At 35.1% G+C, this 60,948-nt stretch overlaps 1 protein-coding gene across 10 annotated transcripts; it reads right to left on the bottom strand.

Moving 5' to 3' along the window:
- Positions 1 to 4,597: 4,597 nt before the first annotated feature.
- Positions 4,598 to 59,068, bottom strand: RCOR3 (REST corepressor 3). Of its 10 annotated transcripts, XM_037824522.1 has the most exons (13): positions 58,272 to 58,322; positions 52,497 to 52,574; positions 51,935 to 52,312; positions 49,834 to 49,886; positions 48,226 to 48,336; positions 47,941 to 48,102; positions 46,445 to 46,569; positions 45,576 to 45,654; positions 27,803 to 28,021; positions 23,111 to 23,188; positions 15,539 to 15,596; positions 6,595 to 6,836; positions 4,598 to 6,134 (listed from the first exon to the last, which is right to left on the bottom strand). In XM_037824522.1, exons 6-13 carry the CDS (start codon positions 48,091 to 48,093, stop codon positions 5,790 to 5,792), a joined length of 1,299 nt encoding a protein of 432 aa, XP_037680450.1. In that variant the 5' UTR covers positions 48,094 to 48,102; positions 48,226 to 48,336; positions 49,834 to 49,886; positions 51,935 to 52,312; positions 52,497 to 52,574; positions 58,272 to 58,322; the 3' UTR covers positions 4,598 to 5,789. The 10 variants fall into 10 exon arrangements, with proteins under 10 accessions (XP_037680450.1, XP_037680420.1, XP_037680425.1 ...); XM_037824492.1 differs by lacking the exons at positions 48,226 to 48,336; positions 51,935 to 52,312 and adding an exon at positions 58,698 to 59,063 and having other exon boundaries at positions 58,272 to 58,328; XM_037824497.1 differs by lacking the exons at positions 48,226 to 48,336; positions 51,935 to 52,312 and adding an exon at positions 58,701 to 59,062 and having other exon boundaries at positions 58,272 to 58,328.
- Positions 59,069 to 60,948: the final 1,880 nt, after the last annotated feature.

The following is a 60,948-nucleotide window of genomic DNA, read 5'->3' on the forward strand; positions in this document are numbered from 1 at the left end:
GATTTTCTCTATTGTTTTCTTAACATCTACTTCATTTATTTCCACTCTGATCTTTTTTTCTTTTTTCTTTTTTTGCTTACATTGAGTTGGGTTTACTCTTCCCTTTATAGTTTTTTAAGACAGAAGCTTAGATTGATTTTAGATCTATCTTCCTATTTAATATAAATTCTTAAAGCTATAAATTTCCAGGAACCACCTTTGCTGCATCCTATAAATTTTGATATATTGTTTTCACTTACATTAAAGATATTTTCTAATTTCCCTTGTGATTACTTTTTTTTGACCCATAGGTCATTTAGAAGTGTGTTAATTTCCAAATATTTGGGGATTTCCCAGATTTCTTTCTGTTGATTTCTAATTTAATTCCATTGTACACATGAGAAAATACTTTGGATGATTTGAATCATTTTACATTTATTAAAACTTGTTTATGGCACAGAATATGGTCATTACTGGATATATTTCATGTGCACATAAAAAAGTTTATTTTTGCTGTTTTGGGATGGAAAGATCTATAAATTTCAAATAGGTAAAAGTGGTTCAAGTCTTGTATATTCTTACTGATTTTTGGTCTACATGTTCTAGGAATTATTGAGAGATGGGTGTTATTATCTCTGACTATACTGGTGGATTTGCCTATTTCTTCTTGGAGTTCTGTCAGGAATCCTCTTCATGAACTGACATGTTTTTGATTATCACATGATCAACTTTATCCCTGATATTTACTTTGGAATCTACTTTGTTTGATAGGAATATAGTCATTTCAACTTTTTGATTTATGTTAACATGTTACATATTTATCCATTGTATTAGTTAGTTATTGCTGTACAACAAATTATCCGAAAACTTAGCAGCTCAGTAAAAACATTCTATCAGTTTCTGTGGGTAAGGAATCTGGGCATGGCTTGACTGAGTCTCTGTTTTATGGTCTGTCATAGGCTACAGTCAAGGTATCGGCGGGACTGTAGTCATCTTAAGGACCAACCAGGGAAGGATCCATTTACAAATGCACATGGGGGAGGATTCAGTTCCTTGCAGGTTGTTGAATTGAGAGCCTCAGTTCTCTGCTGGCTGTTGGCTGGAGGCTGCACTCAGCTCCAACATGGTAACTTGCTTCATCAAAGCATGAAAGCAGAGAAGGATCCATAAGTCTGCCAGCAAGATGGAAATCCCAATCTTATGTAACCTAATCACAGAAGTGACATCCCATCACATTTGCTGTATTCTATCAGTTAGAAGCAAGTCACCAAGTCCAGCCCACACTGAAGGGAAGGAGATTACACAAGGGCATGTACCTAGGAGGTAAAAATCATTGAGAGTTGTTCCCCAAACCTGGACTGTAATTTTATATTATTATGGGATTCTTCTGAGAAAGTAACTTTTCCAGCTTTACTTTTTGCCCTTACGGAGTTGGGAGGTTCCTTAATGCTGTATGGTTTTGTCATAAATCTGTTCCCATTTGCTGGTAGCACCTCTCCTGGCTTTCCAGTATGGCTAAGGATTATTTTGGTTTTCATGTTTCCTGTCATCCTGGCAAGATTTGGGGAAGGAAGAAAAGTAAAGAAGCATATTCAATTTGCCATTTTGAACTGAAATTCTTTTTGCATTGTATTTTGAAATTCTAAAAATGTTCTCCAATATACATTTTCCTTCTAAGTAGGCTGGGAAGGAGTAGAGCATGTAAAAACCTCTAATATACATAGGACAGGTATCATTTTCCCCATTTTAAAGGTGAGGAAACTGAAGCTCAGAGAGATTAAGTAACTTGCTCAGTGGGGCTGTTATTAGTTTGTCATCTTTTTTATTATTTGGAGATGGAGGCATCTTTAAGAACTGGCTTATGCAGTTTCATCACTAATATTTTTCATGAGGACATTTATTAAAAGTCATAACCAGTTTCATGATAACATGAAGGAAAAAAGAGTTATTGTTTTAAAGGTAGGGGTGCACCTCTCTGCACATATAAGCCAAATTACAAGGCTGTCTCAGTGATTCTGATTTTCTTTAAAGTTCTCTTTTGGAAAGCTGAAGAATCAACATGTCAACAAAAATGATCTTGGGGTAAAGGCCCCTTTAAGCCAAATCCTGCCAAGTAAGAGAGCTGTTCTGGGCAGTAAGTGAGACATAAACTTCAAGAGATGGCTGTGTTATGGTTATTATTCAGTATCTTCTTAGTTACTGGTAATTTTTCCTTATATGTTTAAATAAGATTAAATCATACAGAATAAAAATTTAACTTTTCTTAAAATAATCCAAAGGAAAAAAGACATTACAAAAAGCCTTCCAAGACTTTATGTCATTTACATTGTGAAGACTGCTCCAAAATACCTCCACTTGACACCCCCAACATCTTTTCCTTAGAGACCCTAAGCACACAAGTTCCTGCTTTAGGATTCTAAAGTTTAGTAAGTCACCAAATTGTAAATACTTATTCCCTTATCAAGATAATAGACAATAGTCTACTTTAAATTAGGGTAATGACAATTTGCAAACATCTAGATCCAACATGAATTTGTCTTCACTGTTTTGCCCTTAAGTGTATAGAATTTAAGAGAGTAGGAAAAGGCAGACGGGGCAACTTGGCTTTTTTTCCTGCTGTGAGTGGCTGATTGAGCAGTCACTGAAATGGGCCTATTTTTTCCTAAGAGAAGCAGTTTACGTACTTCCATAAAACAGCTGTCAGAAAATGAGATCAAGCTTCTCATAAACATTATCTAATAGAATATAACAGGGTTTCTCAAACCTAATTCTTTCTGCAATTATTTATTCTACTATCTTCTTATGAATTGTCTAAGTTGATAAACTAATATGTATATTAGGTTTTTTCCCTTATGTTTCCCGTCCTTAGAAAGTATTCATCATCTATTTTGGGGAAGCAAAAAGAAATTTTGCTTAGAGTTGTAAAATCAGGTTGTTATTCTTTTTGAGACAACTCTGATACTCCAGTGTTAACCAGTCAGCAGTTATTAATATTTATGACTAATATTCTTTTAATAAATACAACTTATTTAATAACTAAACTTGGTACTTCAACCAAAGTACTTGCCACATTTCTTAATATTTTTGAAAATCATGACTGTCACATTCTTTGCTTGCTCATGTTTATTCCTTAAAATAATGTAGGCCTATATTAAGATGGCATTTTACATTCTCTCATCTGTATTTACATTCTCTTTTACTACTTAAGTACAAGCTTATTAAGAAGTTTTTTCTCATAACTTACCTTTACCTCCATCCAGATTACACTAGAATTAAATCATATAGAACAAATATTTTTCATTAAACTTACCAGATGTGCCAACATTGTGATTTATTTTTAGTTATGTAATTTAAAAAAAAAAAAAAAACAGTTGGGTGCAGATTTCTCAAAAAGGATAAATCTGAAATTAATAAAAATGATCATTAGAAGATTTCTAGGTTCTGCCTGTTTATAAAAATCAATATTCAGAATTTCACAGTGAAGAGGTCCTGAATTCCACATACAGCATGAAATTATATAAAAATAGAACACACAGACATCTTTAAATCTTTAATCCTTTGATTAAGCAGCAAGCATATCACTCTTCCAGGCCAAACACTGCTTAAACAAAAAAGAAAAATGACGTGCAAGATATTTACAAAATATGCAAAGCACACGATAAAGACATCTCACTATACATGTCATATTACTAACAAAGCTAAGATTTTTCTACTGTGTGCTCTCATGAATGCAAACAAAATTACAGCACATCCCTCAGATGCAGCACCTTGGCCAATGTCTGGGAAAGAAGAGATTTTAAATGGATTACAATATACTGAGCAGCTGGACAGATGCTAGTGCTGACCAACCTGACTGACATATCCCACATACTGTATACTGAAGTTCTATTGACAAAGGACAAGACAACAAAAGCTGTAAAGATATTGTATGCACATATGCAAGACTTGATCTAAGTACTTATAAAACTGCTTTAGATAATATCTTTTAAGATAGATAACTGTTCACTGTGGCATTTAAAGTAAAAATAAGTACAAATAAGAATTTTAAATCAGTTAGATTTTATCTGATTACAATCCAGGGCCAAGGATTACTTGAGATGATCTAAGGAGAAAAAAAAAGTACCCATGTTGGAAAAAGAGTTTTAGATTATGCCAGAACTTAAAGTCCTTATGGAAAATTCTGAATTAAAACTAATCAACAAATTTACATATCCAGCTCTGTAATGCTTTAGAACCAAAGGTAGAGACTATTTCTCCAAAATTTTGGGAAAACATGACCTCTCAAAACATAAATTAAGGCCTCTGACATTGACCATTTCTTGATGGAATTCTAAATGTAATAAGAATGTAAACGTACGTTTAGCCTTATGTTCCACTAGTATAGTAATCTAAGTTGATCTGTCCCTTTGCACAAATCAAGATTCCAATAAGAAATCGTTATATCAAAAATATCAGTAACACATTGCTGAAATACTATCACTTGTAAAATATTCTTTGTTGGTGCTTAATAAGTTGAATTGGGAAGACTTTTAATGTCTTTTTTGTTTCTTTATAAAGAGGGATCTCATCATTTTTAGTTAACAGCACAATTGTGACAATATACTGATACATCTTTAGATAACACAGAACAAATTCTTCATTTTATTTTCTGAAATAATATTGATGACCTAACCCTAAACCAAACCCACAAGTACAGGTCAGCTGCAAGGAATATACAAATGCATCCAAATAGTACAATAGAGATTTACCATGAAAACACATTTTATATTAAGCAGAGACCATATTAATAAGTATGAGGGCAATTTTAAGTTCAGAAAAACCTAAACACAAAAAGGGTACTGCAAATAAATGCTTCCATAACCACCATCTACACAGAACTATAAAATGTACTTCAAAGTTCCCAAGTTAAGTAACTACTAATTAAAAGCACATAGCATTTATAAACATAAAAAAAAAGAATTCAAAATTAACTCCACTTTCAAGGAACTTAAACAAAGACACTGTACTTCAACACATTAAGTCCTTGTTTGTATGTAAAATTATTATTCCAATCCTGTTATTACTGATGATAGGACAATGACCTCTAAACAAGGACACTACACTAAGACCCTAAATGAGATATTAAAGGGTTAACAGATTCAGTACATTCTTTGTGGTTTTGTATAATTGCTTTGCAATTGATTAAACTGCTTTTTCTTTTAAAGGAATACATTAAAATTCCTTTAGAAAAAAGCAACATCTTTTGAAAAAAGGAATATGCAGCTATAATTTCTTAAATATGCATTAAAGTATATGCATAAAGTAAATGAACATATGTCAAAATCTGAAAAGCAGGCTATTTATTCTTGCACTCCTAACATAGGAAGAGGTTTATTTAAAAAAAATTTAAATTAAAGAAAGAAGGTCAAATATCCTTAAGACACAGAGTTATCACAATTCCTAAATCAATACTCCTACACTAACAGCCTTGACTATTAGAGGCTAGAATATAAAGAACTTTAATAAAATAAATACAGTAAAAACAAAACAAACAAAACTTGGTATATAGAATACTTAATCTTTTTTTTTTTTTCTTATGAGATCACATCGCTGAATGTATATTCTAGGAGGCTAACTGGAGGCTTTCTGTTGTATTTTAGTCTAGTGAACTGAAAAATTCTAAGCCATCCACATATGCTATTCCACCGCCACAGAACTAGTTTGCAGTCTCAGTGTCTAGCAAGGATTATCCTTTCCTCTCTTTTACATCAGTCAGATGAATATTGGTATGACGGGGAGAAAAGTTACTGCAACTCCGTCCAATTTAATTTTTAGTGCAGTGAGGACTGTGAATCTGTCTGAATTCCAATAAGTGATGGTGGCTGTTGACTACCAACTGCGGACAACACCGGTCTTGGGTTTAGACGGGGTGGCATAGAATTAGCAGGGCGAATGAGAGGTGGTGGAGGCTGATTTAACGTTGGCCGGGGCTGGATGAACCGAGCCTGCTGTTGGAGTGGAGGAGGCTGCCGGTGAAGAGCAGGGGCAGCAGGCAGTGTTGGACGAAGAAGTGGTGGAGGCTGGTTCAGAGTGGCAATGGGGGCAGATGGTGTTGGAGTGGATGATGGGGCAGGAGGTGATGGACCCAGAGTCCGAGGAGCCTGTGGGGTCTGTGCCTAGAGGTGAGGAAACAAAAATACATGTGTGAGATGATGGTTCCAAATGCACTTAATACAATATAGTTTGGGCTGTCACAGGAAAAACAAAACAAATCAAAACAAAACAAAACATAACACCAGTGTTTATTGGAAGCACAAGCTTCTTTTATTTTAAACATTAAAACAAAACAAAAACCAAAAACCAAAAAAGCAACGAGGCTACCAAACAGGCATCTTTATTAGTAAACAGCTTAACACTGGAAATAAAAATAAGACTATGAAAGAACAATACACTCTCCATTCTTCTAGTAACAGAACTTTGCATGTCATTATGACTTAAGAGTCACGAGAAATGCACCACTGATTAAGTGTATTGTCAACCTTTCATGCTGTCCTCTGACAAATTAACCTTACAGAACACCATAGGAAATGGTGATTCCTCAACTCATATTAGCTCAAATTCCATACACAAACACACCTCCTCTTCTTCATCAGTGCTCTTCCCTGATGGCACATTAGAAGCACTTTTTGTCTCCTCCCCTAAAGTAGAAGCATCACCATTAGAAGCCTGGGTTCCTTGTTCTGCTTCCCACTCCTGCAATACCTCCTCTAAGTTAAACCGACGCCTGTAGTTTACAAAGAAGTTCTTCACTTGGCCAACAGTCTTGTTGCCAATTACATCTGCAATAGCTTGAAAATCTTTACCATATTTGCGGACACCTGGAAGGCAAAGTAAATAATACACCTGTGAAGGATCAATAAGGAGAGCTGTGTGTACTAAACATCATGCACACACAAAAGATACCAGCAATGAAAATCCTTTCTGATAAACTTTGCTCATTTCTCAATTCTGAGATAGAGGCTAAGATATCAGGGTCACAGGATGAAAACTATCAATTGTGTCATTTCATTGAGCCAGCTACTTGCCTTCTACTGAACAATCAGAAACTTACCATTTTTTACATACTCAGTTATTTTCTCCAATCCTCTCTTGAACTCTCAAATACAGTCCATTTATTGTAAAGCATTGAATTCTTTGTTCCATCCTCAATTCCACATTCATTTATTTCCCTAGTAGCCAGTCACCTAAATTTGAGCAACACCGTTTGTAAACAAAACTGGATGGGAATGAGCTTTCTCTTTTATCCCCTCCATGGACTTAGTGAGCAGTCTTAAGATTCCCCCATTAAGGAAAGCATTTTAATTTTGGTTTTCATGCTAATGTCAAAATAAATACTTGCCAATCCCACCAGGGTACCAAGGAATAGAAAAGAGATAGAAACTTTAATGTAAAGAGCAAGAGAATCATCACAATCTAATGGATAAAAAAATGGAAGATAGTCTTCAGAGTTAGATTTTAACTCATCTAATAGTTCTAAAGGATTGTATGTATGAAAGATTTTTTTTTTTTGAAGGATTCTTAAGGTTACACTAGTGACTACTTGTAGAATACTCGTTTTGCTCAACATCACTACCTTAAAATCTAAGAAGTTTTATTTTATAAAGCTTTATTATAATAAAGGTAACAACTGATTTATGAACTTGAGGCTACCAATTTTCCTGCAGAATTTAAAAAAAATCAGATATTGCGCCAAAGGAAATTCTAAAAATAGTTCACTAACTTACTCTAGAAAGAGATGCACTTAGTACAAAATATAAAAGTTGTGAGAAATTTTTATTTTAAAATTTGATAGCTTCTTTTTAAAAATCAGAAAAACTGTAACTCATTAATGAAAGAGATAAGAAAGGAGACAAAAATACTGATGCTTATGATAGTGAAGTCTGTAACTCAACCTAAGCAGATAAATATACGGGGCTTTAAATAAATAACAAGCACATAATCACAGATGAGAAAATAATATAAGAATATGTTAATACCCCAGCAGAAATGCTATCTATATTCTTACTGATACCAATTGGCACAAAATACTGATCACCTTAAAAACACCATACTAATGGAGAGTTTTTAGTTTATTTGCTATATTTATTTGCTCTGTCCGCAAAGGGAAACGCATATAGATGACAATTAGGCAATGATCCTTAAACATTGTTTATAATGCTTTATCAACATAGAGGAATTTATATTCTCTTTAAACCCATGAACTGATTTCCAGTTTAGACTTCATACTTAAGTATGAATTATAATGGTGACTAGGTTCCACTGAGGGTTTATTTGGCAATAAAAATCCAGGGTCATTTCATAGGAGTTATTGTTAGCATATTCAAGTAATTTTCTATTCCCTAGAATTTAGAAAATAGAAATGCTTTTAAAAAGTTTCTGGGCCTTTTTAAAAAAAATAAAATTTGAGGCACTGAAGAATAACTATGAGTTAGAAACCAGACACACTGTTCTATTCCTCATTTGCATAGGGATACTTAATTTGCATTCTAGAAACGGCCAAACCTAATGAATACATAAATTTATAAATGAAAACCTTAAGTATAGGATCAGATTTTCTGTATTTCCCAGGAAGAACTCACATTAGGACTAACTCTGGCTACAAGTCTGAAGATATTATAATCCTCAGAACAACTATATGTTTAACAAAATATAATCCAAAATCTACCACTAAGTTGTCCCAAAGTCTGATTCCACTACATAACTACTCCCTCTTTTGATTCTCTTCTTCTCTTCCACTGTATTTTCTCTTATTCAATGGCCTTTACCTTGTCACCAATATTGTTACATTTCCAAAATTATAGACCCCAAACCCAGAACTACTTCCCATAGGAACTTTAGCTTTTCCAGAGACCCTGGATGTCAAGGCCTTTTCCCAGGTCACCTAGGTTCTGAATCAAATGTCTGTATGTTTATTAACTCATTTATATCTGTACTGTAACATCTACCTTGCAAAATCTTAAGTGTCAGACCATATTGCAGACTTCTGTAGTAGGGCTGAGGGTCCCAATCAGAATGCTGAGAACAAGTTATTAATATCAGCTCACAGGATAGCTGGCAGGGTATGGAATAGCTGCTAAGGCTCCTTGACAGTCACTTCTGGACAAAAGCAGTCTCGTCTATTTGCCCTGGTGTGTTGTAAAAAAAGTTCCTAATTTTCTGTGTGCCAATATATGAAAAAGATTGGGAAATACTGTCCTGTGGAATACAAATCAACACCAGAATTACTATAGTGCTGAGTGCACAGGAAGTGCTCAGGGAATACCCGGATTTTTTCTTCCCTAAAAGGTTTCATTATATTTTTCTTCTCAGTTCTTCCTAAAACCAGAAGTGGCATATATAGCTAGGTTCACCTTCACAACCCAAATGATACTGCTCAACAGCATAGTTTGGTTAGAAGGTGGAATTCTTAAACTCTATGCTGTGGCTAGCAAATAGGCAGACTCAAACACTGACAGAAGAAACGACTTACTGGGACTACTTGAGAACAATCTCTTCTTGAGGACAAGATAGCAAGTAATAATGAGGAGCAACAAACTTTAACAACAAATAGCCATCAGCTCTTTCTTAGCTCCAATCTGTACCTGGGGAGAAGGACAATTCAATCTTTTTTTTTTTTTTTTTAGTTTCTCATAGCCTATTATAAACAAGGCAATCTTCTTACTTTATCAGCAAGGGAGTTAAATAAGATGATTAAGTCAACCTCCCTTCCTGAAGATGGCTCAAGTCCATTTAAATCATGGTTGCTAAATGAAACTTCTCACCTTCAGGGCAAGAGGTTAGCTTTTCAAGGATATCTGAATAAAAATTTAAAAGAACCCTGGAGGAAGCAGATTATAAATTTCCCAAGAAGAGGAAAAAATGGTTTTCTGTCAAATTTCTAAATTTCATTTGATAGCTATAATGAAATAACTTGGCTTCCAACTCTGGCACATGATACTTTACAATCTTTATATATACTTTTAAAGCCTTATTTGGGAATGAACACAAAGATATAACTCATTAGGATATTCTGTTATCATTACATTTTATGATTACCTACAACCAGTAGTCTACATTACCTAAGCCCAAAACATCCTTTCACTCCTTTCATGTTTTTTGAGCTATGGCTAGTAAGATGGCAACCTTCAGGAGTGTTTATAATATGGTGTTTCCCAACTCTGGACATGGAATCAGAAATTTTTCAATTTTTAAAATTAGAAATGATATCCTATCATTGATAGCTTCTTTTGGTATGTTTAAAAGGTTATTCTTAAAATTTGATTTTGAGCTACCCCCCCCCCCAAAAAAAAAAAAAAAAAAGCTGAAACATCAATAGTTGACAAGCTGCTTCTGGGTAATGAAATTTGGGGGAATATTTTTTCCTGCTTTAATAGCAAATTTTCTTTAAAAGAGCATGAAATTAGTATGATAACTGGGAAATATTAATTTTTCAAAAATCTTTTTCAAGTAATAGAAATTTAGTAACAACTAGAAACTCAAAGAATGTAGTCCTTTTCTATTAGTACGAGATAAATTTTAAACTCAAACCATTTGGAAACGTGCATTTCTTTCCACCTCTTGTATGTCTCTTCAAGAATTTGGAATAAAAGATGATAGAAAAGATACGAATAGCAGTGGGACAGTGATTGGTGCATCTATGCAAGGGCTGAAAGACAAAATCATATATTCTCTTTCCAATATCTATCTTTTCTCTTGTGGATCTTGCATTCCAATCTTCCTTATTATAAATTAAACTCCATTACAACACTGCTCAGAAATTTCAATCATTAATTATTTGAAATATGTGCTTCAGAAGGCTCACAATTATACTTTGGATCTCACTCTTATGGTTATCTGTTATAACAGAAAACTCTCTAAAGCAAACTGGTGTCTGTTATATAGAAAGGAATGAATCTCCTTTTCTACTTCCTTTTGATCCTTCACATACTGGGTTACAATCCCTGTTTTTATAAACTGTCAAATCCGCTTTTCCCCTTACTTTATGAACCCCCATTCTAGCTTTTTTTGTTAGTATGGGAAAAAATTCAAAAGAAGACAATTTCTAGACCTGCATCTTCATTTCTCATAAAAAGGAATGAATTTATTAACTATGGAGGTAAAATTTAATGGTAAGCATAACCCACTGGAACATAGTTCTGTCATTTCCTGTTTTATGTGAGAAGGCACGCAAAATAAAAAAAGAACTAAATTAAAGTTGATATCCTGCTATACTGTAAATTTTGTTGTTGCTTATGCTAAAATAGCATAAATGTTTTGGTTTGGAAGCATATCGTTTTTCAGCAATAACAACTAAGAAATGAATACATTTAAGAGACAACCTGAAATAAAAATGGCAAATATTGTTTACCATGATTCTGCCCCTCCCACAATTTATTTTCTTTTTGGAGAACAGCCATTGACTGTTCCATTTGATGCAAAAAAAAAAAAAAAATTGCCTATTTCTTTCTTAATTTTTCCTAAATAAGGAAAGGTTAGCATATGAATATCAAGTTTGACTTCAGGGTAATTTCTAAAGCACTAAGGAGGTTGGAAAAATACATATTTATATAAATGTCACAAGCTACAGACAAGGACACTTCACCATTAATGCAAACTTGTGCAGAGTATAATTGGCCTCGGAGTTAACTTATAATTTGTTATAATAGTAAATTTACATACTCAAGGCTGGAACAGGTGAAAGAAATTGTAGAAATACCATTCTTGGCAAATATTTTTAAAGGATTAAATCATCTTATTAAATCATCAGGCATTACTGAAGAATGTAGTTGAAATTTCAACATTGCTAGAACTGGAATTAACATAATATGTCAGATCCCCTACGTGGGATCTGATACCCAGGGGTGTAAATACCCCTGGCAACGTAGAATATGACTCCCAGGGAGGAATCTGGACCCGGCATTGTGGGATGGAGAACATCGTCTTGACCAAAAGGGGGATGTGAAATGAAACAAAATAAAGTTTCAGTGGCTGAGAGATTCCAAATTGAGTAGCGAGGTCACTCTGGTGGGCATTCTTATGCACTATATAGATAACACTTTTTAGGTTCTAATGAATTGGAATAGCTAGCCAGTAAATATCAAACTATCAAACTACAACTCAGAACCCTTGAATCTTGAAGATGATTGTATAAAAATGTAGATTATGAAGGGTGACAGGGTGACAATGTGATTGGGAAAGCCATGTGGATCACACTCCCCTTTGTCCGGTGTATGGATGGATGAATAGACAAACGGGGGCCAAAAAAAAAGCACCCAGTGTTCTTTTTCACGTTAACTGTTCTTTTTCACTTTAATTTTTATTCTTATTACTTTTGTGTGTGTGGTAATGAAAATGTTCAAAAATTAACTTTGGTGATGGATGCACAACTATATGCTGGTACTGTGAACAACTGATTGTACGCTTTGTATGACTGCATGGTATGTGACAATATCTCAATAAAATTGAATTATTAAAAAAAAAAAAACCACTAAGAAAAAAAAGTCTTAGGGAACAAATTACAAATACTCAATTTTTAAAAAAACAAAAATGTTTTCCTCCCTAAAATGTAAATATCCAGTAAATAAAACACACATGGTATTCCAGGTATAGAAACACTGGTAATTCACTTAAGAAAGAGATGTAGTTTGGTATATTTGGCAGTAGAATTTTTAAGTATAAAGCATTTCACCAAAAGAACCAGGTCATTATTATTTAAAAGATCCACTCTTTCACCCAGTTTTCTTATTTGAGCAAAAACGCAGCAATTTCTGTAGAATTTTGGCTATAGGACAGGCCACAGGGAAGGTCTCAAGAAAAAAAAAGTATGAACAGATACGCGTATTTATTCTGAAAATGATTTTTCCCCCTTTCAATTAAGTGAGAAAGAAGGGAAAACTTAATTTAAATGGTTAGCATTTAGTTAACAATGTGAGTGGATGGGATAGGAAAATGAGGTGGCAAATATATATTTAAGCTCCAGGAAATGATCTTAATATATTTATTTGGTTTTAGAAGAGTTACTACTAAAAATGTTTATCTAACAGTAGAGTTATAAATCTTACGGAGTAAATATTTCTTTCTCCAGGTCACTGTAATCTACCATGAGCAAGATAAAATAAAGCCCTTAACCAGAGAGTGTCAAATCAGAATGTATGTTTTGAATATAAAGTGCTATACAAATTAAAACATGTTAATAACAAAACATAAATAATTTATTTTTACTCTGTAAAACTGAAATGGCTATAAGAGTAATAGCACATAAAGGTTTCCCATAAATTATGAGTAAAACCAGTGGCAACAGCAGCAAAAACAAAAACAATTGCCACTAGGATAAATAGTTCTGGATAGCAAACTATACATTTTAAAATAGATACTGCAATTATGTACCTTAACCACATTGATACTCAGGTACACGTGATGTTAGTTAGTATATGATTACACTATTTATAAGATACACTTCTGAGCATTATATAAATGTGTGGGCACATGAGACAAAAATGGGACTTTTTAATTCTCCCTAAGATAACTACTTTGGACACAAATGGCGTTATATTGTTTAATTTTAACTAACAAAACAGAAACATAAACAAAAACATAAACAAAAACCCAAACAGTTAAAATAAATAGATAAAAACAAAAATTAATACTTAATGAGAGAGTGCCTTCAAAATCCTAAGACCATGCATATTTTCATTCAAACTACTGTATTAGTGTAATTTATTTAAGAGTTACTTTTTAAATATGCCTAAGAATAATGAATATACCTCAATATACAGGAAATGTTTGATTACATGTATTAAGACACCATTCTTTTCAATATTTACCAGGTGAGATAACGTCCACATATATAGCTCAAACTATATATCAAAATCTTGCTATTGCCTCTTCCCTTAAACAAAGTTTTGCATAGTATCCAACTCAGACATAAGAATCAATGGACTGTACCACTTAAAGCAGTGCTATAGAACATCAAATCCTGAATGCTGAATACAGAAATGTGAGCTCAGATTTTCTGACATCATCTTCAGAAAATCCTTTCACTGGGATAATTTCTTGTACTAGAGTACAGGATTAATTTACTGACCTTTAAGCAACAGAACACTGGAAACCAGGGTTCAGTTCTTATGGGCTAAGTACTATGATGGAGGGAAACAAGCTTTATATGAATAAAAGCAATGTCTTTTAAAAATAATGATGTTAGAGCTATAAGTCATCATAGTTCTAAGTGACTATAAAGCAGCCATTGAAAATGCTAATTTTTAAAACAAATTTGTAAGTAGTCAGTTCCTAATTTTAAAACAGCTATCACTGAACCTTATAAATTAACTGAACCTTGTTCTGATTAATCCAGAAATGTTGTTCCACAATAATGGATGTACTCAATGCACATCTAGCACCCTGCCTCCACAACAGCAAGTATTTCTCATTATGAAATGACTGTGTTATGCTGTATAGGTCAAAAAGGAAAGCTGGTATCATCCTGCTGGCACCCGACTGTGACATTTTCAAATCATACTGGCTGGATAATTGTCACTCTCCCTAACCTAAATGCAGAGTCATCCATCAGTCAATCTTTAGTGACATTATCCTCATAGCTGAATGATGCTTGCAAAACATTTTTATGTTAAATATGTTCTCTGATGAACATCTGGAAATATTTTTAAAGTCATGATTATATGTTAAACTGTTAGACTAATTATATACATATTTGCTAGTCCTCTGCTCTTTCATAGTAGTTAACCTAGATAAAAAGCTTAGTACTCAACACAAAGAGGGTTCAGCTAGGAAGAAGCTTAAATTACACAGTCTGTAGATAGTTTATCTTGAGAAGGAAAAAAAAAACCCAAAACACTGAATAAAGTATGTAATTTGTTCCTCTTTAAGTAATCAAAACACGAGTAAATTCAAGTTTATAATGCTTCCATTGCCCATGGCTATTCATAATACCAAAAGTCTTCTGCCACCCAACTCAACAAAGCAATATACAAATAATGCATTTAAAACGCTATATATGTTTTTTGTTTTCCTTTTAATTCAGGTTGCTAGGCATTCAGTGGCATATCTCCTAAGTAAGTGTATGATACCCTGAAAGTTAAGCATATAATTAATATTTTAGTACCTGACATTTATCAAAAGAGAAACGCTGACATAACGTTAATTAGAAAAACCAGAAGCATATCATAGTTCGTTGATGCTTTTAACTATGAGTTATCAGTGAGTGATAACAGTGAGAATGAATCCAATTGCAGGAATGCTGAAAGCAGAGGCAAAGACAGCCCAAGTGATATGTTCATGCTTGTCGTCATCATTTTATTTAGTGCTAAGAATGTGTTATGTGCTTTCAGGACCCAATATATAGGCTCAGTATATAGTGAGTCAGAGACACATCTACAAATACAACACTGAATTCTTAATCATCAAGACTTTGTGGTGAACACAAGAGCCCTTTCTTGATCCATTTCCAAAGGAGGGAAGAACTATGGTAGACACCTTTCACGACAAGTTAATCATTAACAATAATAACTGCTTATCTTTAATATACCTTGCACTGCTAGAAGCTGCTCCTCTGTGGTCCAACGGGCATTAATTTTCTGATTTGACTACAAAATTAAAGAGAAGTTTCCTAATGAGGATATGAAGACAGACATTTTTCAAAACTGCTTACTTTTTTAAAAATTTTCACCAAATCACAGACATGAGATTACTAAAATTCTGATGAATGAACAATGTTTATAATTATGCTCTAGTCAGACATTAATATCTGAAAAAATCTATTAGTGTAGCCATCCCATTCTCTGACAATGTTCCTATCACATATTGCAGATACTAATTTTAGCCTAGTTTTTTAATGACTTAAGAGACTCTTTTTTGTTTAGAAAGGATCTGTGAATTTCTTTAAAAAATTTCATCCCTTCATATTTAGATTAAACCTATGCCTATCTCCCAACAGCAGTGGTATAAATTAGCATAGAACTGTAAACCAGACCTAAGTTCTAAAATATTTCTTTTAAGTTCTGAAACCAAAAATGACCCATTGATAAGAATAGGTACCTTTCCCAAGAATTCCCAGTATTTTTGTTAAAACAAACAAGCAAACAAAAAAACACCTAAGTTTAGGATGTGTCTGTTGTGGTTACATTACAATACTAAATACCTAATCAAATTTCATTGATGTATACCCACTGGCTAGTAAATCAAGGACCCTTGGCAGTAGGTGGAGTGACAGAAATAAGTACACTAGCCCACAGAGGTTTGCAGTACAAGCTGCAAGATAAAGTGGCCTATTATAATACCCAGACATACTGGGCAAAACAGAAAGAAAGCAGAGAAGGGGTGTTTAGCTCTTACCTCACCCACAGTCTTAGAAGTAAGAGTTTCTGCAATATATCAACTTTATCACCGTAAGTGAAGAGCTGAAGTAAGCATTCAGAAGAAAGGATGAAACACACACCCACAAATATTAGCAGAGAAAGAAAAAAGTAAAAAAAAAAAAAAAAAAAAAACTTAAAGGAGGGAAAAATAAAAAACAGAAAGAAATGAATTCCAGATGATAAGATTAAAAAGGGACAGCAAGGCAGGCCATGCAGCACAGTGGGCAAACCTCAACGTTAGGATATTGGTGATGAAGCACAGGAACAATAGTAAAGATGAAATAAGGAGGGGGAGTAGGAAAAATGATGAGGGACATACAGAAGCAGTAATAATAATAATAATAATAATAATAAAAGGGTGAACCAAAGCTAAAAGAGGGAAAAATAATCCAATAAAGAGAGAAAGGAGATGATAGAGGAAAAACTAGAAATTAAAATACAAGTTCCTCAAAAAGAATGGGGCATTAAGCTAATATCAGAGTCTAATACTACCATCTAATACTACCTATGCTGTGAAAAGTAGATAAAAGAGGTCCTTGGTACCCAAGGATCATCGGTGCTGGAACCTACTTAAAACGGGGCCAAATATTTCATAGTAAATGGTGCAAAAATAAAGGGCTGATAGCAACTTAATCTGAAATATAAAACCAAAAGTTATGAAAATTAGTTGATTTTTTAAAATAGTTAATAATTTAGCTTATATACTTTCATTTTATTTTTTTGGCATAACTTTTCTGACTATGTGGAACAATACTCTTTGGCTTTGAAATTTGCAACATGATCCTAGTATAGTCATTTTTGTTTTGAAAGCTTCAACGATTTTCTCCAAGGCCTCTCAATTCTTTTTACTCAGATTATTCTTTTTTGAAGTACTTGCCTATGCATCATCTTTTTTTCTCCAATTGTTAATTCTTCTGGATAGTCAACAATTTTGCAGGTGATTTAAACCATTCTCCTGCACTTTCATAGACTTTATGATATCATGTATCTTTTGCAAGTTGTACAAATTCATTTTAATTTGTGCTATAATTGCAATGCATTAGCAAGAGTGTGACAAAAAAAGATGCTGCTATAATAAACAGATAACTAGAGTTAATTGGAGAAGGCTGGTGAGTACAGTCTAATTTTATAAGTGATCAGTTCTTTAGTGAATATTTTCTTGTTTGGCAACTTTTGCTTCCCCACACTTCCCTGAAATGAATGAATATTTGGATACTGAGGATCCTTGGTAATATCTATATTGCAAGTTGTTTTGAGGATTAAATAAAACTACATCTGAGGATATATTTAGAATAGATAATACAATATATGTAAAAAAGCATCTAGCACAGTGCTTGAGCAAACAGAAGTTGTTCAACTGATGTCTGTTAAATCTGAAACGCAGAAGAGGAAGAGAAAGAATTATTATTGCGAAAGGAACAAAAAATGAAAAAGAAATAACATGCACTGTGAAAACTTGTTTTTAAAAAAATCAACAAATATGTTTTTAAGTATGCCTACAATGTAGATAATAGAGTAGTTACATCATCTAAACTTCACAGTGTTTTACAATCCAATCAGTAGACTGGATGAACACAAAGAACTATAATTAAAAGCAAAAGGTACAGAATATACTGGGAATTCAAAGACAGGAGAAAAAGGAGTAAGAGAAAGGAAAGGTGGAAAGACTGAAGATTGAGATGTATTTTAGAATAGATGTTTCTGGAAGGCAAAGATGAGGAGAAAGCATTTCATGTGCTTTCTATCAAAGAGAGACAACAGGATTTCTATCAAGAAGTGGGAAATAAGCCTGAAAAGTTGATGATATTTAGCTAAACTAAAATATAAGGACCACCTCTGGAAAGGAAATGAAAATCAAGGTGGATGAGTTCACACTAAATTTAATAAGCAACAGTTGTTTTTTGGAGAGGGGGTATTCTGTGGGGAGGGGCAGGGGTATGAATATAATCGGAATAAGGCTTTCAACCTGGAAAGCTAAGAGAAGGGTGTGACACCATTAAGAACCTAGGAAGTCAAGAACGGCTGATTTGGGAGATGCGAGAAGCTGAGGCTAAGACAATGAATTTAATTTGGGATACACTGAGAATGAGAGATTAGGCAAGGCTTCAGGTAGAGCTCAGGTTCCACTTGAAGTTAAAATAGATTTATTCAAACACATTTTTGAAGAGTCTGGGAAATTTTTATAAAGGAATACAATGAAGTAGTAACTTACTCAGATATCAGGTTCCAAAACTAGTCTATGAATTAAAAACAAAACAAAACCTTGAAATGTCCTTATGAAAGTAGCATGGAGATAGGCATGCAGTCTCTTAATAAGTCCTAAGCCAGTTATTCCTCCAGCATTAGAATGGATTTTTCATTGGAATGGGTTTTTCAGTTAAACCTCAGTTGAAGCTGGTGGCTTGAATTTAGGGTACTGTACAAAAAAGCCTGTTTAAATATTAGAATCTCACCCAGGTTAGCGAGATGACCACACAGGAGGCATGTGGAAGCTGAGACTGACTAAAAGGAATACTGGATTCACAGTTCCCAGCTCATGACTGCTCCCTCTGGGGTATGTATTTAATAAATGGAGTTCAGGAAGAACTGCCAGCACCACTGCACTTATTATTACTTAACATACTCTCTTTTATTTGGCTAAGTGTCTATGGTTGAATTTGTGTCACATTTAAATATACATGTGATCTGACTTCAGTATATCTGAAGTGGTGAGACTGCATGATATCTCCAAGAGAGAGGAGAGAGAGTGAAGTGAACTCTGAGGACAAAAATGTGGAGAATGCTTATTTAAGTATGGAAAGGCAAATTACAGCTGAGAATGGAATATAATAATTATAAAAGAGAACATGACCTCTTAAAAGTTAAAGGAAGAAAGAGGGGTAGTCATTTTTATCAAGGGTCCCCAAAAAGGTAATGGGAATGGGGAGTTAAGAATTGTGGAATTTGGTCATTCACACTAATGCTAACCTTTAAGAAGAATCTTTATTGGAAAAATGCAGAGGAGTTGAATCTGTATGGGATCCAACAGTTTATGTTTGACCAAACAGATGCAGTGGAAGAAGGGAAGACTGAAGGAATAATAGGGTCAATTTATTTTAAATATATAGGATTTCTGTTAGTTACTAATTTTTATATTTTCTTTTAAAACCAAGAAAAGGTTAACATTAGTTTAATCAAAAGAAAAGACAAAAAGTCACTTTCATGGGTTATTTTAACTTTACTTTGTAGTTTTTTTTTACTTTGTTTAAAAAAAAAAGCTGTAAAGCTTAGTCAAAGTTTAACTTTATTGTTAGATGACCCTTTAGAATATATCTAGAAATCTAAAACCATGTGGTATTTGTGGTTAGGTAGGTGATATTACTGAGCAGATTCTTCAGCAAAACCCCAATTTGAAATGGTTTTGTTTAAAAAAATAATAAAATGCTCCCAAGAGCCTTCTGGAGCAATTTCTGACATCCTTATAGTAAACTCAGCATCTTTATTGCACCCTTTCTCTGTTAAATTAGCTTGTTTTCATATCTTTCCCATTTTTGTCAGCAGAATTCACATTATCTCTGAATTGGACTAGCCGAAATATATCACTGAGTTAAATCTCCTACTCAACACTGAAAATTCCACCCAACATCCAAAATGAAAAGATGCCATCTACTGTTGCATGAAAACATCCAAAAATAGGGAAATTTCTAGTTTCAAAACACACTACTTTTTCAGCTAAAATTCTTCTTTCCTAGGATTCTTTACTCTCCTTGTCCAGAACCTACCTACTTTCACCCAAAACAAATCAAAGCACAACACACCACCCTCCATCCCAACACTCTCACGTACTCTCAAGAAGTTACCTTAACTGCTACATTGCAATGTTTGGATTCATCACTTGCTAACCATTCCTACAACTAATGACCAACCTTACCTAATGTCCCTCTCATCACTTACTTTATCACTCATACTCTTAGTTTTTAGTAGCTGTAAAAGTTTTCCTGATCTAATTTATCCTACGTAATATGGCCAGAACAGTTTTCCAAAACTAAAAAAAATCCATTAATCCTTCCTATACTGAAGAAACTATAGGGTCTTTCCATTTGACTTAACTTAAAAGGCAAATTTCTCTCCTGAGCTTTCACAAGGGACTTTTATATTCTGGCTCTTGCCCACTAATTTCTATCACAAAGAAGCCTCTGCTTATCCTTGCTAATTTTTCTCTCATATACTGTGTTCATTCCTCCTCTGCATCTAAGTTTGCCATCCTAAAGCAGACAATAATCTTCTTGAGAAAAGATTGTTTTACACTTCCATCAAAAAATAAGCACATAAGTATTCAGGGAATACCAGCTGACTAGATTTTTTTTTAAAGTGCTTTTAATTTTCCCTGCTTGGATTATATTTGTTTAATACCACACAATTGCTCACATTATTCCCCCTGCTGGGAATGTCCTCCTCTGCCCTTATATATGGAAAAAATTCCTCTCACCTTTTAAACTTCAGCTGAAATGTCCTCTCCAGGAAGTCTTCCCTGATTACCCTAGCCACAATGAATGATGCCCATCTGTTTTCCCATAGCACTTTACTTATAAACCTATCCTTTATCTTTCATCTAGATTGTGAGTTCTTTTTAAAAAAAAAACAGGTGGAAAAAATCCACATCTTCCTCATCTTTATGTGTTACCCTCTTCCCCACAAAGACTTCCCACAGTGCCTAGCACAGTGCCTTACATGAAATAGGTGATCAAAAATACTTGTGGAAGGAATGGACTTTTTCCCTAATTGAAAATAATACAACCAAATTAATAAGTAAAGAACCTTAGTAACTGTTTACTTCTACTTATTTCATTTAGTGGCCTTTAGTTAATTAGTGAATGATTAATAATATTCTTTGATTAATTATGGGCTAACCTAAAGATACAGGGAAGGATCACATGAATTTTCAAGTTATTTACCGTGACTGTTAATCTAGTATTTAAAAATATATCCATTCAGGTTGCTCTTCTCTACCAAAAGTGGTAAGAACAATATGAGCAATATAAATATACTTTGGGCATTCTAGATGATAAAACATATATATTTTTCAAGTCATATGATTTCAGTAAGTCAACCTCAAAGTAATATTCAAACTTCAATGGATGGAAGTGTTAAGCTTTTGGTAGTTTTATTTTGATAATTATTTTTACAATAAATCAAAAAATATAAAAATGTGATAAACTTCTAAACCAATAAAACCCAATAAAACTTCTAACCCATTAAAATGTGAACATTTAATACACAATTTTGCTATTGCATGAAAACTCCCAAAAGAAAGAAGCATCATAATATATACTAATCTTGAATGCCAATCAGGACTCTAAAAATCTGAAATCCAGCCAGAGTACCACTTTGTTCTAGTCATGTGATCTTGAACAAGTCAGTTAACTTCTCTGAGTCCCAATTTCCTCAAGTATCTGCTCAACCTATCTGTCTGGATTTATGTAAGAACCAAATGAGGTAGTATATAGGAAAGTTATAAACTGTTACTGTACTTTCACATCTTACTTTATTCATGAGTGAGATGTCTTTTAATTTTTTGGAAAATTTGTTTAAGATCAGAATTATCCTTTCCTTGAACATTTGGTAGACATTTCCTATAAAACTGTCTGGGTCTGGTGTTTTCTTGTGAGAAAAATGTTAATTATCCCCTGATTTTATTTATTGACTATAAATTATTCAGGTTTTTTTTTCAAGACATTTTTGGTTGAGGCACATATCTTTCTAGAAACTTCTCAATTTTGTTCAACTTTTCAAGTCATTATGAAGATTCTTCCTTTCTGAAGATTATAATTATTAAGAACACATATGGTGTTATTTCTGAAGTACTACTTCTCTCCCTCCTCCCAGCCCCTCACACATATTTCCATTTGTAGGTTATTTAGTCAACCTGTGCTTTGGAGAAAAAAAAAAAAAGTCTCATTAAGACCAAATAAGATATTTCAATTATCACACACACAGAAAAGCAAATTCAGGATATGGAGAATAATATAAAAGTCTTAAAAAAAAAAGAAAAAGAAAAAAGTGAAAAAGACTTAATATTATAAATGCTTTTGTAAAAAGACCTGATTGAACCTTAAGAACATTTAAGTACTATAATTATCACAGATATAAAAAATATATGTAAGGCTTCACCTGAAACAGAAGTTAAGACGTGAGAAAATGATCAATCTGTATCTTGTTTATATTTTACATTTTCAGGGATAAAAGTACAAGAATCACAGTCCACACACTAAAATTCCTAATTGGAAATCACTCAGTGAGCCAAAAGACAAATATCTAAATTAAAATAAAAATCTGTTAAAATCGTTAAAATGAGTGTTTCTTTCTAGTGATCTTTTTATTGCTTTGTTACCAGTTACCACAAGCAGGAGAGGACTTTGAGCAAACATTGCTATGGAACCAGAAATGCACTGACTTGCTCATCTGATGACCTTCTAAGTTTCACATATACTATGCTTACTCCTATAGCTATTTTCCCTAATTACTTTGCTTGATAAGAACTGCTAAGGATAGGAAAGAAAGGATTTAACTTAAGTGAAAAATGATCAGTCAAGATTCAAAAGATCAAATATCTAAACCACAAAATGGAGACATAACAAATTATCCATATTATGAAACCTTCAAAGTATTAAAAACACAAGTGACCATAACAATAGTTAATCACTTGATAACTCAAAGAACAAGGTTTCACCACACTTAGACACATGTATTCCTCAATAACATACCTCAGGAGGTTTGAATTCTTCAATTCCACCTTCCATTTTCTGTTTAAGTGCACTGTTCACTTGCTTTGCATTCTGAACCTTCAACAAAATAATGTAAAATGTGAATTAGATCACATACTTAGGTGAATGAGCAATTAATAAATGAAAAGGGCTTATGCCAAACCCTCTTAAACTTTAAGACATTTTTATAGGGCAAGTACATCACTCGGTCAACTAATATATACCTCAACTAATAGCACAGTCCATAAGTCACGGTCTTTGAATCTTTTAACACTGTCTGTTATAACCAGAGGCAAATAGCATGTATAGTGATTAAACTCCACCAGTACTTCTCATCACCATGTTCTGACCATAACATTTATTCCAATAAGAATAATAATGACGATGCTTAATATTTAAAGGTGTTTATTATGCACAAAAAGTTATTCTCAGTGCTTCATATGTAATAAATCACTCACAACCTGATAAAGTATATACAATCAGTTCTGCTCTCATGTAACTTATGTGTTCCTAAAAGACACCATATTACACAAAATTGCACGAGAGAAACCACAGGGCTTATGAGAAAAAGGAAATTGAGACAAAACACTCAAAAACTTGTGACACATTATAAAAAAGACAGGAATCTAATAAAAATGGTAACACAGTTTACATATGCTAAATGGTTATGAAATTCATAGAAGGATACTATGATAAAGATGACATTTTACCTTGAAAAAGACCTGAAGTCTGCTGTGGCAGAGGCCGTTAAAAGGCCTGTAGCTCACGGTTACTATGAAGTAGTGGAGGGAGGGTTATGTGAAATCAGATGAGAAGTTTTAAAACCAGATGTGGATGTGTGTGGCTCATAACACATATGGTGAATTGAGGTAACTGGTAGATATTTGAGGTGTGTTGCAGGTTTGCATTTTGTATATTCCTATGTGGCTTTGTTCAGCTGACTGCAGTTTTTCCACTGACAAAATCACACACAAGTAAACACAAAATTTTTGTTATGCTCAAATTGTTCCCTAATGTACCAATGGTGTTTGAATAAATCTACATTTAAAAATAAGTGCTGTAACAGAATTTATTCCACTTCTATTATAATCATTTTACAGATGAGGAATTTAAGGGACCAAGTAGTTAAGAAACTTTCCCAAGGTCACCAATGTATGAGGTAGAACTTGAATTTGAATCATATCAAGTTTATAGCTATTATTCTACTAGCAATATTATCAGTTTCCACTTAGAATTTTAAGAATTAGAATTTCCCCAGTAGGGATGATTAAATATTTCTAAAGTGATTTGTGAATTGTTTTGCACCAGAAATCTTAAAAATGCAACTAAAGTGTATAAATCTATGATGGTTCAAGGGTGATTAGTTGGTCAGCCATGTTAGATAAACATATAGAGATAAAATATAAAGTCTCAGTCTTATAGAATTTCACAGATTAGAAGGGAGTTAGATAAATATAAAAGTATGATAAAAAAATGTCAATTCTAGACTTGGAGGGTGAAAGAGTGAGAACAAGGGAATAAATGTCTTTGTGTGTGTGTGTTGGTGGGCAGGTGGTGGTGAAAATTAGGGAACGTTTTCCAGAGGAGATGACCCCTAAATTGAGTTTTATAAGATTAACAAGAATTACTCAGGCAGACAACATTGGGGGAAGGAAAAGCATTCCAGGCACAACAGCATTTAGGAGGACAGGAAGGCCCTGAGCCATGGGCAAATTAAGCTGGGGACAGACCAAGGAATTTGAATTTTATACAAGGACAGTAGGAAATCTAAAGAACTTTTACGTTAAGTGAGCAACGTGACCATATGTGCCTTTTAGAGAGATCATTCCAGTAGTAATGTGGAGATACAATGGGGTTGAAAAGGATGGAAATTAATTTAACAATCCAGGTGAGAAATGTTGATGACCTTAATTAAAGCAGTACACACTTGACTGTGGAGAATTATGGAGAAAGAGGAACTAAGGATAATTCCTAGATCACTGGCTTGCGTAGCTGAGTGTATCTGGTGCTATTCTCAGACACAGGAAATGCAAAAAGAGGAAAAGATAACTAGGGAAAGTGTGGAAGAATTCAGAATTGTGTTTGGGATATAAAAGTAACAATGGCTAGCAAAATCTGTAAAACCACAAGGGCAAACTTTTACTATGTCCCACATCAAGTGAACAATCAAGGAAGGAGCTCAAAGCTTAAAAGAAAAAATTCTTTTTAAAAATCAATAATAATCAGAAAGAAAGAAGACACAAGATCAACACACAAAAATTAATATTGTTTCAATACACTAGTAATGAACTATCTGAGGAAGTAATCAAGAAAAAAAACCCGATTTACAATAGCAACTAAAAGAATCAAATATCTAGGAATAAACTTAACTAAGGATGTGAAGGACTTATATACAGCAAACTAAAAGACATTGCTAAAAGAAATCAAAGAAGACCTAAATAAATGGAAAGACAATTCATGTTCATAGATTGCAAGGCTAAATGTCATTAAGATGTGAATTCTACCCAAACTGATCTACAGATTCAATGTAATACCAATCAAAATTCCAACAGGCTTCTTTGCAGAAATGGAAAAGCTAATTATCAAATTTATTTGGAAGGGTAAGGGGCCCCAAATAGCCAAAAACATCTTCAAAAAGAAGAATGAAGTGAGAGGACTCATGCCTCCTGACTTTAAAGTATAAAGCTACAGTGGTCAAAGCACCATGGTACTGGCATAAAGATAGACATCAATCAATGGAATCAAATTGAGAGTTCAGAAACAGACCATCACATCTATGATCAACTGATTTTTGACAAGGTTTGCAAGTCTACTCAATTGGGACAGAAAAGTCTCTTCAATGAGTGGTGCTGGGAGAACTAGATATCCATATCCAAAAGAATGAAAGAGGGCCTGAGTCTCACACCTTAATACAAAAATTAACTCAAAATGGATCAAAGACCTAAATATAAGAGACAGTACCATAAAACCCCTAGAACAAAACATAGGGAAACATCTTCAAGATCTAGTGATAGAGGGTAGTTTCTTAGACCTTATACCCAAAGCATAATCAACAAAAGAAAAAAATAGATAAATGGGACCTCCTTAAAACTGAATACTTGTGTGCTTCAAAGGACTTTGTCAAAAGAGTGAAAAGACATCCAACTCAATGGAAGAAAATATTTGGAAACCACATATCTGATAAGGGTTTGATATCCAGAATATATAAAGAAATCCTACAACTCAACAATAAAAATACAAACAACCCAATTAAAAGAATGGGCAAACAAAATGAGTAGACATTTTTCCAAAGAGGAAATAAAAATGGCTAAAAAGCACATGAAAAGATGCTCATCTGCACTAGCTATTAGGGAAATGCAAATCAAAACCTCAGTGAGATTCATTTCACACCTACCAGAAGGGTCACTATTAAACAAACAGGAAACTACAAGTGTTGGAGAGGATGTGGAGAAATGGGAACACATTCACTGCTGGTGGGAATGTAAAATGGTACAGCTACTGTGGAGGACGATTTGGTGGTTCCACAGAAAGCTAAACATAGAGCTGCCTTACGGTTGGCAATCCTGCTACTTGGTATATACCCAGAAGATCTGAAAGCAGGGACGCAAACAGACACTTGCACACCAATGTTCATAGAGGCACTATTCACAATTGCCAAAAGATGGATGCAACCAAAGTGTACATCAACCAATAAATGAATAAACAAAATGTGCTGTATACATGTGATGGAATATTATTCAGCAGTAAGAAGGAATGAAGTCCTGAAGCACTTGACAACATGGATGAACCCTGAGGACATTATGTCTACTAGGCAGCTAGAAATACAGCTATGAAGCTCAGAAGAGAAGTCACAGCTGAAGAAGCAGATTCAGGGGTCACTGGCATATAGTATGGGGTTGGTTAATACAGACCAAGAAGGTACAACCTGGAAGAATACCTAAATTGAAGAGACGGGATAAACAACAAGAAACAAACAAACAAAAAAAACAGGAAAAGAAGACAGAACAGCCAGAGACCTAACAACTAGTAATTGAGTACTTGCCATGTACCAGGCACCGTTCTTAAGTACTAATCATATATATTTCATTTAATTCCTCCCAATCGCCACATTATTATCCTCATTTTCCAGATGAGGACACTGAGGCTGAGAGAAATTAAACAGCTCCCCTGAGGTTACACAATAAGTAAAGTGTGTAGGCAGGATTAGAACTCAGTTTCACTGACTCTAGATACTGAAACTGAACCACTACTTGTTATGATAATGATGGTACTTACACACTACTACTGATGATGACAATGATGATGATAAAGACAGCAGACATTATTCACTGAGCATTCACAATGTGCCAAAAACTATGCTAAACAATATACAAGTAACATCTTAAATAATTCCTAACATGCAAGAGAAGTAGGATTATCATCCCCAATTTCATAGATAAGAAATTAAAGCTTAGAGAAGTTATTTAATTTGTCCAAGATCACAGAGCAAACAGTAGCAATACTGGGATTCAAATCTAGAATAGACTGAAAGAGAGAGGCATCTTATAATTTAGAAATAAGGTAAACTTTAAAGAATGAAACTTATGTACATGGTGGGGGGCTGAGCAAATCAGCAAACTAAGTTCAACCTAGGTAAAATCTAGTAAGCAAAATGGACAGAATTCTAAAAAAAGAAGGACTTTTAGAAAATACCTGACGTTTTAAAGAGATCAACTCCATGTCCAGTTGCCTCAGAATGGTGTTTGCTGCATTGGGACTACAGGAAACAGCTACGACATCTTCCTGGGTTAAATACATGCCCTTAGGTGGACGGCACTTAGAACGCTGAGAATGATGGCGATGTTGTAAACTCTGATACTCTCTTCTTCCTAGTCCAATCTTGCTAGTTTGGACAGGCTGTTCAGTATTACCCTAAGAGAAAAAAATAGAATAATAGGTCATTTGGTTTTTAAAAATGTATAAAGTGAAAATAGTTTATGACTGAAGTATCTGCTGCATTAAGTACATCTAAAAAATACTTCTAACCAATTATATTATGTGCAAGCTCAAACACACAGATACACGCACACCAAAAACATGTACCCCTACAGAAGGGAATTCTTTCAGAATGAGAAACCTCTATTAAAGTGAGTCATTTCATTTGCTGCAGTTGAACATACACACACAGCTACACACATAAAACACAAACAAAGCGTAAGTCCCTCCCCTCCAAAATATACTACATAACATATACTTGATTAATCCACTTTCTCAAATGTTTAGTTTCTAGATCCAGATGACTGAGTAAATGAAAAAATAAGTTAAATTAAATCGAAACTATTCCTGTTTGCTTCATGATGGGATATATTTTCCCTCAGCAATAAAGGGCAAAGAAATGGTATACAACTTATTAAACATAAAGTTTTTAAAGAAGGTAAAAATAAGAAGGAAAAAGGGGAAAATTAGGAATCATGACATGTAGTGGATTAGAAAGACAGCAAAAAAAAGATCACATTTTATTCTCACTTTAGATTTGTTGAAAGAGAACTATGTCTCTGAAGGTTAAAAAAAGGACATAGGATTATCTTAACTCTGAAAACATTTCTAAACTCCAAGTCCACTTATCTGTGAATAAAATAAATGTGAATTTATATCTCAGAAGAGGTTAAGAAAGTTCTAATAATGATGAACATGAGGTTTTAACTAATATATTATTATTACTTATATTATTCTTAAAGTGTGACATAAAAATACAACATTATTCTGTTTCTGAGACAGGAATTCATCAGATTCTGTGTCCTTTATTTGAAGGCTATTTCACTGAATAGATTTAATAATTAAATCTGCAGAAAAGGAATTCTGAGTAAAATTCATAAAACAACTGTATATGGAAACATAATCTACTTCACTGCTTAAAACCCAACTCAAAAACATGGCAGAATCCCCTTCAGTGTAGCACTTCTAAAACTGCTAGATCAGGAACTAAAAAAAGAAATCTTTTAAAATTCAATGCTTAGCTGGTAGGAAAGTGAAGAAATTCCTCAGAGGTCAGAAATGATGAGAAAGCAGGAATCTAGAAGAATAAGCAAGTACACAGGAGGCAGCATTTGCCTAAAGCCCAGGCTTCAACAGAGAACATGTGCCTGGCACAGGAGACAAAGCCAGAACTCTAGAAGGGAATCTCCATCATTGTGCAAAGTAGAAAAAATTACCTTGCCCTACAGAGGGAGAGAATGATTAAAGTTAGTCATACCTAACTCACTCCTGGCTGGGTGAAAAGAAACCAAAGTCTCTCCTGAGAATCCCTAACTGCAGGCCTGCATTCAGGCAGGCTAGGGGCCTAAATTTATAAGATTTGCCAGCTAAAAACTCTAAGCCAAAATTTTAGTTTAAAGTGTCTCAGATCAGTGGTACCTGTAGACACTTAGCAAAATCAAAGGAAAATCCTCTCTAGAAAAATACACTTCAGACCTGAGTCTCAAAAATTTTCCACAAATACTGTTACAAGGAAAATAGACTCACAACCAGAAATTGCCAAACCCATAAAGAAACAAGCTCCATGAGAGAGAGAGAGAAGAAGCAAACAATAGAATTACATCTGCAAAGATTGCAGGCATTAGAATTATTTGACAAAAAGAATAAAATAATTGTGTTATATGTGGATAAAGAAATAAAAGACAGAATTGAAAATATAATGAAAGAATAAGAGTCTGTTAAAACTGACCAGGCAGATAAACAAAAGATATAAATAGGACATCTAAAAATAAAATATATATATATTATAAGCAGGATTAGGAACTCAATGGATAGGTTAATATCAGACTAGATAGGGCTCAAAAAAATTAGCAAATTAGAATATATAGGTGAGAAAAATATCCATAATGCAATAGAGAAGGATGGACAGACAAGAAGATGGAAAGTTTGAGTGTGAAGAGACGTCAAACATTACAATGTGAAAGCCAAAATATTTCTAAAAGGAGTTCTCAAAGGAAAGAATGGAGAGAATCAGGGAGAAGCAATATTCAACAAGGTAAAAAGAGAATTTTACAGAACTTAAGACTTAGGATTCAGAAAGCACAATTAATTACATGCAAGTTTAACTGAAAGAAATCTATTCTTAGATACATCATAATGAATATACAGAACACTAAAGACAAAGAGGAGATCATAAGAGCAGCTACAGAAAAAAGACAAACTACATTTAAAGGAATGATAAACAGCCTGACAGCAAATTTCTCAACATCAATGACAGAACTCAGAAGCAGTAGAAAAATATCTTCAAATAATAACTGTCAACCTAAAAGTCAAATCCCAGTATAACTAAAGTTTCAAGAACAAGGAAGAAACAGGCATTTTGTACATTACAAAACTTGTTTTTGATCAACAGATCCTCAAAAAAATGAGTTTCTAAAGGATTTACTTCAGGAAAAAGGGAAATTATTTTAGAAGAAGAAAGGTCTAGGATTCAAGCAAGAATAGTGAGCAAAGTAAATGTTAAGCAGTGGATAAATCTAAATAAACACTGACTACAATGTTTCATGTGCGAGACTGAGAAATCAAGATGTATCTAGAAATGTAGACAAAAGTAACATAAATACCAGTAGGGTAGTGGTTGGAGTCAAAGCATTCTAACAGCCTTGAATTATTGAGAAAGTCGTTAAAGATACCCATAACAGACTTGAAGTTAAATATGCAAGATAAAATTTCCAGAGTACACAGTAAGAATAGAAGCACAGAAACATTCCAAACTAGCAGAGAGTGAAAAAAATGGAATGGGAGAAGGAGTCTTAAAAAAGGCCAGAAAAGAAAGAAAACTAGAAAAAGCAGTCAAATAGAAAGTAAAGAATAAGAACAAAAATACAAATAGATTGGTGATCGTAATCAATATAACTGAACTACTAAACTCTCAGCTTAAAGACAGATTGTCATACTGGATAAAATACAAAATCCCAGCTATATGCTGCTTATAAGAGATATACTTAAAATGTGAGGGCACAGAAATATTGAAAGTAAAATAATTCATAAAGATATACCAAGCAAATACCAAATGAAAGACAGCAGAGCTATATCATATCAGACAAAATAATCTTTAAGCAAAAGCTTTATCAAGAGATGGAAGGGTAACTACATACAGATAAAATGTTCAATTCAGCAGCAATTCTACGATTCTAGAATTCTGGATAAAGAGTTCAATTCAGCAGCAATTCTACAATTCTAGAATTCTGGACTTATATGCACCTAATAACCATAGCTTCCAAGTATAAGTTTTACTTCTCAATAATTGATCAGATAAGCAGACAAAAACCAACAACAGAAGCAACAATAAAAACCAAGCTAGCAAGCAGTAAGAACAGATTTCAACCACAGAACTGTTAATTACATTAATTACAAATAAAACCCTGTAACCAATAATTAGACATATACATTCTTTTCAAGCATACATAGAAACATATATATAAAAATCCTATCTTCTAGGCTTTGAAGTCATAAAACATGTTAGCAAATTCCTTGACAATCCTGCTTTTGAGAAGAAGAGTCTATATGCCCTCCCCTTCATGCTGGGCCAACTATAGTGACTTACTCTGACCAAAATAATACATTAGAAGGCACAATAACACTTGCAAGTGTAGGTCAATAATGGCTGTGTAGCTTCTACCTACTACTTTTGGGATGATTACTTTGGGGATACCAGACAATGTATCCAGATTACTCAGAGACCACCAGGCTGGATAGTTGCTCAAGTAGACAGCACAGCTGAGTCCCAGCTCATGGGTATCATCAACTACCAGCCATGTTGAGTGAGCCATCTTGGCTGTCCAACCCCATCAAGCCTTCAGATGACTACAGCCCCAGTCAATATCTAAATACAACTGCATGAGAGACCCCCATTAAGCACTGCCCGGCCAAGCCTTTCCTGAATTCCTGAAACACAAAACTGTGAGCAAAATTAGATGGTTGCTATAAGCCACTAAGTTGTAGGGTTGTTATATAGCAAGAATAACTGGAATACAGACCATAAAATAAGTCTCAACAAATATCAAGGAATTATAAAAAAGGTTAGAAACCAAAAAACGAAACATAAGTTGGTAATTAAATAAACAAGCAAACAAAATCCACTTCTGAATAAAACATGGGTCAAAAAGGAAGCCATAATGGCAATTTAAAAATACTTAGAACCAAACATTAATGAAAATGTTGTGTGTCAAATTTTACAGAATTCAGCTAAAGCAATTTAGAAAGAAATTTAGAGCCTTAAATGCCTATATTTAAAAAGAAGGTAAAAATAAAGCTAGGTCCTCAACTTTGGAAGTCAGAAAAAATATAAGAGAAAAATAAACTCAAAGAAAGAGGAAACATAGAAATAATAAAGAGCAGAAAGCTATGAAATAGAACATGAAGAGACAACAGAGAAAAGACTCTGGCAAGATTAATTTAAAGAGAGAGAAAAGTCACTAATAAAAAATATGATTAATGAAAATGAGATGCAATTAGATTCAATAGATACTAAAAAATAAGAGGATATTATGAACAGCTTTATGACAATAATTTTTAAAATTTAAGTGAAACTCACAAAGTCCCAGAAAATTATAAACACAACTGATCCAAAAAGAAACAAAAAATCTGAATGTTCATTATATTCATAATGGAAATATAATGACTAGTTTAAAATCTTACCTCAAAGAAATCTCAAGGCCTAGACAGTTTTACAGGAAAGTTCTAATAAATATTAAAGAAACATATAACTCCAATTTTTCACAAACTCTCAGAGAAAAAAAGGAGGGAACTCAATCAACATTATCATATGAGATAAGTAGAACACTGGTACAAAATCAGATAAGAATAGTACAAGATCTATGATTAAGCTTATAATCATAGATACAAAAATTCTAAATAAAATATTAGCAAACTGAATCCAACAATGCATAAAAAAGGAAAAGTATTTGATAAAATTCAAGAAACTCTCTGTAATTAAACACTCTTGGCAAACTAGAAAGAGAAATAATGGCAATTTCTTTTTTTTTTTCCGTTTTTTTTATTGTGAAGTTTAACATGGCAACTTCTTTTAAATGATAAAGAATACGTAGAAAAAATCTTCAATAAACATCATGCTTGATAGTGAAACAAAAAAATCAGGAATAAGACAAAAATGTCTGCTTTCATAACTCCTACTCAACATTATACTGGTGATCCTAACCAGTTTGGTAAAGGAAGAAATAATGAAGATTGAAAAGAAACAAAACTGATATTATTCTCAAATAATATAAATCTTTACAAAGAAAACCCAAAAGAATCTACAAATAAATTATACCAAGTTTTCATTTTTCCCCAATTTATACATAGATTCAATGGAACATCCTAGTAGGGCTTTTTAAGGAATCTGCCAAGCTGAACAGCAAATGTTCAAGAGCAGTCAAGATACTCACTCCTTAAGAAGAACCACCAAGTAGTGAACTTGCCCTAGTAGCTATCAAGACTTATAAAGCTACAGTAATTAAGACAGAGTGGGACTAGCAAAGGATATTTAATTGAAAAAAAGAACAGAACAGAGAGCCATGCATATTCAGAAACCTTACATATGATAAAGCTGGCAATGCAGAACAGGTAAAAAAGATGGAGTTGCTTCCATACTAAAAATAAATAAAAATGGTTCTCTACCTCACAATATTAACTCAATTCAATTACTGCTAAATCAAGGTCTTTAATGTAAAAAGTAAAACTTAGGAAAAAACAATACTGAAATCTGAAAATTTATATGCTTTTGATGAAATATCTGTTCATCAAAAGCATGTAAATAAGAGTAAAAAGATAACCCACAGACTGCTAAAACATCTTTGCAACCCATTTATCAAAGATTACTATCCACAATACATAAAGAATTGAGTTTAAAAAAATGTTTTAAAAGACAAACAAATCAATTAAAAAGTAGATAAAAACAAAACAAAACACAAACAAGCCTTTCAAGAAAGACACAAGAATAGCCAATCAACAGATGGAAAAATGCTTACTCTTACTAGTAATCTGATGAATGAAACTAAGAATATGAGATACTACTGCAAATGACTGCAATGATCTCTCCCACCAACTATAATTCAAATCAATTCTGATTCTAACTACTTGGAGTTAGGCCAGACTCCACAGATTAAGGACAATCCTCCACAGGACTCCCCTCACTCAGACATCAGCCACAACTTTGGAGGTCCCCAGGGGCACCCTCATTTCTGACCAACTGGCTACAAATTCTAGGGTTCCCAACACCACCATCAGATTTGATAATTTGCTAGAACAACTCACAGAATTCAGAAAAGCACTATACTTATGATTATAGTAATTACAGCAAAAGGACATAAAGAAGAGATGCACAGACCAAGGTCTGGGAGGATCTTAAATGCAAAGCTCCCCAAGTCTTTTCCACACGGTATCAAAACGCGTCAACTCTCCCAGCACATAGACGTGTCTTATCAATCATGGAAGCTCTCCTGAGCTTCTGTAACCAGTTTTTATTGGGGTCTCATTACATAAGCCTGAATGATTTAATCAATGCCCTGTGTGGTTGAACTCAATCCCAAGCCCCACTTTTCTCTCCCTGGAGGTCAGGCTGACACTCTATGGCCCAAAGCCCCAAGCCCCAATCACAGGGTTGGTTTTTCTGGTTTTGACAGGCCCTTGCCCCCCACCACCACCCCACCTTTTAAGACTACCTTAGCATAACTATCAGGTGTGGTTTGGAGTCCACCAAGAATGACAGAACATTCCTATCACAGGAAATTCTAAGGATGTAGTGGTAACCTCCTAGGAACCTGGAATAAAGACTAGCCAAGTTTTTTTTTTAACTATACTACAGATACATTTCATATTACCAGATTTTTAACATTTTAAAACTCTAATCATACCAAGAAGTACTGGTAAGGAAGTAGACAATGTGTACTCTCATAGTCCAATGGAAGTACATCAACTATGAAAAACAATTTGCCATTACCTAGAAAAGTTGAATATGGTAATACCCTAAAATAGAGTAATTCTACTCCAAATGATCCAAGGACACTTACTCACTAAGACACTGTTGGCATTTTTGGTGGAACAATCTGTGTTGTGCATTTCAGGATAGTTGGCATCTCTTTCCCCTGCCCACTAAATGCTAATGGTGCCCCCAAATCACTGTAACAACTAAAAATGCCTTAATTTCCAAATGCCACTTAGAGGGGGCAATGCTAAACCTAGATGAGAACCAATGTTCCAAAGAAACTTTTATCACATGTATCTAGAACATGTTCGTAACAGCACTGTTTATAATTTAAAAACTGGAAATGATGTTCATTGATGGAAGAATGGATACGTTGTGGTATGTGCGTACAATGGAACACCATAACATATTAATGAAAATACATTCCAAAAACATGTTGAGGAAAAAAAAGCAAGTAGCTTAAGAATACAATTTGACTGGGTTCAAATAAAGTTTTCCATTCAAAAAGGTGCAAAACTAAATGATCCATTGTTCAGAGATACCTACGTACATGATAAAATTATATATATAGAAAAAGCAAATGAATAAATAAATTTCAGGATTGTGGTTCCCTCTAGAGGGGAAGATGAGGACTTGTATTTTAAGTTCAGTGATGAACATGCTGGCATTTGTTTTATTATTCTTTAAACTGTACACATTGCACATACTCTGTAGTATGTATATTTCATAATTTAAAAAACTTTTTACATTTGTTAAAGAGCAGAGAAAGGAATGAAGTCACCGGCATACAGTGCAAGCCCTGGACCACAACCCTGGGGTATCCTTTTAACTTTTTAATTTATACTTCCCTCCTTCATTTGCTAATAGGAGGCACTCATGGGCAAACAGACCAAGTGAGTATGGATCATCTTATATACCTGGGCAAAACAGTATTCCACATACATACATTTCCTAGATAACTGAAACCAAATCCCTAATCTCCTGCATCTGTATAGTAATGTTAGTTTATTTGTACTGTAATAGTTAGAGTTTACAACATGTTTTCTCACTCATTACAATAAATTTTACTGAATGATAACTATGTACCAGACCCTGGGAGTACAAAGATGGTTAAGACATGGTTCTTACTCTTAAAGAGCTCACTACCCCCCCTCCCCAGGGAAAGGCAGATGAGGCAGGGGAGAATATGAGTAAGCAAGTACCACTCAGTGCAATTAGCACTATTATAATAAAGAAAAATAAGGAGGTAGACAATTCAAGATAAGGCTCAGGAAGACCTTACAGATAAGCTACAACCTGTAGTATTATGAGGTGTTTCCTAGGCAGACTTAGGAAGATAAAGGGAATTCCAAAAGTAAGGGAGCAACATAACCATGGGGCAAAAGCCAGCAAAGTAAAAAGCATATCCAAAATACTGTTAATAACCTGCAATGTGTGGGGCAGGGTAGAGAACACCTAGCTAGAGTCTGCTTTATCCCATACATAAAACCATGGAAGAGTACAAGTAGAAAACGGACTGGAAGGGGTGATATGGAGAGTCTAGAGGCATGAGGATTAAGATAGAAAACTTGCTACAGCCTTTCAGAGAAGGGATAAGAATCTGAAATTAAGGAATTCACAAAGAAGAACAGAATGAAAAGGACAAACTTCACAGTTATTTGAAAGAGAATTAAAAACAATAATACAAAATAAAGAGAGTAAGTGTTGAGAGAGAAACAGAAGTCACTAAAATTGAGATAACGATGATTACAAAGGTATACAGGAATCAAGAGGATGGTGTTACAAAAGTCAGACTTTCAGGAAAAAGGGAGGGGTCAACAGCTTGAAATGATACAGAAAGGACAAGCAGGATACAACAAATAAAATTAATTTGGCAGTTAGGAGGTCACCAGTGACTTCTGCCAGCAGTTTCAGCAGAGTTGTGGGACACTGAAACAAATTCAAGCATGAAGTAGTGCTAAGGAGTATAGTTGTTTCAAGAAGACTGGTTGACAGACTGTTGTTTTTAAATGAAAGACTTGAACACACTCATAGGCTGCACTGAAAAGGTTGAAAACAAGGGGAACAGAAGGGATGTTATGGAGAAAATCTCAGAAGAGACATGAAGGGATGGATAAGATCAAATAAGCAATGAGGTTGTACAGAACAAGAAGAGGGACTTTCTTATTGTGAAAATAGAGGGAGAGCGGCATTCTGGCAGACTGTTCATTCAACACTTACTGGATATCTGCTGTATGCCAGGCACTATGTGCTAAGAGATGCAAGATGAGTAACTCAGTACCTGACTTTGAAAAGTGGGGGAAATCCAATAATTATAATGTTCAAAACGCAAATACAATAAGATGAAAAGGGTTGATAAGCTTGTAATTTAGCACAGAGGTTAGGAAGGGCAGAAATTTAAGGGAGTCCCTCCCTGGTAGTTTCTCCATGAAGCAGAAGGTGGAAAGGTGGTAGACAATGTGTAGAAAGGGATGACTAGTCAAAATAATTGCTCAGATAATTCAAACAATGGCAACTTTTATAAAAGATTTAATATGTCCTGGGTACTGTAATAAATGCTTACATATATATATTATCTCTGATTCTCAAAACAGTCATTATTTTGTTTTTTTACCAGTGGAAAAGGAGGCTTAACAGGTTAAAATTTAGAGGCACTAAAGGACTACACTGAGATCAGAAACTATTTTATGTAGTAAGAACAATTTATATAATTGTGACATTTTCTCCTGCTGTGCCTCCCAAACCAAGAATGGCAACCTATCTAGCCTTATGAGTTTACAGGGCTGGGGAAGGGAAAGCAGAAAGATAAGGGAAATCATATTGGGAAGAGAGCAATTTAAGTAGTTGATCACTGGGTCTATGGCTCAGGGAAACAAGGAATAAGCTGACAGACTTGGAAAAAAAACTGAAGGAATTAAAGAATGAGAAGTTGAGGTAACAGTAGGACTTTAAAAACTTCATAAAGGAAACTTTAAGGTAACAACAAACGCCAGAGTGAGCCATAGCATGGAGCACCATAAAAGGAATGAGAGTCAAATTGGATACCGTCATATATCTGGTAAATGTTAAGTTTAAGCAAACTCGGACCTACTGTCTCCAATATCAATGTTCTTTTCACTATTTCACTGCTGCCTATACCTCACAGGCCTTTATCCATCAACACTTTGACTGTATTTTACAATTACATAATTCCTTGTCTTAGTAAACAGGGAATGTGTATCAATTTAGCCTTTTCTTAATGATTATAAGACATCATTATTATTATATTGAGGACTCTGAGGCTACTCAAGCACTTTGCTAGTTGAGGATTCTTCCCTCTCCTCCCTAGAGAGCTTTCAATTTACACTGCTATTGCTGTCAGAATAGTTGCTACCAATTTCCAGTTTCCTACAGCAAAGGATAAGTAAAATGTTTTCAAGGAAAACTGGGTAACAAAAACAGGAGCCTTAATTTTGCATTGAATACTGTATCATCTAAGTATGTTTTTATTTCTTTTCTATTAATTACGGCTTTTACACTTCTGAGTGATTAGATAACCCCAAAATTACTTATATCACTGGTTCATTGGGGTTCTAGCTATTACTGTATTTCCCAAAACCTCTAATTAGCACTAAAATTTACTACCTCCTAAATAATTATTTTAAAAAGTTTTTTCTTAATATGAAGTACAATTCATTCTTTTTTTGGGGGGGAGAGAGATTTATAAATGATGTTTATTTTTAATCTATTCTGCAGTTTTTCTCAAATTTTCTATAATTAATGAGAATGAATTTCTTTTATAATCAGGAAAATGTTATTTTAAAAAGCAAGACTGTTTTTAAAGCACACATTCACTGAATAATTTACAGACTTCTGGTGTCTCAGTGGAAGTTTCATATTTTTATACATTATGAGGGTAGCAATACTCAGTGAGTAACAGAATCCATTATAATATATTTAACAATAGCATCCTGGATATGTATATATGGGATGATTTATAATTTAGGCAATTCTTTAACTTTTTCTTCTCTTTTACTTGTTTTTTTTTTATTAGAGAACTTTGGGGATTACAGAAATATCAAGCATCAAAACAAGGTTCCCATAAACAACCCTATTATTAACACCTTGCACTGGTGTGGTATGTTTGTTAAAATTGATAAAAGGACATTTTAAAAATTGTACTATAAATTATAGTTCATGGTTTAACTTATGGTTCACGGTCTGTGTTGTGCAGTTCTATGGATTTTAAAAACATTTTTATTCTAGTAACATGTATACAAACTAAAATTTCATCTATTAACCACATTCAAATATATAATTCAGTGCTGTTAATTAGGTTCACAATGTTGTGTTACCATTACCAACAACCATTACAAAAATTTTTCCATCATCCCTAAGAGAGACTCTACATTTTAAGCCTTAACTCCCTATTCACTAACCCCACCCTGTTTCCTGGTAACTTATATTCTAGATTCTGATTCTATGAGTTTCTTCTAATTATTTAATACCAGTGAGTTCATACAGTATTTGTCCTTTTGTGTTTGGCTTATTTCACTCAATATGATGTCTCTGAGGTTCACCCATACTGTTGCACGTATCAGGACTTCATTCCTTTTTACGGCTAAGTAATATTCCACTATGCGAATATACCCCATTTTGTTTATCCATTCATCTGCTGGATGACAGACACTAGGGTTGCTTCCTTCTTTTGGAAAATGTGAATAATGCTACTATGAATATCGGTGTGCAAATATCTGTTTTGAGTCCCTGCTTTCAATTCTTTTGGGTATACACCTAAAAGTGGGATTGCCAGGTCATACAGTAATTCTATGCTCAACTTTCTGAGGAATTGCCAAACTCTCTTCCCCAGTGGCTGCATCATTTTACATCCCCACCAGCAATGAACAAATGTTCTGATTTTTCCACATCTTTTCCAAACTTTTAATTTCCGTTTATCTAATAGTAGCCATTCTAGTGTGTATTAAATGTATCTCGTGATTTGAATTCACATTTCCCTAATGGTTACTGTACTGGAGATTCTTTTCAGATGTTTTTTGGTCATTTGTATATCTTCTTTGCAGAAATGTCTATTCAAGTCTTTCGCCCAATTTTAAACTGGGTTGTTTCTCTTTTTGGTGTTGAGTTGAAGGATTTCTTTATATATTCTGGATAAAAAATCCTTTATGGATGTGTGTTTTCCCAATATTTTCTCCCATTGTATAGGTTATCATTTTACTTTCATGATAAAAATTTTGATGAGGTCCCATTTATCTATTATTTTCTTTTGTTGCTTGTACTTTGGCCATAAAGTCTAGGAAACCACTGCCTAACACAAGGTGCTTCCCTACGTTTTCTTCTACGAATTTTACAGTTCAGGCTTTTATGTTTCAGTCTTTGAGTGAGGTAGGGTCCTCCTTTTAAAAATATTTTTGCAAAACGTGAGGCAGTTTTCCCAGCATCATTTGTTGAAGAGACTACTCTTTCCAAATTGAGTGATCTTTACTCCCTTATCAGAAATCAGATGGTCATAAATGTGAAGGTTGATTTCTGAGCTCTCAGTTTGATTCCACTGGTCTATATAACTGTCTTTGTGCCAGTACAGTGCTATTTTGACTACCGTGGCTTTGTAAGATCAGGAAGTATGAGCCCTCCAACCTCATTCTTTTTCAAGATGGCTTTAGCTATTGGGCACCCCTTACCCTTCCAATTAAATTTGATGAGTGGCGTTTCCATTTCTGCAAAGGTTATTGGACTTTTGACTAGGATTGAATTGAATCTGTAAATCACTTTAGGGAGAACTGACATTATAATAACATTTAGTCTTCTAATTCATGAACATGGAAAATTTTTCCACTTACATACATCTTCTTTGATTTCTTTTTGGCAACGTTTGGTAGTTTTCTGTGTACAAGGCCTTTACATGTTTGGTTAGATTTATTCCTAGATATTTGATTTTTTCAGTTACTACTATAAATGGAAGTTTTTTCTTTTCTTCTTCTAACTCTTCATCTCTAGAGTAGAGAAACACTACTGATTTTGGTTGTTAATCTTGTATACTTTGCTGAATTCATTTATTAGCTCTAGGAGCTTTGTTGAAGATTTCTCAAGATTTTCTGTATATAGGATCATGTCATCTACAAATAGGGAAAGTTTTACTTCTTCCTTTCCAATTTGTATGTCTTTCACTTCTTTTTCTTGCCTAATTGTTCTGGCTAGAACTTCCAGTACAGTGTTGAATAACATTAGTGAGAATAGGTATCCTTGCCTTGTTCCTGATCTTAGAAGGCAAGCTTTCAGTCCTTCACCAATAAGTATGATGTTAGTTATGGATTTTTCATATATGCCCTTCATCAAGCTTCATAGGGGCCAGCCCCAAGACAAGGGCTCAGCACATCTAGCCACCAGTCTCCAATGTTTGTGGGAACATCAGCAACAATCCAGGTGAGGAAGTCCAACACATCTGCATTCTCCCCCAGCTCTTCAGGGGGGCCTATATTGGGAGGTTTTTTGATTACTGATTCAATCTCTTTTCTAGTTACTGATCTGTTGAAATCTTCTATTTCTTCTTTAGTCATCATGGGTTGTTAGAGCGTTTCCACAAATTTGTCCATTTTACCTAGCTAATCCAATTTTTTTGCCATACAGTTGTTCATAGTATCGTCTTATAGTCTTTCTATTTCAGTGGGGTCAATAGTAATGTCCCCTGTTCACTTCTGAATTTAGTTGTGTCCGCTCTCTTGTTTTGTCAGTCTGGTAAAGGTTTGTCAATTTTATTGATCTTTTAAAAAAACTAACTTTTGGTTTTGTTGATTCTATTGTTTTTTTGTTTGTTTTCTATTTCATTTATCTCCACTCCAATCTTTATTGTTTTCCTTCTGACCGCTTCGGGTTTAGTTTGCTTTTCTTTTTCTAGTTCTTCAGTTCACAGATTAGGTCTCTCATTTGAAATCTTTATCCTTTTTATTGTAAGTATTTAGGGTATATATTTCTCTCTCAGCACCACCTTTGCTGCATCTATAAGTTTTGTTACATTGTATTTTCATTTTCATTCAGCTGACGGTATTTCCTAACTTCCTTTGTGATTTATTCTTTAACCCATTGGTTGTTTAAGAGTACGTTGTTTAATTTATACATATTTGTGAATTTCGCATTTCTCTATTACTGATTATCAGCTTTATCCCATTGTGGTCAGAGAAGATAAACTGTATTTTTTAATCTATTGAGACTTGTTTTGTGACCGAAGATATGGACTATCCTGGAGAATGATCCATGTGCACTCAAGAAGAATGTGTATTCTGCTGTTGTTGGGTGAAGTATTCACTATATGTCTGTTAGGTCTAGTTGGTTTAGAGCATCATTCAAATCTTATTTCCTTTTGATCATCTGTCTAGATGTTCAATACATTATTGAAAGCGGTGTATTAGTCTCCTACCATTAATGCAGAATGTCTATTTCTCCCTTCAAATCTGTCAGCATTTGCTTCTTATATTTTGGGGATCTGTTGCTAGGTGAATATTTATTTATAATAGCTACATCTGCTTGTTGAATTGACCCCCTTATCTGTATATACTGATCATTTTTGTCCCTCATAAACATTTTTTACTTAAACATTTATTTTATCTGATATTATTTTAGTTATTTTTTGGTTACTACTTACATGGAATATTGTTCCCCAGCTTTTCACTTTCAACCTACTTAAGTCTTTGAATTTAAGGTGAAACTCTTGTAAACAGCATGTAGTTGGATCATACTTCTTAATCCCATCTGCCAATGTCTGTCTTTTGACTGGAGAGTTTAATCCATTTACATTTAAAGTCACTACTGATGATACAAGATTTTCTTCTGCCATTTTGCTATTTAGCCTCTGTTAGTCTTGTGTCTTTGTTAGCCCTCAATTCTTCCATTAATGTCCACTTTTCTATTCATTTGATTTTCTGCATTTTACCAGAGTCCCTTCTCAGTTCTATCTCGATATTTTTCATATATTTTCCTAGTGGTTACAATGCAGTTAAAATTTAATATCCTAAATATATTACAATCATACTGGATTTGATACAAACTTGTCTTCAATAGCACACACATACAGTTTGTATACCCCATTGCCCCCCTTTTTTTTGTACTTGTTACAAATTATATCTTTGTACATTTTATGTCCAAAACCATAAATTTACCATTATTTTTTATGCACCTGAATTTTAGCACATGCAGGAAGTCAGAAGTGGAGTTACATACACCCAAAAATACAACATAATAGTATTGGCATTTACAATTACCCAAATGGTTACCTTTACCAGAGGTCTTTATTTCTTTATGCCGCTTTGAATCACCACATAGTGTCCTTTCCTTTCAGTCTGAAGAACTCACTTTAACATTGCTTGTAAGGCAGGTCTAATGATGAGTAACTTCCCCAGCTTTTGTTGACCTGGGAATCTCTTGATATCCTCCTCGTTTTTGAAAGACAGTCTTGCTGGATATAAAATTCTTGGATGGTAATTGTCTTCTTTGAGCACTTTCAAGTACTTCAAAACCCACTGCCTCCTTGCCTCAATCAGACACTCAATCAAATCAGGACTTCTTTGAACATGACACTTGGCTTTTCTCTTGCAGCTTTCAGAACTCTCTCCTTGTCCTTTGCATGCTACATTTTGATCAGTATGTGACAAGTTGCGTTTTACTTCATGTTTATCCACCTGATATTTTCTGGGCTTCTTGGATGTGCATATTCACATCTTTTGCTAAGTTTGGGAAGTTCTCTGTCATTATTTCTTTGAATATTCCTTCTGTTCATTTTTCACTTTCTTCTCCTTCTGGGAGAATGTGTATATTTGTGCACTTGGTGGTATCCCAGAAGTGTCTTAAGCTATTTTCAATTTTAATAATTCTTTTTTCTTTCTGTTCCTTAGCCTCACTAATTTCAAGCATCTTGTCTTCGAGTGCACAGATTTTTTCTTCTGCTGGCTCCAATCTGTTCCTAAAACTCTCTTGAGAATTATTCTTTTCAGTTATTGTGATCTTCAACTCCAGTAGTTCTGTTTGCTTCCTTTTAAAATTTTCTATTTACTAAGATTCTCATATTGCTCATTCATTGTTTTCCTGATATCCTTCAGTTCTTTCTATATTCTTTTTCATCTCCTTGGGCATATTTAAGATTATGGGCATATTTAAGATTATTTTCTAAAGGCTTTGTTTGGTATGTCTACATTCTGATCTTCTTTGCTGTTTTTTTCTGGATTTTCATCCTCTTCCTCTGGATGAGCCATCATTTCCTGTTTGTTTGTCTTGTAATATTTCGTTGCACACTGTATATTTTAAAACGCTTACTCTGGGATTTAACCCCCAAGATATCTGTTCTTAAGTTTATAACCAGCTCGTGATATGACAGATTTTCTTGAGTGTCAGGAGCTACCCAAACCCAGCAAACCTAAATAAAACACCTTTCAACATCTTTGCAATTGGCTTTGCATTGGCTGATGCTCTCCATCAGAGTTTAGCTCTCCTATAGGGAAGGTCAGCCCAAGGTGAACATGAAGTTCAGGGTCTTCCCTGTCTTTTCTGGCACTATGTTTTGTCCTGGACTTGTGCTTGCTAATGGCCTTAGGGATTACAGGAGTTTGAAAGTCCCCTGTACCTACTAGGAAACAGACCTTCTCCCTCTCCTGGGTGTTCCACTGCAGATCTTAAAGCATGTAAGCCTTTGCCCAAGGTCACCTGCCTCAACTGTTTCTTACACTGCTTTCATTTCTCAAGCTGCTTTTGCCTGGAGGGCACATTCTAGGAGGGGGCACACAGGAGAAGAGTTTTCCAAGTCAATCTTTCCCAGCCAGAACAAAGCCAGGTTCCCACAAAGGGAGTGCCAGCTGGCTCCAACTGACCTAGAGAGGGAAAGAGGGAGGGGCCTCAAAGATTGCCAGAAGCTTCTTGCATGGCTCCCCAAATCTGCATTTTCTTGACTCAGCCCCTGCTCAGCCAATGCAACCCTTCAACTGCTCTCTGTGGCTCTGAGGAAGCATACCATCTTCAAGTCTCCTCTACCACCTTTTTCCAGGGAGAGTTGGAACAATGGCTGCCTTCAGAGCTGCGCCCTCAGTAATCCAAAGTAATTAGCCAAAGGCAGTGATCAGCAATCTACCTGCACACAAACCACCCCTACCCACCCAAGACCTTGGGGAAATGGATTTTATGTCCCCTTCTGGCACCAACAAGCTATACCAGGGACCGAATCCCACGGCTGCCTGCCTTGAGAATGCGGGAGGGGCAACAGTAGCTGCTGTGTATGGAGAGAACAATTCACTAGTATTTACCATAATTTATCAGCCTTTTCCTGCCTCTCTTCTCTGTCTCTTCTCTTCTCTATATATTGTATTCTACTGGACTTCAGAGTTTCAAAATAGTTTTTCCAACAGTTCCTTCCTTTTAATACTTGTCCTGATGAAGGGACTGATCCTGGAGCTTCCTATTCCACCACCTTTCTACAATGCCTTCCCATTCATTCTTTTTGAGGGGATTTGTAGAACGATTACATGCACATTAATTAATGATCATTACCTCTTTTTTGGCTTCTTTTTTGGGATCATAATCACTATCATTCCCATCCATTGGGTGTGTTTCTTCCACATCATCATCACTGAGAAGAAACAAAGATTAATAAACTTAAAAATTAATAAACTTAAAAAAAGTTCTCTTTTTAATTCTGTTCCACTGCTCTTATCAAACTTTAATATACTCTGCTAGTACTTTTTCTAAGCATTCTTCACTGGAACAAGAGTTGTTCTTGGGAAGATGAGGTTCTAGTTTAGATTTCTGAAGTGTTCAGAAACATTTATCCCTTTGGATACATGAATCGTTTTCACAAACATTTCTAGCTAAAAAAAAAAAAAAAAAATAGAGACCCAATGGGAAAGAATCTCTTTGGAAGAAATATTATTTGGGAAAGAGAACACAGATATTAATTTGATATAATACTTATTATTTTAGTTCTCTTTTTTTTTTTTTTTGCAGACAGACAAAACCCAGGAAACAAAATGACCTTATACTACTATAAGATTCAGCTACAATAATGTGGACTTCAGTTACTCAGGTAACTGTGGAAGAGTTCTTTCAGAAGACATAATCTTTCATATATTCTAAATATATATATTGAACATATCAACACTAACAGGAAGCATTTGTGATTACAATTAAATATAGCTCATATATAACTCACTGGGGATATTTTCTGGTCATGATGAGTAGTTAAAGGGTTGAAGAGAGTTCTTACTATTAGATTTCTGATCATTCGCTCTTCCTGTCAGAGCAGAAACATGAATATAACGATGGGAAGTATTTACAATGTGTTGTGATAATTTTTCTAGGCAATGTAAACAATCCAATGCAGTGTCCTTAACAATGTAACTATATAAAAGCATTCAACCTACCTGTCACCCTGATTGTGTCTATTGGCTAGTTTACGGGCCTGGCGATCCATCAAACTTGTCCTAGACCGAGTTTTTTTCCAGGAATAATAATATTTTACAAGGCTTGCAATTGTCTTATCTGGAAGCTTAAAAAAAAATCATGTTATTATATGTAAATTTAATTCACAAACTCTGATTAATAGAGGGAATAATGTTTTTGATATATAACAAATAAAGGCATAAATGAAAATTTATGGGACTGTTATGAATTACAAAGCAAAAAAGTGCTGTTAGTCATAGTACCCCACCATACCTATGCTATTGATACTGTCCTGGAAGGGAAGAGGGGGCACAAACTAACATGGTGAGACTGGCCCCAGGAGTCCCCAGTATAGCCATGTTACCATTTAATATTTGTTTTCCTTATAAAACTATTCAATTTTTTTTCCTTCTGCTAATTCGAATTTTAATTCCAATATAATTCACATACCACAAAATTCACCATTTTAAAGTATACAATTTGGTGGATTTTAGTACACTCCCTATGTTTTTCAACCATCACCTTTAATTCCAGAACATTGTCATCAACTCAAGAAGAAACCCTAAACTCATAAGCAGTCACTCCCTATTCCCAACTACCCCAGCGACCACCAAGCTCTACTTTATGGATTCACCTATTCAGGACATTTCATATAAATGGAATAATATAATATGTGACCTTTTGTGTCTGGCTTCTTTTACTTAGCAAAATGTTTTCAAGAAAAGCTACTCAATTCGTCTTAAATTTTTAAATCAATTTTTTTTTAAGTTCAGGCTTTAAAATGATAAATAATGCAAATAGCCATGAGCCACCAAATAAAGTTTTTGGGTATTAAAATGACTAATGATAATGCACTTATCTGTCATACTGGCCACAAGGATGCACACTTCCCATCAACAATGTCCTTTTCAACTATGGAATAAATGTGGCTATATGTGCAAACACTATCTAATTTTCTTCTCATGTTAAAATAGTTTAATGCAGCAACTTCCCAGGTTTATATTAGTTTGACACAATTCTAAAAATTCAAGAACTAGAAATATAGAATAGTTTTTCTCCTTAAAAAAAAAAAAAAGCAGCAACACATGAACTATACTGAAATAATAAGAAAGTTTTAGAAATGGGCCTTTATATACAAAAGAATGTAAGTTAGAAAATAAAGTTCTAATGTTATGAAATAAGACATTTAAAAATAGAATTGAAATTATGATTTTTTTTCCTGGAACTGCAAACATATCTAAACACTATTAGGTGTATATTTAAACCAAAATAAAAACTAATTCATTATAAGTAAATAAGACATAACTGTCATGTGTTAGCGATTACAGAAAATAGGACTATATACAAATATATTTATTTCAAAATATTTTTAAAATTAAATTGGAAATCTTTTTTGTATTTAATAATTAAGAAGTAATTAGGAATAGCGTAAGATGTCATTCAGGTATGAATCACAGTAAGAACAAAATTACCATACCATTTGCTGAATCCTATGAAAGCTCTTCCCATGAAAACTAAAGGCTTGTTCAAACAGGACTTTATCTTCCACTGTCCACTCATCCGGAAAGGGAGTGAAATTAGGGAGATCAGCAAGGGACTTCTCAATGTTATGCTTATGCCAGAACAACATGCCAAGTGCCTTTGAAGAGAAATCATTCCCTTTTGGTTTTAATGGATTTATGTTCCATCACACTTAAGAAAGTTAAACACAAAGTAGATTAAAATCTTTAATCCTATGACTTCAACTGAAAAATACACTCACAGTTTGGGGCTTTTAATCAGGGGTGCCCAGGTAGTAGAGCTCATTTATTTATTTCTTTTAAGTCAGGGCCTCAGAATACAATGTTCTTACATACCATATTTGCTGGAGAATCTAGGAAAAACAGTGAGCTGAGGAGAGTGACTATAATTACTAAAGCAGGTTTGCAGACTCATATCAACACTTTCACCCACATTTTTTTCATTTGCCAATGTACCCAAAAAAAAAAAAAAAAAAAAAAAAAGCTAAAAGAAAATATCCAGTAAATTAATACTTGAGTGAAGCCTGAAACTATCAATTATAGCACAAAACAGAAGTGCTCAATAAAGTGGATTTAGTAGAGAAATATTCAAGTTTCAACTTTTTAGAAATGTTATGGGCTAACCACTTCCAAGAAGTAAGAGTACCTCAACTGCAACTTTAACAATTTACTATTTTACCATAAATATTTTTGAGGTTTTTTATTCTCATAAAGTATACACAGAATTATATCTAGTCATATAAATAATTTCAATGACTTGATCACCATGTCATTGGAAAGCCTGAAACAGACAACTTCAAATACAATTTCATAACTTTCCCCCATTCTAAGTAACAGGCCTTTATTTATTTTGAGGTATTAAGTATCATTTAGGGGACAAACTTGTATTTTTTAAAAACAGGCACAATAACTATTTAAATAGTGAATTTGAAAGTTTATTTCTGTATTAGATAACAGTCTTTTAAAATGAACATGAAAATGAACTTACGTACAGTCACATTTTAAAGAATTAACTTTCTTAAACAAATTTTAAACAGAAAGCCAAGGCTTAAAAACAAAACACACAATGAAAGGCTTCAAATTCCACAAAAAGAGTTAACTGCATTTAGATACAGATATAAGAAAATTCTTGATGTTACAGAAACGATATTACTTTACCATGTTATTGACTATAAAGTTAGCTCTTAAAATTCAGGTTACAGATAATACATCTTTCCAACTTTTCTAAAAAGAAATCTGCCTATTTTACTATTAAGTTTGGTAAAGTGTAATATAATACTTAATTGAGATAAAAATTAAGAATCTCTTTCATTTTTCCATGTTTTTCTATTCCCTCATGACTAGGGATAATGAACCATTTGTGGCCTTTAAAAGCAATCTAATAAAAAAGCACTTTGTGAGTTATTTCATTCAAAATAAAAAAGTCTTAAATATTTCCTTAAGTAAAAAGTTTAACTTTAGATATTTTGGGTGAAAAAAAAAAAAAAGAGAATTATCCTGTACTCTTACATTTTTTTTGGAATAAAAGGTTTATTTTAAAATCCTACTCATGTACATTTACTCCAAAATACAACCAAGCTTATATCTCATTTTGGTAGCTTCTGCCAGAGTAAACTTGAAAGTTTTCATATACTTTCACAATTCAAAGCAGAATAAGAAACGGAGGTATTGAGAGAAAAGACTAATAATGTTTATAAAAGCAAAATACTTAATGTTGCCAGAACCTTTGTGGCATCTACAAAGTTGGTTAACTTACACATTTTCTTAGGACAGAAACTAGCATAAGATGTTCTTTGGATTTGGTAAATATTGAGGAAAGTCTTAATACTAAAATACATTTCTCTACATACCTGCTCCACATTGTAGCCATGTTTCTCCTTTGCAATTGCAATATACTCATCCACTGTAACAAAACAACGTAATGAAATTAATTATTCTTACTTACTTTATTTGAGCAGGTCTACTTTTCTTTTAACATGGCTAAGTAAGATAATTTATATTCCAAGAATGAAAAAACAGCCAAAGTCATCTTCAATGAGATATTTCAATAAAAGACTATTACTTTATGAACACGATGAGAAGTTTACCTGGTTTAAACTTCTATTTAGTATGACTTATCTCAATGACCATATGTCATATATTTATTTAGTTCAATAACATTACTATAATTATTTTTGCATGCAGAAAAAGACCATTCTGTGAGTAGCCAATAGAACTTAATTACAAGGTAAAATATTAAGATAATTTCTTTATTTTCTGTTGGCAGTCTTTATTTGCAGAGTCACTGCTAGTTAAGATTCTGTCTCATATTTAGAGTTGACCCAAAGCCTTTATTATCCCATTTCTAATAACGGTGTACAGGATGGTTTGTCTGTAGTTTTGCCAGACATACATAATAATATTGACACATTTAAGTATGTTAAATTATTCTTCAGCTTTCTGCTTGCTATACAAAAGGTGTTTTGAGTATTCCATTTTCATACACCCTCCATATGTGATCAAACCAACAGAATTATTTAGATAAGCACATATTCAACGATGAGATGTATACTGGCTATTTCAAGGCCCTTACTGCTGAGAAATGTGCCACTTCACATTCAGTGGGACTCAGTTTTACGTGAAGTACATAAAGTCATTCCTTTGTAATCCTGTATAATATATACACACATACACACACACACACCTCAAAATTAATTCTTTAGACATATTTTTGAGAAGGAGTGGTTTAAGAATTCTGATCCTGGAACAGCTAGTCTCCCTGGGTTTGATTCTCAGCCTGGTTATTAACTTTTTGACATTGGGCAAGTTACTTGACCTTTTAGTGTCTCAACTTCCTCACTCTAAAATAGCGATAAAAACAGTAACTCCTCTAGGATTAAGTGAGTTAATACATGTAAAGTGCTTAAAAATCACCTGGCACATTGCAAGTACTTTATAAGTGTTTGCTATTATTATTATCCTGTTGGTACAGTTTAAATTAATACATAAACATGCTATTTAATAATAATGCTATTAGAATAACAACTTTTTTGATGGATCTATTATCTCCCCAAGACTGTTTAGAACCCATAGCACCTAAAACACATGACAGGGATAGGTATATACTCATTAACTTTCACAAAAATATCTTATAGTCCTGTAGAAGGCTAAACAATATCCTGTGGTTCTCAACTTTGGCTATGCATTAGAATTACTGGGAGAGCTTTTAAAAATTAAGATGCCCAGGCTCTATTCCTGAAATTCCGATTTAATTGGTTTGGAGTAGCAACCAGATATCAGCATTTTTAATAAAGCTCCCCAAGTGATTCCAATGCACAGTTAGGGTTGAAATCCACTGCCCTTCGGTTGGCTATTCAACATGGACACACTACTAGCATATGATGGCTTTCTGAATTTTGTTTTCCATTCTGCTAAGAAATGGACCATTGCATAAAACAATGCTAAAACAGCAAAATTCAATGATACCCTGATGTTCAGTCTGTGAATGAAAACCTTTGACTATAATGAAGACTGAGCCAGAGAAACCTGATAGTCTCTTTCAGGTTTCTCAGTACGCAGTTCCAGGCCAACTCACCAATTTCAACTGCAATAGTTAAGAATCATTAAGAATGCCTCAAGGGCATACAATTCCTATATTATCAGTTGACCTATTGCTGGTATTCTAAATTTCTTAAATATGAACAATTATCAGGTATGCAGAAGCATACTGTTGTCGATTTTTAGTTCTCTTATTACATCAATACATACAATTAGACTTACTATATACATGACATATAGGACATCATTAATTTTCATGGGACTAAATAAACCATCATGGAACATCTTCAAGATGTCAGCAAATATTTAGAAAAGACAAGCTTATTGTACAGCTGCCAGAAAAGTTGTTCAATTTTTTTAAAAAATAAATTCAATGATAACTGAATGGAGGGATGGGGATCTTAGTGTTGTTACCTGCACGTTTCCTATATCTGATGTTCCGCAAAGGATCAGGTCCGCTACATCACACTGAAGTCTAAAGCCACACCATGATTCAAGAAGTGCATGGTCAATGATCCAGAAGGTCTCCGTCCAGAAATGGAGAGCACAAAGATGACCTGATGGCTGCTGAAGTCAGTTCTTTCCCCTTTCCTCTTTAAAATGGTAATGATAGTGGGCTCTTTGAAGCTCGAAGGCATTTCTTTACAGCTCCATATACTGAGGAAAAGCCTGTGCAGATGTCTACATAGTAACTCCCTCCCCTGCTTGAGGATTTATGCAGCAATGCCATCAGATTCTAGGTTTTTTCATTCTTCATGGGCCTGACACAAACTGGAATGATCAACCCACTATCTTTCAAAAGGAAAAACACTCTAATATAACAACCTCAATTAAAACAAAACAAAACAAAACAATAAAGACAAAACTGTTTTCTTAACAGAACCTAAGAGGCCCCCCCCCCCCCAAAATATAAGTTGCATTTTGAATCATCTCTCAGGTCCATGTTCACACAGACATTCAATTTCAAAAAACTTACATTTGGCATCTGGGATACTGTGATATGGAGACCATACAAGCATCCCTCCATTGTCTTTATCTGTGTATTTTGTAGCACCTGGGGAAAAAAAATAATTACTTTGAATATAAATTTTACTTCATACATTCAAAATCAGTATAAACGAGCTATGCTTTATTTCTATTTTAGTATAGTACCTGCAAAGGAGGAGAAAGAAACAGACTAAAAGAGAAGGAAAACAAAATTTTACATTAAATAGTGTAAATGTTCTGTTGATGAAAATGAAGAAAATTTTGCAAATGCTGAGCTTACCCCTTTTAAATTAGAAAGATGGTGTTGTGTTTAAATATTTATTTAAGACATTGCATATCCCCGCTTACCTTACAGAAGCTCGTAAATCTGATTTAACTTTTTATACATTACGTAAAGGTCATCATCACAAACTCTGACTTTTAAACTAGAGGGAATGTCTGAAGTGTCAATCCGGTTTTGCCCTATATCTATGGGCCAAGATTGCTGTAACTTTTAAATACTGTGTCTGCTGTTTATATTTTTTATCTTAGTCCTTGCTAAGAGAATGTCAGGTATTCCTTTTTAAAATTTAATTTCATTTATACATTTTATATCTATAAAGATATTATGTGTTCTGTGTAAGAACAAAACAAAGTCAAAGATGTAAAAGTTAATAATGATATTTCTTCTTAATGTAATCTGAGTCTGCATCTAATCTAGAGGAATATTATCCCTGTTTCTAATTTATTTCTAGTAAGTTATAATCTAGAAAGTAAGAAAAATCAAGCCCTATTAAAAGCACATGTATATTAAGAATAAACAGTCTGAATGAAAGACTGACACAGCTATCCCACAGCCAAGTACGTGAATGTGAGTTCTGCCTTGTATTTTAACTAATCGGTAGACTCTTTCTGGCTTCTTCCTAATTCTTATTTGCATTCAAGTTAATTAAAATTATCAACAAATGAAGCATTACTGCCACATGTCTTAAGAAGATTTGCCTATGAATATATCATAATTGACTTTTCTGAGGTGTTAATAGCTACTACCAGTTAAGGCCAGAATTCCAAAGTTAATAACATAAAATATTAACAAAGAATTCTAAGGTTAAACTATAATCATTCATAAAGTTATAAAAGATATTTAAAACAAAGAACATTCAGGAGTGAGGGAACTAACACTACAATAAATAATATAGACCTAGTATAATAATTTCCATCCAGAGAAGATATGTCAAGCAATAATTTACTATCATTCAGGTTTTTTTTTTTTTTTTGGGGGGGGTGGAATCATTATAAATCACATCACCACTATTAAGTTCAATCAACAAACTGTAGTTAAAGAATACACTACCAGTGAAATATAAATTTAAAATTGTTAAATACTACATGCATTTCCTATAAGGAAAAACTAAAGATGGAAAAAAGAGAAATGAGAGGAAAGGGACTATCAATGTATTAGAAAGTCCATAATTACAAAATAAATCCAAAACTCAAAACTAATGTTAATGAGGACAAAAATAAGACATTAGAATTTATGAAAATGCAAGTTAGAAGTTTATTATCTAAAATTTATATTTTGTGAAAATAAATTTTAAAATGTTTTTTAGAAACTTCAATATTAAGATATAGATTTAATTTTTAACATGGAAAATAAAAATCCAAAAGCAAAACAACCAAACTGTTCAATGAAAATAAAACAGAAAATCCTAAGTTAATTAGAGGACTTAATTTAATTATTAAAATCTATCGTTATTTCCAGTGTATATACAAATTTCAATCCTTTAATATGGGACTGATTCTTTTTGTACATTAAATTGTTACAATAAAATCATTTAAATCATACTTACTGAACATGGAATGCAACAGAGAAAGGTTTCCATTAAGCCTCAAGTCTTAATAGCATAGCATGCTTAATATTTAAACATATTTCTTTGCATCTCATTCTTGCTTTACAGAAACTCTGAATATCTATTAAATTTCTTTTCTTAAACATACAAATTATTTTTATAGTTTTTTCCCTATGAAGAATAAAAGTTAAGTTTTCCCAAAAATCATTAAGAGCCTGATCTGACAGAAACAGGCATCCAAAATGGGGATAAACAGCTCTTCTAATATGGGGGTGGAGTGGGGGAGGGAGGAGTGGAGAAGAACACTCCTATCTGGTAGCAGAGAATGCCTAATTAGGCATTTCACAATGTTCTGTCCCTAACCCTGAATTGAACACTAACATTTTCAATCATGCATGTTTGCCAACTAAGCCTAAGTGATGACTTAGAAATGAAGTACTGCAGTATCTTTTGAACACAACCATCTACTATTTTTTGGATTTTCTTTAAGACATCCCAAGTAAGGACATGGATGGAATCATAGAACAAACATACTATTTAAAGAACTTAAATACTGGGACTATTAAGAAGAAACTCCAAATACTTAAAAAAAAACTTGACTACTTATATACCTGACTTTGAATTACATATTAATATCACCAACTTCAAGCTGGGGTACACAAAGACCTTCCAAGGGGTACATGAGCATAAAGAAGTTTTCAGGGAATCAAATTTTCATATCTTCAACTTCCCTAGGTTCTCTTTTCTAAGCCCTGAGGAGTCACCTGCAGTCTAGACTATATGCTGGTTCTACTTTCCCACCTCCCCTTCAGAAACGTTCTTGTCTGACTTTAAAAAAGAGGGGGCACATCTCCCACTCACCCTTAATCTTAGAAGAGTGCATAGCTCAAATTTTAACATCTTCAGTGTAATAAACAAAGGGTGTCAGCAAAGCCTTCCTTTATTCAAGGCATCCTGAGTATTAGAACTTCAATCAATTACATATTATTATAACTCAAGCCAGAAGAGATTTAACTCGTAGGACCTTATATTCACAGGAACACACATTAAGATGGTAGAGAAGTTGGACAGGTGATCAAAATACATATGGAACATAAAAATATATTATATAACATAAAATTCTGTGGGGAAAATTAATGGAAATGATTTCAAAGACAAAAAGGAACAATGTAAACTTTCAGACTACTAGGAGCCTGTTCAGGTATTTTATAAAATAGATACTATCAAATCACTATGTTTATATTTAATTGGATGTATTTAAAACAAAGATATAAAAGTTTTATTTCAAAGTGCTAATATTTTCAATACACTTAATATTTTCTATACACCAATGATTATATTCTTCAACTATGTAAATATAAAGTGAGAAAAAAAAGCTGCCAACTTAAAAATACCTGAAAAGAATCTTTTATCAAAATTCTTTTATGGGTATGCATGCAAAATATTTTTCAGACCACTGCTTTATATACATTAATTTTCACTTAATCTTGTGATATAGTTAACATTATCTCCCTTTACAAATGAGAAACTAAGGCCTACCAAATTCATCATGCTGTATTAGCTTAAAGCATGAAAGAGATAAGACTCACAAAACTGCTCCTCATGATGTAAACATAGTAAGTAGGAACTAACTAAAAATTGGGAAGACCCAGTAAAGAATCAAGAGATTAAAAAAAAAAAAAAAAAAAAAAAAAAACCTATGAAAATAACTGGAAATCAGGTAGTGAATTATAAAGGCAGTATTAGCAATGGCCCCTTATTTTTATAATCAAGGTAATCTGTCCCTAATCTCCCAACTTTAGTAATCCCAACATAAACCTTTATTCTTCTCACCAAGTAGATTGGATAACCCAAATAGTGGCCCCTTTAAAGAATTATTCTTCAAATTTTGAAATTTGTTCCAGTATACAGTTTATCATACATCAAAAAATACTTTAGGGATTAGTCCTTGGCATATACAAGTCTGTTCCAGCATGAAGTCTGGCTCTTAAATACAAGACCCCTAATAAATCTGATCAGAAAGAGCACAAGTTATTGTATAATTGCCTGTTAAATAAACACTGACCCATAAGGCTACCTAATGGGGCAAAAGAATAGTTACTTTTATTAACTTATGAAATAATTCTGTTTGCTGAATTCTAATTCAGATATAACTTTAATGAGTTCAAAAAGCAAAGAGTACCAATGAAAGGGCCCAAATCAGAAAGGTGAAAATGTACCCAAAAACATTGTTCATAATTATGAAATTTAACCTTTACTGAATAACTGTCATAAGCCCAATATGTAATTTATCTCACTACTCATGGCAAGAATTCCATGAAGTAGTTTTTATTTCCGTGTTACAGCTAGGAAAACCGAGGCTCAGTAAGACCAGTGACTTGCTCTGAGCACAAAAACAAGAATTGGGAGTTGGGAAATGAATTTAGACTCTCTTAAAGCCAAAATTTGCTTTTTCCAAGTGTCAAGCTAAAGCCTGAGACAGCACAGTGATGGGAAAGTGTTACTCATCTATTAGTTACATGTTTCTATTTCACAAAATACAAACTATTTGAAGTCCACCATTAACGATACACACTGATAGTCTTTAAATAAAATGTATTAGTTGCCCTGTCATTTAGAAGACAACTCAAATGTAGATCTAGTGCGGATTTTTGTTTCACTTTTTTACCTCCTAGAAAATTGACTGTACTGACAATGTTTTTAAATACTCATTATTTTATCATCCTCCTTAGGAATCAGAGGAGCTGAGGATCCCCCAGCCACCCGGCTACACAAACTCTTTAACGAGATGGTAAATATCATTTTGCGTTGCCCTATTGGGGAGTGGAGGAACCAAATACCCATCTATATCCGATAATCAAATAAACATGCTATTACCCCCAAGAAAATACAAGTAAGTCTTATTAGGCATAACACAGAATTCAAGAGTTTGACACACACAACGTTATTACGAGAGGGCACTGGATAAAAATCTGATCAACTATAAGGAAAAAAAAAAAGCTCCTTTCAAAGTCTATCCACGGCCTTAACTAGAGAGGGTCTGGATTAGGGTGGGGAAAAGGAAAGGCGCTCCACTCGGAGAGGCTCCAGCAAGGGCGCCTCCATATGCGGAACTCTCGCCCAATCCCCATCCAGGCTGAAATCCCGTGACCGCCAGGGAGCCTGTTTGGAGAAAAGTAGACAGGGAGCCCGCAGCTGGGTTGGCAGAAGACGCTGGAACCTGGCTGCTCCGGGAGAAAATGTCTCCTTGGCAGCTGCAGCCACCGTCCTGTGGTCTGACTTCCTAGGGTTGGCTCGCAAACGAGGTGTGCCTCTGGCGTCTCCCCACCCCTTTTGCCCCCCCCTCCTCTCTGCGGCTCCTACACTCCGCAGATGCCGCGACCAAAGCCACACCACCTAGCCAAAAAAGAAAGAAAAAAGAAAATCCCGTCTGCGCGCGGGGTCGGGCAGGGCTCGCCCTTGGCTTGGGCCGATGACAGCAGCCCGGGCATTCCCCGCCCTTGCGGAGCGCGGCCCTTCACTCCCCGGGGCCGGTTATGTGGCAAGTGACATTTGCCTGGTTCTTCCACACACATCCCTCAAACCTCTCCTCCAGACGCTCGTCCCCCGGCCTCGGACCCCCGAATCCGCGAAAAAAGGACCGTCTCCCTTTACTCACCCCGACTTCTCTCTAGGCTAAGGGGCCAGAAAGGCGATGCCACCAGAGGACAAGCGGCCACCAAAGGGAACCTGTTAACCTTGCAATGCACACATCTGCCCACACGCCCCTGTGTCACGGTCCTGCCAAGCCTGACAGCCTCCCAGCCCCGCATCCACTCCCAACCCCACCTCCAGACCCCTACCACGCCGCCTGCCCGGCTGCCCGCACTCCACCCCCCTTCCACCCCAAACCAATCCCAGAAAAAGGGAGTCAGGATTTGCTTAAATATATCTACCTGGATCAAATTCAGGGATCCGAGCTTGGTATTCAGCTCCGACTCTCATCCCAACATCTGCAAAGCAATGCCAAAAAAGAAAAAAAGAAAGAAAACGAAGAGACAGTTAATAAAAAATAAAAATTGCTGGAGGTAAGAAAGAAGCAGCGGGTGGATGGGAAGATATTAACTCCGGGCACTCCGGGAGATGGTAGCGAATGGGGGCGGGGAGCGCGAGGGGGGGCGAGGGCGGAGGATTGGCCGAGGGCGGAGGGATGGGGGTCGCGCGCGGGGGAGGGGGGGTGCTGCTGCACTGCACCCGGAGTTCGAGGCTACCGCAGCGCCCGGGCTCCGAGCGGAGGGAGGGCGGGAGCGCCGCGAAGGGAGGGGAGGGGGCTGGGGGAGGGGTGGAGGGAGGGGGGCTGGCGGGGAGGAGTTCGAGGCTACCACCGTGCTCGTCGTCGCTGCTGCAGCCGCTCTCGGGTTCCGAGTAGTGCAGCCCTCCGTTGGTGGATGAGGCGCCGCTGGCCCCGCCGCCCGCCGGGTTCTTGGCGCTACCGTTGGCCGATCGGTTCTTCCCCAGTAACTCCGGCCCTTTCTCCATCATGCCCGGCATGGTAGAAAAGGGGAGGGGGAAAGGTGAGGGGAAGAGGTAGGCGTCAGGGTGAAGGGGGAGATGGCTTACGAGTGCGGGCGGGAGGGAAAGGAGGAGGAGGAGGAGAAGGTGGAGGAGGAGGGTGTTAATATGGAGCCGCCATAACCGCTCCGGTCCGGCAGTAGCGCAGTCGCCTCACAACAACCCGCCCCGGCTCCGCCTCTCTCCCCTCCTCTCTTCGCCGCCCCGCGCAGTCCCAGGCGTCCCTCTCGGCGCGCCGCGCTCTACGCCGCGGCTGGTATCACTCCGCCCCGCAGGGAGGTTCCGGACGCGGAGGCGGGGAGCGGAGGGGAGAGGGGGAGGGGCGGGGAAGCCCCGCTCGCCGACAGGCCAGGCAACCCCAACCGAGCGCTAATAAAATCGCCGCAGAGCTGCCGCAGCCTCGCGGGCTTCCTTCCTAGGGGGCGCTCTAGGGTATGGGCGGGCGGTGCCAGGGAGCGGGACTCTTTGCTCTCTGAGGGCGGAAGGACGCGGTCAGATACAGAATGGGCAAGTGCGTCCGAGTAACTTAAGTCGGGGGAGCTGCCGCCTTTTTGCGGACTGGGCTGAGGTACCGATGGCAGGGACGGTGTTGGCTGGTTGGCGGCGGTCAGGCTGCTTGGTTTCCGGGGCTCCTCCGGCAACGTCGAGCTGGTGTCGCTCGCTTGTCCGCAGTGGAGTCGGAAGTCTAGCAGGGCGAGGTTCTCCGAGGCCCAGCCGGCAAGAGAAGGTAGATTCGGTCTAATCATCTGGATGCCTACAATTTTTTGCTTCTGAGTCTCTGAACTGGGGCCTAATTCCCTAGAGAGACCGAGGGTGGTGAAATGAGTTTCCGGTGCTCAGCAATGCTGCTGTGTTTGGCTAAAAAGGTTTTTTTTTCATTAACCCTTTCTCTTCTTAACATTTCTTCTTCTCATCTTTCCTTTATTACCTCTCCTACACCCCCGTTTGTGCTGTTTTGATAGGGAGTGAGCGCTGTAAATTGGGAAAATAAAATTAGGACTGGATCCTTCGCTAGTTGGCGCTTCCTCAGCCAGTGCTGACCCGTGGTCAAGGTTTGAAACAGAGCAATAGAGATGGCGGAGACCTTAAGTAGAGCTGCGTACTGGCCCGGTTTCCAGCCTGGACCATGTGCATAGAAATGCTTTAATGAATTGCAATTAAGCAAAAGAAATAGGAAACTGCATTCATTCGTTCACCAGATTTGTATACGTCTGGGATGTGCCAGGCTACCTGGGGTTGGGGGCTATTTATGATTTCTTTTCCCTCTCTCTCTCTCTTTCTCTCTCTGTTGCTCACGAGTAGATGGAGGAAAGTGAGGACTCAATGTGAGCATCTATGAGGAATAAGGTGTATGCAGAGCAGTATCTGAGGTTCAACAGTGAGGTGCCCTCCAAGCACTTGAAAATATTGGTTGTCCCATTACCGGTCAATGCAGAGTGAATCAAACCAGAAGTAAGCCTCTCTGGCCTGAGCGAGACTTCACGGAGAGTAATAACATACGAAAAGCAAGAATGTCCCAATCAGGAATTATGCAAAAAAAAAAAAAAAAATCCCTGGGAAGTAAATATTTGGCAGACCCCTGTCTAAGAGGGAAAGATCCTGGATGGACACAAAATCTATCTGGTCCTGGTAGTAGAGACAGTTTCATCTCTATGAAGTCTTAATAGTAAATAATTGAATCATACCACTAAATCTTTAATCTTGTATGTGTTTCTTCTCCTCGATAAATAGTTCTGCATGTTGTTTGAATTCCCATATAGTTTTTCTACAGAGAGAAAGTGCCCTTGCCAGATGAAATGAATAGCCAGTTCCCTTGACAGTTATATTTTTCTTTGTAAATCAGTACATTGGTATTTTTGTTTTTATGCACATATCTAGTGAACATTTCTTGTCCTGTAAGACAAGGGACATACCCTGAACTGAGTGAATTGACCAATTAAATGTCACTCTGAGGCCTCTTGGCCACTCAGCTTTCTAACACCCCAAATCTGCACCACCTTCCATGCACTTGTATACAGAAAGGAATCTCTGCATATTGATCTGGAACCAAAACATCGTGAA

The sequence above is a fragment of the Choloepus didactylus genome, chromosome 2, assembly GCF_015220235.1.
Source record: "Choloepus didactylus isolate mChoDid1 chromosome 2, mChoDid1.pri, whole genome shotgun sequence".
In the NCBI taxonomy this organism is placed as follows: domain Eukaryota; kingdom Metazoa; phylum Chordata; class Mammalia; order Pilosa; family Megalonychidae; genus Choloepus; species Choloepus didactylus.

What these genes read in the sequence shown, in the direction of transcription:
- RCOR3 (XM_037824492.1), bottom strand. Translation starts at nt 58,866, where the DNA reads ATGCCGGGCATGATGGAGAAAGGGCCGGAGTTACTGGGGAAGAACCGA. An exon ending in GATCCCTGAATTTGATCCAG is followed by an intron (nt 52,575 to 58,271) that starts GTAGATATATTT and finishes TTTTTTCCCCAG; the next exon opens with GTGCTACAAAATACACAGAT. An exon ending in GCACTGATGAAGAAGAGGAG is followed by an intron (nt 6,135 to 6,594) that starts GTGTGTTTGTGT and finishes CCTCACCTCTAG; the next exon opens with GCACAGACCCCACAGGCTCC.